Source organism: Ruditapes philippinarum, unplaced genomic scaffold (genome assembly GCF_026571515.1).
Source record: "Ruditapes philippinarum isolate M1 unplaced genomic scaffold, ASM2657151v2 ctg1479_1_1_1_1, whole genome shotgun sequence".
NCBI lineage: Eukaryota > Metazoa > Mollusca > Bivalvia > Venerida > Veneridae > Ruditapes > Ruditapes philippinarum.
This window is the reverse complement of record NW_026862628.1, coordinates 1-72,089: the sequence shown is the minus strand read 5'-3', so window position 1 is coordinate 72,089 and position 72,089 is coordinate 1. Positions and strand designations below refer to the sequence as shown.

General features: G+C 31.8%; 4 protein-coding genes across 5 annotated transcripts in view; 2 read left to right on the top strand and 2 right to left on the bottom strand.

The window, feature by feature from the left end:
• Window positions 1-2,353, top strand: part of LOC132719614 (macrophage migration inhibitory factor-like) — an 8,833-nt gene extending 6,480 nt beyond the window's left edge. Inside the window, exons 3-4 of the mRNA XM_060703408.1 lie at window positions 235-329; window positions 2,215-2,353. Of these exons, the coding sequence (XP_060559391.1) occupies window positions 235-329; window positions 2,215-2,281 (162 nt within the window). The 3' untranslated portion in view covers window positions 2,282-2,353. The remainder of the gene's footprint in view (window positions 1-234; window positions 330-2,214) is intronic.
• Window positions 2,354-20,588: 18,235 nt separating this feature from the next.
• Window positions 20,589-37,554, bottom strand: LOC132719616 (WD repeat domain phosphoinositide-interacting protein 3-like). Of its 2 annotated transcripts, XM_060703410.1 has the most exons (10): window positions 37,400-37,554; window positions 35,275-35,451; window positions 33,336-33,423; window positions 32,664-32,758; window positions 31,544-31,734; window positions 30,478-30,563; window positions 30,026-30,127; window positions 27,259-27,380; window positions 26,261-26,278; window positions 20,589-23,538 (listed from the first exon to the last, which is right to left on the bottom strand). In XM_060703410.1, exons 1-10 carry the CDS (start codon window positions 37,464-37,466, stop codon window positions 23,432-23,434), a joined length of 1,053 nt encoding a protein of 350 aa, XP_060559393.1. In that variant the 5' UTR covers window positions 37,467-37,554; the 3' UTR covers window positions 20,589-23,431. The 2 variants fall into 2 exon arrangements, with proteins under 2 accessions (XP_060559393.1, XP_060559394.1); XM_060703411.1 differs by lacking the exon at window positions 26,261-26,278.
• Window positions 37,555-37,699: 145 nt separating this feature from the next.
• LOC132719617 (enoyl-CoA hydratase, mitochondrial-like) lies at window positions 37,700-45,499 on the top strand. The gene is made up of 8 exons (XM_060703412.1): window positions 37,700-37,858; window positions 39,783-39,974; window positions 41,697-41,824; window positions 42,177-42,276; window positions 42,686-42,790; window positions 43,768-43,887; window positions 44,364-44,431; window positions 44,965-45,499. The coding sequence occupies exons 1-8, from the start codon at window positions 37,750-37,752 to the stop codon at window positions 45,028-45,030; spliced, it is 888 nt and encodes a 295-aa protein (XP_060559395.1). The 5' UTR covers window positions 37,700-37,749; the 3' UTR covers window positions 45,031-45,499.
• Window positions 45,500-51,483: 5,984 nt separating this feature from the next.
• On the bottom strand, window positions 51,484-71,125 carry LOC132719615 (uncharacterized; the record flags this gene model as incomplete). Its single annotated transcript, XM_060703409.1, is given in 13 exon segments — window positions 51,484-52,037; window positions 52,641-53,240; window positions 54,272-54,418; window positions 56,663-56,723; window positions 58,562-58,747; window positions 58,915-59,008; window positions 59,383-59,547; window positions 60,817-60,952; window positions 62,945-63,125; window positions 64,599-64,744; window positions 65,809-66,000; window positions 66,897-67,046; window positions 70,763-71,125. Coding segments are annotated over 13 exon segments (2,726 nt in total), but the record flags the coding sequence as incomplete, so codon positions are not given.
• Window positions 71,126-72,089: the final 964 nt, after the last annotated feature.

The window sequence follows — 72,089 nt, the reverse complement described above, 5'->3', positions numbered from 1 at the left end:
ATTTGTAAATGGCAATATACTGTAGAAGATATTTGACTCAACTTTTACATAACAGTGAATACAGTCTTGCGTCAACACTCATCTTCTTCGAAACTGCTAGGCAAAATTAATGTACATCAAATTTGGTCTGTAGCATCTTAAACAACTATGATATTGCAATCTTGTGCTTTATTTCTTAGTGATTGCACTAAAATGCTGTCAGTGGTGGATCTAAATAATTCAGTCTTTTTTCAGCTTATGAGTATTGGAGCCCTAGGAGAAAAGAATAAAAGCCATTCCAGCAAAATAGGAGATTTTCTCGAATCAAAATTAGGTATCAAGAAAGACAGGTACGGCGTCAAAAGTTGAACACGACTTTAATGCAAAAAAAAATAGCTGAAAATTTTTCTATAGTTGATTATTCAAACTATGAAGCCAAACTTTATACATGGTCATTTGTTTATTCAATTACATATTCATATCTGAAAAAAAATGCAAGGAAGGACACCTGAGGTCTACCAGTAAAGCTGGATTGTCGCCGTATGACCTATACTGTACCGATGTGACGTTAAACCCAATCAAACAAACAAACATTCATATCTGAAATAATGCATAAAGAGAATTCAGGGGTATCTTCCCATTCATAATAAATACTAAAAAATGCCTGTTATGTACGTTCTTTTCACAATTTTACCACATTTCTAATGTCCAAGAAATGTCTATTATGGTCCTCAATATGTGGATTCTCTTGATACGTAAAATCTAGAAATGTTTTTAGAACATCAAAATTGAAATAAGTAAGCCATTGAAACTAAATAGTTCAAAGACTGTAAGTCATTGAAAGAAAGTAGGACATTAAAAGTAAGTCAGTTATTGAAAATAAACCATTGAAAGTAAGATGGCATATGATTTTGAAGAAAGCTACAAAAGGTGAGTCAATGAAAGAAAGCTTTTGAAAGTAAGATAGGCATATGATTTTGAAAAAAAGCTATTTAAGGTGATTGAATGAAAGAAAGCTATTAAAAATAAACCTTTTGAGTAAATCATTAAAAGTTCAAAGTTACCATTAAAGTTAGAATTTGGGGTATCCATTGCCGAGGATTTAAGGTCTTTGACTTCCCACCGAGTTGTTACCCTGCGAGGAACTTTGAAATCTTTTCATGTGAGGAAACTATCCAACTAGCTTATATAATGTACATGGTTCCACTCAGGTACACGCTTGTTCTTGACATAACGCACGGAGAGGCATCTGAGGTTTTCCTCCACAAGTAAAATATGACTATTACAATGTCTGTGTGACTTAAAACAAACACAAAAACCACTGAAGTAGGTATTTAATAGTAAGTCATTGCAAGTAAGCCATTAAAGGTGTTTCATTAGAATTAAGTCACAATTATTTTTATGTTCCCCGAAAAAATTAGGGTAGCATATAGTCACCACTTTACCCTTTCATGTATCCTTGGTTGGTTTATTCAGTGGGTCTGTAATTCTGGTGCGCTTTCTTACAATTTCTCTTACAAACTTTGCTCACACTGGCTTTATTTATCAATTGATGTATTTCATATTTGAAAGTGTTATACTTTGGATAGAACTCTCACTTTATGTTGAGATTAGGGCCACTGGGGTCAAAGTCGCCAGTGCTTAAAACAGTTATTATTTTCTAGTTCTCATTTTACTCATATAGCCTTTATTTATAATATTGACCAATTTAAAGTTATTGATCACTGGGGTGAAGATCATTGATGTTAAAACTACATGATGTATTTTTAACTTTTTGCTCTTACTAGTGGTTATCTTTTATTTTTCTTAGTATATACTATGGCTTGGCTTTTTACTTTGAACGTAGTATAAGGGGTCACTTTGATCATGGTTACTGGTTCTAAAAGTAAGTTGTAACTTTTGCTTATACAGCCTTAATTAATTCATTGGCCAAGGCCTTCTTTATATTTAGTAGGCACATATCTTTGGTAGTGGTCTAACTTTGGGTGAATATTGGGTCAAGGTCACTATTACAACACATTTTTCACTTTAACACAAACAGTCTTATTTAATATATAACAGATGTCTCTCATATTCGGTTTGTAACTAACATGCCTGGTCCTTTAAACCTCATCGAAGCATCCATCGACTTTAGGGATATCTCTTGTTTTAAAAGTGATTATAAAATGAAACGAAATTATGTCATGCCATGATTCATTGCTTAGAATTTGTATATCTATATACATGTCTTTGCAGGTTCTACATCACGTATTTTGACATAGCTCGAAATGACTGTGGGTACAACGGAACTACGTTTGCTTGAAAAACTTTCACATTGCTACGTCTATGAGGGCTACAAAGAACTGTATAACATTTTTGGCGCTTTTCTTACATAAACTTTAATTTATGTTAGTTTAATCATACTTTGGTTGCCATAGTGATGGAACGGAATATAGGTGTATGGTGTTTATGTATGTAGGTGTGTGGTGTTTATGTCTGTATGTATGTCTTAACCAAAAAGTGTGTTCAGTTAACAGCTTCGACATTCCTTGACAAACAACAGGATGTTCCTTTGTAATCAACAGGACCTGTAGGAATTTTAACCATCACAAGACAAAATGCTGAGTGCGGAAAAACCGGGACAATACAACAAAGTCAAATTTAAAAGTCAAAGATCAAAATTGTAAACATTTGTAAACGTGTCAAAAAGTCACAAATAAAGTTTATTTTCTAAGCTATAATTACATACAATGGGATATTTTTACTTGTGCTAAAGTTCCATTAAGTCATATTGAATTAAAACGCGCAATTTTGATGTGTATAAATGAATAATATTATGGTGCTTTTACAATCAAAATCTCATTTAGAGATCAGAGGTAAAAAACGGGGTTTTATTTTCTATTTTCTGCTTACATTATATCTATAACTTGCTCATTTCTGTGTTGCTTTATTCCATAGATTTGGCATAAATCACATATGTACACAGTGGCATATATAGGTTTTTATCTTTTCTATTTGCTGCTAAAGTTTTGTGAATTTTATGGTATTACAATTTTGTGAAATTGTTGTTCTTCCAATTATATTTTGTTTCTGATTTGCTTTTATGTGTGAAAAGAAATTAGTGACTAAGGAAATAAGACTTGTGCCATATATGAGTTTAGTGAGAGTGATTTGACATTTATTAATTGTACAATATTTAAAAAGTGCTTGATATTTATGATTTATTTTCCCATAAAAAAATCTTGTGGAGCTTTACTTGTGTAATAAATGTGCATACTTATATTGTTTTGTTGTGTATATTTTGTAAGAACGACTTGTGTTCGTAACTTTAAAAATCATCCTCTCTGATATTATAATGCCCACAGCAAATGTATTTTGTTATGTAAAAATTTTGCGTCCTCTTCATATGTTTGAAACTCGGCACCCCGCTGGACTTGGAAATTGCCTGCGTAATTTACATACATGTAGACTGATATAGAAAAACAAGATATTCTGGTGTGAAACTGCATAACCTAGAGTTTAGTTACATTTAATGTAATGTACAACTTTGAACTTGGCATGCTCATCGCCAGATTGAAACTCACTTGTGTGTTGCATAATTTACTAATAAGACTTATATTTGATCCTTTCTGACAGTATATGGTCACAAGAGCTCGGATATTTAGAATGTAGCATTTCCTATGTTTTCATTTTATAAGCCTTGGCATTCAAGCCAAATACATATAGAATTATATGAAGTGATCTTTCGCAATTAAATTATAACCCAGAGATATTTTGAATGAACACTTCTTCAGTTCTTATGGTGATGACTATCAGCCAGTGACGAAGTAATATTTATAAAGAGTACACAACGATCCCCAGTCAGTTTCAGAGATGGTGTGTTTGGCCTTTCTTCACTCCAATTGCATTGTTCTCGTTATTCCCCCACACCCCCGGGTTTTGTTTGTTGGAAATCCGAGAATGGTCATTAATGGTTGTTTATTAATAACATTTCATTACAGTTTTAAGAACAGGAAAGTTTGGTCTCAGAGAAATCAATGTTCATTTGTTTTTTTGCAACTTTTCATTCCTTTCCGTGGATGACATCAAACAAAATAGTAAGAAAACACACAACGGATACGGTATTTCGATCTAACCTACGCTAAGAAACTGAAACAAAAGAAAGCTAAACAAAGATATGATTGGGAATAATTTAGAACCATTGAGATAACTCTCTTCAAAAGTGTTAATATTATTGTTTTTAGAATTTTTTTTAAACTGATTTCATCATAAATTATGGATGTCATAAAAGTTAGCTAGGAAACTGATGTACATGACTTTGTACTATATTAATACATGTGATGATAGGAAATGCCTACACTGTAATTCTTCAGCACTTATTAAATAGTGTGAATAAGTATAAAGACATAGCATGTTGGGTAAATAAAGGCTGCTTTATCAATCATTATAACATGTAACTTTTTAATCTAGATATTAGCAGCAAGATTCAAAAGAAAGAAAACAATTTACATGTAATTATTTTATTGTTAATTAAGTCTGTTTTCTTATTTGCTTATTCAGTTGGAAAACGCAAAGTTGACTTAATACGTCATTTCATATGTTAAGAATGAAATTTACTCACCTGTTTGGTTGTGTCATTATTGTGTTTAATGCTAACTTTACATAATTTGAAAATGAGACGTGTTAAGGATTTTGCTCAGTCAAATATATAAATCTTACTGTCTGCCCATCGCCATGTTGTGTTTTATTTATGCACAAGATTAAAAGACTAATTATGGTATCACACATTAAGAGGCGCTTGCCTTATTATTGACTTGAAATATATTTTGATTAAATCAATATTATTCAGTTCATGAATTCACTGCCATGACATAAACAAAACAAACAAGAGCTGTCCATAGAACAACACGCTTGACTATTCTCAGTACTTGATAGTATACGTAGAAACTACCTAGATAATGATCAATGGACAAAAATGACTATTCCATTCATTAAAAAAAAATAGATAAAGGGGCATAATACTGTCAAAAAAATTGATACGGTGATCTTCTCCTGTGCAAAGATTGAACTTATGATGGTGAGCAAGTCTCAAAGTTTTCAAGCCAACGTCAATAGACTTTGAAAATATTTGAGGTGGTAGGCAACATTTTAAATAAATAAATAAAGTCGCAAAAGGTACATAATTCTATTAAAAAAAAATACTTGATACAGTTACCTCCTCCTGTGTACAGGTTGGGTACATTATTTTGAACAAGTGTGCAAAGTTTCAAAGCCAAATGTCAATGGCCTTCGAAAATATTTGAGGTGGTACGAAAACTTTAACATAACTTGGTTATGCAAACGCGCTGGGATCTAGGATAGCTCTCCTTATTATATTCTTCGAAAAGTCGAGCTCAAAAAGTATGCTTTCATGTAACTACTACTCCATGACCACTGAAAAGTTAATTTTGTGTTAAAGGAAGCATCTCCATTAGGGTACCAGTTCATATATGCTGTGTTGGCAAACCCAACATGATTCAGGGCTGGGAATCAAAAATGCGTCGTATCCTACAAAATGTAAACAAATTTTGTCAAACAAAAGTTATATAGCGAACTTGCAACTTAAAGTGGGATATAATTTTTATGGGGTTTTGTCGATAAGACGCAGTTCAAAGTGTTTTATCCATCGTTTTTGTGTCGCCTTGAAAAAGGCTACATATAGGGACAACTTTTGTCGGCGGCGTCGGTGTCAGGGTCGGCGGCGTCCCCTTATGCTTGTCCGGAGCATAAGTCAGTCCCTATATAGTTAGGATTGACTCCATCTTGATGTGCATGCTTCTTTCAGTGACCCAAAGTGCAGTGCACAAGAATCGTTACTCTGCACTTCTTAATTTTTGAGTTACTGCACTTTGTAAATTTTCATACTAAAATTTTGTCCAGGCCATTTCTCCTAAACTATAAAAGCTATGGACTTGAAACTTCATAGGATGTTAGATCTCATTAAGAAGAAGTACAGTCTACAAGAACCGGAACTCTGCACTTCTTAATTTTTGAGTTATTGCCCTTTATTAATTTTCAATGACCCGAAAGGCAGTGCAGAAGATTCATCACTCTGCACTTCTTAATTTTTGAGTTATTGCCCTTTGTTAATTTTCATAATTTAATTTTGTCCGGGCCATTTCTCCTAAACTATAAAAGCTATTGACTTGAAACTTCATAGGATGCTATATCTCATTAAGAAGAAGTGCAGGGCACAAAACTCGTTTCTCTGAACCTCTTAATTTTTTAGCTATTGCCCTCTGTTAATTTTTATACTTTAATTTTGTCCGGGCCATTTCTCCTAAACTATAAAACCTATGGACATGAAACTTCATATGATGATAAATCTCATTAAGAAAAAGTGCAATGCACAAGAACCAGAACTCCGCACTTTCTCATTATAATGGTAGCGAAATTTCAGACTCCAATGCTCTTAATTGCAAGTGCCGAAAGTAGTCCGCTTTTTTGAAGCGGTTACTTCCCTTTATATGTAAACTAACGCCGAAAAATTCAGGGGAGATCACTGCGTAAAAATGACAGGCGCATTAATTTTCAAGCAAAATAATTCCCGAATGGTCGAAGATTTCTAATATTGTTTTATTCTTTATACATACTTATAGTAAGCTTCATGATTATTTACATCTGTGTTAAACAACAGTTACAAAACCTAATATAGAATAATTAATATAGTTTTCTTCAGGCTGTTAAGAAATAACATCACCGTGGCCGAGGGGTTTGCACGCTCGCTTAGGAAGCGAGAGGTCTGGAGTTCAAATCCCAATCTTGGCAACTCATTTTTTTCTCTTATTGTTTAAGTCATTGAATATCAGTGTTTAAATTAGTTTTATAGCCAATTTACTACAATTAAAACGCTGGATAGCATTGGTGGCACTTTACAAAAACAAATTGGTTTATAACCTCACAACCATCACCTTTCTGACATTCTGAGACCGAAACAAATTCAGCGCCTTCTGTGCTTTGATTAAATCATTGCCCTTCACCTGAAGTGCAGTACACAGGAATCGATACTATGCAATTCTTCATTCCTTTGTTAATTTTCATACTTTAATTTTGTCCAGGTCATTTCTCATAAAATATAAAAGCTATTGACTTGAAACTTCATCGGGTGATAGATCACATTGAAAAGAAGTGCAGTGCACAAGATCCGGTACTCTGTATTTCATGATTTTATATATTGCCCTTTGTTAATTATAATAATTTATTTTTGTCAAGGCCGATTCTCCTACACTTTTAAAGCAATTGACTTGAAACTTCATAGAATGATAGATGTCATTGAGAAGAATTGAAGTGTACAAAATTTTGTACTCTGCATTTCTTGAATATTGAGTTATTGCCCTTTGTTAATTTTCTTACTTAATAGGCTTGTCCGAAGCATAACTTGGTCAATATAAGTTTGATTGACTCCAAATTTGGTATGTAAGCTTTTTTCATTGACCTGAAGTGCAGTGCTTAAGAATCCATCACTGAGTCCTCTATTTGATCTTTCAGTATAAAACTATTCCAAGTTTTTTGTTTGTTTTTGTTTTGTTTTTTTTATGATATAACATGTTTATTTATCCTGATGTAACATTGTTACAGTCAGTTTAAATGCCTTTAAAGTTAAATGTACATGTACATTGTAATAAGAGTGGTGTTTATAATTAACCTATATTTAAGATGAAAATGCCTAAGTGACCAATGTACTGTTCACAAGGCAACACATCCGTCTCGCGGAGTTCGAGTTTAGACTTTATGTCTGTTAAATGAATATTTGAATGTGCATCATAATGGCCAAAAGTAGAATCATTTTGTAGAAAAAAGTTTTATTGATAAGTAAAAGTTGATCTGCTTTTCTACAAGCATATAGGGCACAATAATAACACAGCTATAATGTCTCTGATGTGAATATAAAGAAAAATTCAGATAGAAAAATGTACACAAATTATGCACAACACCGGTGAATTACCTGCCTTTACTTATTTAGAAACATAAGTGCTTAAATTCTAGTTTCGGGCTACCTACATGTGAAGAAATTACACAAATACTTTCCATTCTACTTGTATGTTTTGGTCTGAAAAGGTGATTTTCATGGTAAAACACCTAGAAGTAAGGTTCAGTTGTCATATTTTGCTTAAATGAATGCAAAAATGGCCAAAAAGTGGGCTTAGAAGTTAAACTTTATGATATTACTGTGCTATTAGGTGTAGAGGAACTTAATTGGGTTTTTCATTCATGGCAATGTTTTATATTCATAAAAGAGAAAAAAATAACAATATTTATGAATGAATTTTGGCATTTTATTGACATTTAGGCTTGTATATTAGAATATAGAAGCAAATATTTGGAGTATAAATATATAGCAGATGCAGTTTTAAAATACATTGTACATACCTTTTAACATCAAAATTGTTTCTATGTTTGTAAAAATAGTGTGTAATCCATAATCAGGTCACTATACAGTAGTTATTTAGTATGTTTGCATAGCTAAATCTTCATTCAGGAAAATTGTTCCCTGCTTCATCCTTTTATTACAAATTTAGTATTTTGAAGCACTTCTGTAATGAGAACTGTGTATTTTTGCAATCTGGGTGATTCTATAGGAACTGTTACAAAATTGTCTTCAGAATAATGAATTATGCATGAAAATCACTTTAGATTGTAAAACATATAGCCAGTGTTTGGTAGAAAAAAACTGCAGAGGAAACCGTAAAATTCAATTGTACATGAGGCGATTGGGTGAAAATGGGGTATTTTCAAGTATGAAAACTAATTTAGAAAGTAACACTATATTGTCCTGTGATCAGCAGAATATTTCAATGAAATGGGGGGTAATCCTCTTTGAAGTCATTCTGCGAACAATTGGGTTGGCTACGCCGATATTTGTCAGTCAGTTCATTCTGCTAGAAAATCACCTCTTTAGAATGAAAACTCAATTTGAAGGTAGGATTAGGGACCATGTAAGTCTCAAACTTCCCGCAGCGATTACTTCCCCGTATCAGTAAAGAAACAAAGTAGCAGTCTATGGCAAAATCAACGTGAGTGTCAGACCTAAATCCGAGGACTGACGGAAAAAGCCGAAAATTTGCGATTGGTATGGCTATTTTCGTTTAGAAAATCATAGTTACTTTAGCTTTATTAGCTGTTTTAAAAAAAAAAATATTGTATCGTGATTCAACTGTCTTATGATAAGTTTGTTAACTACTGTGTTTGTGCGAATATCTTGAGGTTTATACCAATCTTAGTTCGTACCTAAATTGTCTCGAACCACATTACGATAACAAAATTTTCAACATTGTTAAACAGAAATATTAAACAGAAATTGAATGACAAGGTATAATATGGACAATTTTGTATGAGATCTACTGCTCTGCCTCTATTTAGGACTCCAGTATTTGTTTATGTAATTACATTCATGATTCTAAACAAACTATTCAACAAAATTTCAATCCTTTGCTAATGTAAGTAAACTATTACACGAATTTGACCAAGGACTAGTTTAACTATAAAAGTAATGTTAATTGTAAATTTGAACCATGGTACTCATTTAGTCAAGGTATATTGATGTGCTATAAATATGACGTCGCTTTGAGATATTTGAGCCGTGTCATGACAAAACCAACAGTGTGTTTGCGACCAGCATGGATCCAGACCAGCCTGCACATCTGCGCAGTCTGATCAGGATCCATGCTGTTCCCTATCAATTTCTTTACTTGTAATAGGGTTGGAAAGCGAACAGCATGGATCCTGATCAGACTGCGTGGATGCGCAGGCTGGTCTGGATCCATGCTGGTTGCAAACGCACTATGTTGGTTTTGTCATGACGCGGCTCATTTTTGCTTCTGGGAAAAGCATCAGACTTGACCGACATAAACTATAACAAGCCTGTAACGTTTGACATATAATATTGGTCTACTACATGTACTAGATTCTGAGATATTTTTGTTCTGGGTCAGAATCTCGCTTTAAGAGGCAAAATATTGCCCAGACACAAAAACAGCACAATATCTCGTCGTGTAGTATAATAAGTTGGTCTAGGTACTCATTGCAGTCATATTCAAACATAATTTTAATATATAGGTACTCAAAGAACCCTGAGGATATATTTCTGCTTTTGAATACAGATATCTGCATGTCAAAACACTTGGAAGTTGGAGTGATATAATCAATGCCACCTTAAAGTATTTAAACCATTCCCCATTGCTATGTTCAATCATGAGACATGTTCAGCAGCTCACAAAGAAACAACAGACACTATTATATTTTGTTGGTTGTTTTAAGCAACATTATTGGACAGTCAGTATAAAAGTTGAATATAATACAACAGATACATTTATTTACAATCTGCCAGTTTTGACACTGTCTGAGCAAGAAGTTAAAAAAAAGAAGAGAAATTGAAAAATAAGCCAAAAAACCCAAATACAAACAAAACATGTGTCCATCCACACAGTTTAATGTTTTCAGCATTTTTATGCCCCAGAAGGACAACATTAAAATCGCACTGTCCATCTGTCTGTCTGTCCGTCCATCCCCACTTTTCATGTCTACACTAACTTTGTAATACATTGAGGGATTTGGAAATAGCTTGGCACTTGTAATGTCTACAACATCAAGACGATGTGTTGCATCCAAGAACCACATCCCTACCTCAAAGGTGAAGGCCACACTGACATTTTGAAGTTTACAATAAGAGTTTATAGGTACACACATTTGTGTCCTGGCTGTATTTTTTGTCCAACATCGAAGGATTTTAGAATAACTTGGCATAAATGTCTACCGCATAAAGACAATGTGTGGCATCCAAGACCATTGTCCCCACAGACACTTGGGGTTTGGAGCTCAAAACGCCTTTAAAATCCAAATAAAATGCATATTTGTCAATCCCAGCACATGTACTGATCATATATATCAAAAAAACTTAATATTAGCCGTTTTGAAAAAAAATCTAATTTCAACATCTATAATTATTTATTTATTTAATTTATTTATTATAGATGTTGAAATATGATTTTTTTTCAAAACGGCTTATATTAAGTTTTTTTGATATATATGATCAGTACATGTGCTGGGATTGACAAATATGCATTTTATTTGGATTTTAAAGGCGTTTTGAGCTCCATTCAACCCCAAGTGTCTGTGCTTGTCCCAAGCTGTTAAGTTTGCTATAAATAGCACTTCATTTCACAAGAACAACATTAAGCAATTAGTTACTTTAATTCTTTTTTCTTTTCATAATACCTGAGTGTTTCAGAAACATTTTCAGGGGCATTTGTCACTTGTGTGACAGCTCTTGTTCTTAAAATATTTGAAGTTATCTCATGCAATATGCACATTAAAACCAACAAGATTCTAACCAAAAACAAAGTTATCTGTGAACCTTTTACCTTTTTTTGGGGGGGGGGGGCATTTAGATTTACCCTTGTCCGTCCATCCGTACGAACCCAGAGGTACTTGTTTGACTTGGAGAACAATGGGTAACAGTAAATTCTCTTTGATCCTATTCATTCCGTTTTTGCTTGTGTGTCTCTTTTAAGCCTTGTGTGACTAAAAATGGCCAAAAAGATCAAAGGAAAAGTCACCTAAGTACCATTTTGTGAGTATGTCCGTCATTCTGTCCGTCTGTTCGTCCGAGCAAACATTTTGGGTTTATGGGCTACATAACAGTAAAGAGAACAAAAAAGAACAATAGGTTCAATCTGTGATCAAAGGGTTTATGGGCTAGTAGCCCTTAAGAAAACGAAGAAAATAACAAAGATAATAGCCCCTAAACCCAAAATGTTGGAACGTCCGTTCTCTTTTGTGTCTCACTTAACTCAAAAAGTATTTGACTTAGAGTCATGAAACTTAACAGGAATGTTGATCAGCATGTGCAGTTGTACATTTGAGTATTTGCTTGTGGATTCATTCAGTATTTTTAGAGTTATTGCCCTTGACTTAGTAAAATTTTGTAATTTTCAACTTGTGTCACATGTAACTCATAAAGGATATTACCTAGAGTCATGAAACTTTACAGGAATGTTGATCAGCATGTGTAATTGTGCACCTTGGTATTTTTGTGTGAATTTATTTAGTATTTTTGAGTTATTGCCCTTGACTTAGTAAAAATTTGCAATTTTCAACTTGTGTTGCATGTAACTTTAAAAGGATTTGACCTAGAGTCATGAAACTTTACAGGAATGTTAATCAGCATGTGTAGTTGTGCACCTGGAATTTTTAGTGTGGATTTATATAGTACTTTTAGAGTTATTGCCCTTGACTTAATAAAAATTTGCAATTTTCAACTTGTGTTGCATGTAACTCAAAAAGGATTTGACATAGAGTCATGAAACTTTACAGGAATATTGATCAGCATGTTGAGTTGTGCACCTGGGTATTTTCGTCTGGATTAATATAGTATTTTTAGAGTTATTGTCCTTGACTTAGTAAAATTTTTTGCAATTTTCAACTTGTGTCGCATGTAACTGAAAAAGGATTTTACATAGAGTGCTGAAACCTTATGGGAATGTTGCTCAGCATATGTAGTTGTGCACCTTGAGTTTCGCTTGAGGATTTTTCCAGTATTTGTAAAGTTATTGCCCTTGACTTAGTAAAAACCGTTTCATAATCATTATGTTGTGTTATTTGTTCCTTGAGTTAGAATCAACCAACTTTACAGGAATAATGATCAACATCATTAAATTACAGGAATAATGATCAACATCACTTTGAAGCTATGCACCTGGGACTTTGCATGTGGATTTTTTTTCAGTTTTTTACAGTTATTGCTCTTTACTTACAGTAGTATAAATTTGCAATTTTCAACTTGTTAATGCATAGCTCAAAAAGTATTTGACTTGTAGGCCTGAAAGTTTACAAGAATGTTGGTCAGCATGTGTACTTACGCACCTTGGGATTTGCTTGTGGATTTATTCAGTATTTGTAAAGTTCTTGCCCTTTACTTAGTAAAAGGTTTTTAGTTTTCAACATGTGGCACATGTAGTCCAAAAAATATTTGACCTAGAGTCATAAGATTGACAGAACAGTAGCGTGTGGGGGCACCCATGTGCTATGGACACATTTCTATTTGAATTCTTTATTTTGCAGTGATATTAATATAATAGATATAATTATAGAAATTTCAGATTTTTTTCAGTAAAATGGTGGACAATGGGTGTTTAAAAAAAAGATTCAATAATTTTTTCTTATGCGATTCAATGGGTGATGGGGGATATAGTGTCAATGGAAGTTTAAAATTTGATGACAAAAAAAACAAGCATCAAGAGAATGGGAAACCACGTTAAGGTTTTCCAATACTAATGAAAAATTTGGATAAACGAAATGGGGCTATACAAAGTTTTGAAACCATCCTTTGCGTGTTTCCTTATTGAACCTTTTGGCGATTGTACTGTCGGGATTTTCCCCTTTTATCTGACTATTTGGCTTTTCATCTGGGTGTTTTTTTAAAAAGGTTAAAACAGTGCAAAAAGTTCAGACTACTTTTTTATATTAATCATGCTTAATGAGGACTGTTTTTAAATAGTTTGGGAAAAGGGAAAAACCAAAAAAACCCCTTGTGTTAAACGACAAAAAAATCACTTTTATAAAATTTCTTTACCCAAAAATTTGACAATAATTAAAATTTAAAATTTTAATTCACGTCTTTCCCAAAAAGAATAAAGAAAAATAAAAATTTGGGTTTTAAGTGTTATTTTTTTTTATTGTGGATTTGAATATAAAGGTTATTTATTTTTCAGGAACTGGTTTTTAGGAAGTATCTGGCGGGTTTTGTTTTTTTTCCCTTGCTATTTTTGGGGTCGTTCATCTGCAGTACTGTTTCCCCAAACTCAAAGATACTTCTTCAACTGTAGAAAAATCCCTTATATCCCCATTAGTGAGGAAAAATCAGAATTCATTAGTGAGTACATTTTTCTTGAGCGATAATCACATTAGATGTTTAAGAAATGTTTGTCTTTTTTGAAAAAGTACAATCAACTTGCCACTCCTTGTAATTATTTATTATACATATAGTGCTTCTTGTATGTGTACTTGAATGGATTAACCACAAGTGCTTTTCTAACAATAATAAGAAGATTTATTTTGAATTATTTCATTGCTTGACATTGTTTATAATGCTGAGGAGATGAATAATTAGTATACATAATTTATTTAATTTATGTTAGCTGTATGTAAATTTATTTGGTTTTTTTTGCAACATGTATATGTGATTTGATTGTCCATAGGAGTAGGGTATTGTTTTGTTAGGCATGTGGTGAAATATGTTTTGCAATATGGAATCGCAATACATAAATGAGTTTGCAAAACCACTTCTCTTTCCAAAAACTTTAAACAGCGTTCTGAAAAAATAAATTTTTTTAAAAAAACAAGTAACCAAAAAGAAAACGCTTGTAAAGATCTACCATTTTTTTTGTTTTTTACTTTTTTTATAAAAAGGCTTTCTTGTTTCCTTTTTTATAAAATTTTTAATGTCCCGCTGAAAATGTTTTTTTGGTATATTTGGCTTTAAATACTTAAAGATTTTTTTTCGTGAATATCTTTTTTCCTTTTTTTCCTCACGATAATTTTTTCATTTTAGTATTTTTTAAATCAGCAAAATTAAAACTTGAATTACACCTTCTAAAATTTTGTTTAGTCCTAATTTTTTTAAATTTATAGATAAAATAGAATTTCTGTGATTTTTTTTCTTTTTTTTCCCATTCATAATTGATAGTTTAACCCCTGTGAAATCCAACAAGGAATAAAAAAATTTGAGAACTAACATTGAAAACATTACTAATTTTAATCTTTTTAATGGAAAAATTTTTTAAAAATTATTTTTTTATATGAAATGTGAATTTTAAATTTTTTTTAATGCTTATTGAAAAGGGTTAAATTATTTTTTTTAACAAAATAAAAAACATTAAAAAAAATTTTTTATTTTTTAAAAATTTGGGGAAAAAAGCATTTACCGGTCCCTGAAAAGATGGAATTTTTTAACCCTACTTCTTTATTAGCGGGTTCCATAAAAATTTGATGAAATTATTTTTTTTTCTTGATATTAGGGGGCTATCCCCTCCCCCCTTTTTACCCACTTGTTTCAGTAAAAATGGCCACCTATTTAATTTTCTACTACAGTGATTTTTTTCCAGTAAGTTTTCCATTTTCCCTTTGGTTTTTAATTTTTATCAAACTTTATTGCAACTTTTTTCCTTGAATATGACGGGAAAAGCAAATTTTGAAAGGACAACTCCCCAAAATTTTTGCTTCTGTTTGAGAATTTATGCAACCTATCTAATTTAAAACGGTGAACAAGAATGATTATTCCACTTAAAGGTGTATTGTTTCTTTCCTATGTATATAATGTTTTGTTTAATTTGGTTAAAATTTTTCTTTAAAGTTTTTTATTTGATTAAAATTTATATTTTTTTTACTTTGTGCTTATTTAACATTTTGTGTTTGTTTTTGTAAAGTTGTGTTTAAAAATTTTTTTCCAGACTTTTTTTTGTGTATGAATTTAATTAATTATTGTTTTTTCAGGAGAATAAAACATTTTTTTTTCCAGTTTAGATTTCTAAAATTTTTAAAAAAGAAAAAGCCTTGAATAAAGTAGGAACTTCTTTTTCACTGGAAAAGAGTCTGATACCTCTTCCCCCCAAATTTTTTGGATTTTTCCATAAAAACCCTGCCAGTAAGACCAAAAAATGGCGATCGGTTTGAAATACCAAACTATGCAGAGGGAAAAATGGTGTTCTTCTGCTACAGAGTAGTTAATAAGTGTTATTTAGTCCCTTTATAAAAAACAGGGAGACCTCTATTATATTTATTTAAACATTCCATTAGATAAAACTAACATTAAAAGTAATATGTCCACACAACCCTGATGATAAGAATATCTGAAAATGTCTGTTAAGGATGGGGTTAATAAACCAGGACCAGTGTAGCAATTAAGTTGAAAGAGGAGTAACTGCACATTTTACAATTAATTCTAATCACATAATTACCTGCTGAATGTTAACTGAACGTGATACCCAAGGCTTTCCTGCCCAGTATACGAGAAAGGCTAGACCTTTCATCTGTGCAGTCCCGGCTCTAAAATTAGAATTTTTTATCCGTCATATTGCAAAGTTTGTAACAGTTCCAAAAATGATTCTGGACAAGTCATAATTGGTCAGCCCACTAACCTTCCAATCAAAGGTAGCCCTTTGACAAAACAAGAGCATACAAGTTGAACATATTTCATTTCAAAAGGGTAAAAATGAAAAAATACACAAACATTGCTTATAGATGTCTTTAATAATTATTATTTTCAGCATTAACAGTTATTATTTACATGTCAAAATATGTATTTAATACACAATGCTGTATGTATATTGCACCTTTATAGTGATGCAACAACACAAACTATTTACAACAATGTTTTTTTGTAAAATAACAAAGCCAATTTAGCACATACCTCCCTAAGAAAAGCATTTTTTTTTGTTTTGCTTCACACAGCAACTTTAAACTGAAAACTAGCCATGATCCCTTTACACTTTAACTGAATAAATCACAGAAAAAAACCCATAAAAAACCCCCAAAAAGCAATTACAAAAATAACAAAACTCTTCCTTTTAAAAGTAAAGCATAAACACTCTTCTTTTTGGAGGTAATGCAAAAACACTCTTTTTTTAAGAGGTAAAGCAAAATTTTCTTCTTTTCTGAAATATTTTTCAATCATTTAAATTATTAAACAAGATCATCATGCCAAACAATTCATGCTTTAACAAAAGATACCACGGAAGCTGGTATACCATGCCTATTTAGCGGGAAGTTGGTTTGGTACAAGGCTGAATACTAACAGACTAATCTAGAACATACTAGAGTAATTGATCAATTAAAAAGAAAGCTAAAAGAAAGCACAAATAAGTTCAATTTCAAAGGCAAGGATATATATAAATTATATTGGCACTTTTAACTTTAGAGAAATAAGACCAAAATTATGCATGTGAACTGTTGGTAAAAACAGTCTTCTGATAAGTATTTTCTCTGTGTAAATTCAGCAGTTATTGAATTATGAATGCCCATTCACATAAGTTTTTTTTCAACTACGAATAGACTGTCCCAATTGTATGAAGAACAAGTCCATTTCATGAATTCAGAATGTTAATGTTGAAAGCGAGACAGTTCTAGAAACTTTTGATTTACTGCAAGGTGCTGGCAGATTCCCGATATCCTTCTGTAAAGTTAAGCTAAACATTTAAAGCAGCACGCCTTCAGATTCATGTTAATTTTCATGAAAATTTTGGAAATGTATTTTAAAAGTAAATAAAATATTGTGAGGTGAACAAATAAAAGTAATTTACATATTGCAATGGGTACTTAAATCCAAGAAAAATACCAAAAAGTGGTCAGCATATGCAAAACAGCCCTTAGTGCGTTAGTAACACAGTAGAAATATGTGATAAAATACTTCAAAATCAGTCTTAAACCACACATAACAAATTTAACTTGGATCTTGAATGTTTTTACCTTTCTTAAAATGTTAGTACATTTTTCTCAATATTAATTTTCTTGAAATATTTTGGCTCATCTGGAGGCATGCAGTTTTAAAGAACACCCTAGTATTGAAATAATCTGTATCGGTTTATTGCAATTATGGTAAATAAACAATAATAAGAAGTTGAAAGATAAAAAAATGAACTTAAAGACAAAATGTTCATAACAGTTTTCTGAGCAAATTTGTTATAATTGGAGAGATGTATTCATGTAGACATCTCAAATTACCCTTTCACAGCCACTTCACTCCATACTAAAAGTTCACATCTGCTACTGGCATAAGAGAATGAAGGAATTGCAAAAAATATTAAATGCAAGCTATATTTATTTTAGACACTTCTTTAGGTGGGCAATTCCTTTTTATAACTATACTGAATATTATTTGCCCCTTTAATTATATATTAATATCAAAGAATGAGCCAAGAACATTTCTCTCTCTTCACAATATAAAATTGAAACAATCATGAACTGTAAGTAAAATTAATGGCAGAAAGGGCCAAACACAACATAAGATACACCTGTATCCTTACAAATATAATAGTACATGATTTACAGACATACAAGAATCATCCAATTATCTTCACATGAAAAGACTAAATAAATTGTTCCTAAAAATAAGTATAAAAAAATAATACAAAAACAAGAGGGCCATGATGGCCCTAGATCGCTCACCTGAATTATCAAACTCATCCAAACAATTACCTAGACAAGCATTCTGACCAAGTCTCATGACAGGTGAGTCAAAAATGTGACCACTACAGTGTTAACAAGGATTATCCATATTTGAGCAGTGCGACCTAGTTTTTTACCCAGGTGACACATATTCAAACTTGACCTAGAAATCATCAAAACAAACTTTCAGACCAATTTCCAGGATACTTGGATCAAAACAGTAGCAACTAGAGTGTTAACAAGATTTTTCTATTTTTAGCTCCGGTGACCTAGTTTCACATGCGATTTCGAACTCATCCAAGCAATTACCTAGACAAGCATTCTGACCAAGTTTGATGATAATGGAGTCGAAAATGTGACCACTAGAATGTTAACAAGGTTTTTCCATATTTGGGCGGTGTGACCTAGTTTTTCATCCAAGATGACCCATGTTTTATCTTGACTTAGAAAACATCAAAACAAACTTTCAGACCAATTAACAGAATATTTGGATCACAACAGTAGCCACTAGAGTGTTAACAAGATTTTTCTATTTTTAGCTCCTGTGACCTAGTTTTTCATCCGAGGTGTCCCATGTTCGATTTATTCCCAGCAATGACCTAGACAAGTTTCCTGACCAAGTGTGATGACAATTGAGTCAAAATTGTGACCACTAGAGTGTTAACAAGGTTTTTCTATTTTTAGCTCTTGTGACCTAGTTTTTCATCCGAGATGACCCATGTTCGAACTCATCCGAGTTATTACCTAGACAAGCATCTTGATCAAGTTTGATGATGATTGATGCAAAAATGTGACCGCTAAAGTGTTAACAAGGTTTTTCTATTTTTAGCTCCGGTGACCTACTTTTTCATCCGAGATGACCAATGTTCGAACTCATCCAAGCTATCAACTAGATAAGCATCCTGACCAAGTTTGATGATGATTGATGCAAAAATGTGACCGCTAGAGTGTTAACAAGGTTTTTCTATTTATAGCTCCGGTGACCTAGTTTTTCATCCGAGATGACCCATATTCGAACTCATCCGCGCTATTATCTAAACAAGCATCCTGACAAAGTTTGATGATGATTGGGTCAAAAATGTGACCACTAGAGTGGTCACAAGGTTTTTCTATTTTTAGCTCCTGTGACCTAGTTTTTCATCAGAGATGACCCATGTTCGAACTCATCCAAGCAATTGACTAGACAAGCATTCTGACCAAGTTTGATGATGATTGGTTCAAAAATGTGACCACTAGAGTGTTCACAAGGTTTTTCTATTTATAGCTCCTGTGACCTACTTTTTCATCCGAGATGACCCATGTTCGAACTCATCCGAGCTATCACCTAGACAAACATCCTGACCAAGTTTGATGAAGATTGGGTCAAAAATGTGACCTCTAGAGTGTTCACAAGGTTTTTCTATTTTTAGCTCTTGTGACCTAGTTTTTCATCTGAGATGACCCATGTTCGAACTCATCCGAGCTTTCAACTAGATAAGCATCCTGACCAAGTTTGGTGATGATTGAGGCAAAAATGCGACCGCTAGAGTGTTCACAAGCAATTGTGGACGGCCGGACGGACGACGGACATTCATCGATCCTAAAAGCTCACCCTGAGCAAGCTCAGGTGAGCTAAAAAAAAGTCAATTTTTATGTCCAGTTTAGAAATGTTACTTTTTACAAAAGAATTATAAACAAAATGATTATCAATATCAATGAAAAAAAATATAATCCTTAATATTGAATAATTAAAAAAATGTAGCATGATAATTATATGACAATAAACAATATAACAAAACATAAAACATTAACAAAGCAATTCTAATGGAATGAAAAATGTTATAGTAAAAACTTTGACAAGTTGCTCGCCATGTGATTGTAATACAAACAAAAATCTACAGCTTAACAAATTCTAATTCCTCACCTCCAGATGAAAGCAATAAAAATCAAATTTTTCAATGAGTTTAAGACCTGTTTCACAGTCCATATAGGGCTTTTACATTTAGACTTATAAAAAAACCTGTATTAAGCCAATTTTTTTTTATAGTTTTCTGCAGACAAAGCTGGCCTTTGCCATTAAAACAAACTCAGAATTCAGAAATAATCTCAAAAATCTTTTATCTGTGCATGTTGCATACATAATATGAAAAAAGTTACAATTTTTATGCCCAACTCTGCTAGCCAAGTTAACTGAGCACCGGCTTAATAATTTGACATATTTTAAAAAAATAATTTATTTGAACTGCTTGCTTAACAAAATTTCATTTCATATTTCTTTTACAATTTCTTAATTTTCATACATTCAAGTTTATTTAGAGAAGCTCCATTGAGGTCAAAAAGCCTACGAACATAACATATAATTTGCTTTATATATAGTGACTTGGGCACTGAGAACCAAAAGAAGTATTCAAATATAATACAGAAATATACTATTACTCAATTAAATAAAATCATTTTTGTGCAATTCTCAGTCCCAAGTAAAAGGCATTTAAACACTTTTTATTTTCCTATCATTTCTCACAAATAAAATGATTATTTTGGAGAATGATCTGAAATTCTGCATGTCCAGACCCTTTATCAAATGATATACACATCTTGAAAAAAAAAATTCCATTCATATCATAAAACTTCACTGGAGTCCCTTTACTTTAGCAAGAATCTGGAGGCATAGTGCTTTAAAGGAAACTTAAAGAACTAGTTTATATCAAAAATAATTTGCAACCTTCATAATTCAATATAAAATCAACAACCTTATTAAACAGTGCTATATCAGGTTCATTTAAACATTTATCGACAGTTTCCAAAACAAAATAAACAAAACAAAATGTATAAAACTGGAAACAATGCCTTCACAAAACATGTTCTAAAACAACAAAATTAGTTTTATAAAAGAAATATGGTGTTTTTTTAGGAAATTTCAAAAATTGACCTCAAAAGGTCAAGGTCAGTTAAAGGTCATTCATGTCATAACAGGTATATTTTGTTTGAATTTAAATGCTATAGGTAACAGTAAAGAGACATAGGTTTTAGGTGTATGCAGACGGCCAATCATACAGGAAAAAATATATACATGTATGAGATCTGATCTATTGATCAATGCAGTGGCAAAGCCTTGTTACTTTGATACAATGGCCTACTAATCTCATTTACGTTAAGTAAACAGTCAGGAATAAGCTAAAATAAACCTCATCAAAATAGCCATAGCACTCAGAACTTTTAAACTCGACTTACAACAAAATGCTAGTATCCATCAAATTTTATTTACAATAAATAATCAAATAAAAATTAGATAAAGCACTTGAAATCTAACAAATATTTACATCACATACAAAGTACAATTTCCTTTTTCCAATAACAATGTACATAACTTTTTTTTATAGACTTACAAAACTTGTAATATTTTAGGTTGAGTAATAAATTACTATATACAGAACAACAAATAAATTTCTGCCATCTTTCCTAATATGTCTTGAAACAATTAGAATTTCAGATATTCTGATAAAAATGCTCCCTGACACAGCTTTGACTAAGTTAAAAACACATCGCTTAACTATAAAGAAAATCATAGTATTCTAAGTCTTCATGACCTTTACCCTATTAGCCTTTAACCTCACTTGATGGTACGGGGTCCATGCAAGTTATCTTTATACCATATACCAATAAACAATGCCACTATCGGAATAGAAAGTTAGGGTGACAACTTGAACGGACAAACTGCATATACCGAAATAAAATAACACATTGTCCCTACTGAAATGTAAGTGTGGGTTAATAACTTAACTTAGCACATTATCTTCTTATTTACAAAACAAAATCTGTCTTCGAGTATATTAAGGTTTATTAGTTATCACCTTCAACCTTATTAGGAGCCTTTTGGAAAGAATTTGAACAATCTAAATAAGAATTTCAGAAATCTTAATGAATTACTGATCTTGTGCAGGTAAATAGTATACCTTTCACCCTTAACAAGCTGGAACCAAAACTGACTTAGCCTTTGCCGGGCTCTATACTGTTGGTAGCTCAATTTTTGTATTTTTTTTTTAATATCAAAAGCCCTTAAACAAGAAATAGACTGTTCCAATTTAATAACTGGGCATATTCATTGCTCAAACTCAGGTAAAACACCATCCAAAGAATCAACCGCCTCCTTAACAAAATGATGAAAATGAAAAACAATAAAGATACATGTACAATTATAAGATGCGAAAAAAAACTATATATGTCAAATGCAATATGGATTTTGATTTTAATTCTCTATAAGTTTAGGCAGTCCATTCATTCACAATATCATTGTTAACAATTAAGAATAATTATTGACAATCATACTGATAGAGAATAGTCAATACTGATAACAGATGTAAGTTTGTTAGGAAAATGAAAAAAAAAAAAAAAAAAAAAAAAATCAAATATTAATGGAACAGAACACTTAAAATTTTTTAACCTTCACCTTGCTGGAACAGAAAGTGCTAAGTCTTTGCTACAAGTATAGAACCAGACCAGTCAGTACATCTGTGCCGTCTGACAAGGTTCTATACTCTTAGCTGACAAGCTTCAAATTTTAATATACATATAATCTTAACTGATTATGTACGGTTCCAAAAAGACGGAAGCTGAACAAGCCAATCAAGATATTCAAAAGGGCAAGGGTTTAACACCAGCTGAAAATAGCAGATACTTGCAACAAGTTCCTTGCCAGACCAGCTTATATATACTAGTACATGCAATCTGGCAAGACTTAAGGTTGTTGGTGCCTTCGTTTTCATATTTTTTGAAATTAAAGTGCCTTAAATGATAATGGACAATTCCTTAATTTACAAACACAAAAATATGGCAGACCGAAGGTTAGCTTGTCACAATTTGAATTTGAACATTGCACAATTCTTTAAAGTCTCTTCGTATATCCGTCTTAAAAGTATTTTCTAGAAGAAAAGTTTTTTTCAGAAGACATTTTGTTGAAGAATGTAAAATATTGACAAGTAGTTAATGTAATAGCTTTTTTCTTTTTCAAATTTCCATATTGTAAGTTCTTTGGACCTAAAAGCTTGATTTAATTCTAAAATTAACTTTGGATCAAAGTCAATTTTCATTCTATAATTAAACCTAAAAAATAAACAATTATAATTGTTTATTTCTGTGTCACTAATTTCAGATTTTAGAAATTCTGAGTTCTGGACACCTTAACTCAACAGTATTAATTTATGTTTAAGGTGTGACAAGGCTGTATCCATTATGATGTAATGAATGATGTCACTGTATGGAACTATGCGAGTGTGTTGTCTGTCATCCCTACAGCTAACTATGATCTATCATCCGTCATTTCTAGGAACTGCGAGTATACATCTCGTGTACACTCTCCTTTCTGGTTGAACACAAACTTATAATAACTGCCATCTGCACACACAACTGAAAGAAATAAACAAGTTTCTGTTTTTATTAATGTAAACATTATATCTTCATACAGGTGAGAAACAAATAGTATTTCTTTTTCTGCAGTTCTTGTCAGGTTTTGAGTTACACTGACACTCTAAAAGGTCACATGGCAATTTCCAACTTTACAAGTGGGTGAAAACCTTGCGTGCCCTTCAGTGCATTATTTCATGCAAGAACAGGAAGCTGAGTAGAACCACAGACTGACTTTTACTAACTTACCAGGATAGCTTCCTTGATTGAAATTATTCCAAGTCTCTGGCGGGATTTATCCCTACATCTATGGGGGCAGGCAGTTCGAAGTGAATAACCTAAATTACTCGGCTATGAACGTTTTTGTGCATGCATTAAATAATGTACATACAAGAGAAAAACAAACATTTAAAAAAATTTTTATGCAATATAATATGTACATGACACTGAAAAACAAACATGAAATGCTCTTTATGTAGACAACAAAAGTACAAACAATTAAAAAACAAACAAGCTAATGTGTATGCAATATGAAGGTACATATAACTCAAAAAATAAGGAAGAGCATATATCTTTGTGTTGGCAATTAAGAGAGAACATAAAACTAAAAAAAAAATGAGAGTTTCTCTTCATACATTCTATAAAAAGCCAATATCAACAATTAAAAAGATTAACAAAATTCCTTTGACTTAAATATTAACATCCTCAACTCTGGATATTTTGGCAGCTGCAAAGACTTTAATCTATAGAACAGAAATTTGTATCAAACAAATTTTGGCAAATTGGCCATTAAACATGTACTATTAACCGTAAATCCCCCCCCCCCCCACCCACGCATAAGCAATTATTTAATGTAGCCTTGAAGCTGACTGCCGGTCTAAATTATTAAAAACAAATCTTAAGTTTTGGATTGCTATTATCATGACCCTTTCTTGTCTCAATTGATTTCTGAAACAATTGGGAACTTGGCCTTAATACAATCTTTCACCATGTAAAGTTGAACAGTTAAGGAAGAATTGCTACTCAATCTTGTTTGTTTGCTATTCTGCTTTTTATGCCGATTTCTACTTGTTTGTTCATATATAATTGGCAGTTGGTACACCACACAAGGTTTCCTGGATAACTAACCAGTAATTACAAATTTCTCCACAAGTGACTGACAAATTATCTCACATGATTTCAGAATCAGCAGTGAGAGACAAATGAACATTAGACTCATTGTCAGAGATCAATTGTTACAGAGAAACTTTGCTTCGCCAGAAGATAGAACCAGGAACCCCTCGAGTACCAAGCCAATGATCTCCATATTTAACGTAGTGGGAAAATGCTTGTCTATCGCATTAGAAATATGAAGTAATTTGCCATAGAAATATGAAGTTATCTGCCATAAAGTTAACCTATCTGAATCTGAACATACAAAATAATTATAAGCAAAATATATGCCCGCTGAGGAGAACAGAAAGTAAAAATATTAAACATTTGTTGTGCTTTAAGCAACACAACATCAACATATTTGCAACTTAATACATGAAGTTAAATAATAGTAAAAAGGAAAAATGAAAGCTCAAAAGATTAGAAGTCAGCAAAGAAAACAAAGAGCAAAGTACAGAGCAGAATTCTTGGATGCTACTAGCCTATAATAACCCTCTGAATGATACCTGCAACTATTTGTGCATATCATACTTGTATGAAGCCAGGTAAGGCTGTAGATACAAACTCTATACTGTTTGCTGCTTGATATAGGTATTTTATATGAACATCCCTTCTTATTGCAATGGACAGTTCAAAGTTCCTATTTTACTTAAGATTTTGCTCTTATAAACATGTATGTTGAATTTGAGTAAATGCGAGTACATTTTTGAAAATATAAAATAGTTAAGACATTCAGCAGATATGCACAAATTTGAGATGTAAATTTTTTGTAAACTGCAGAAGCAACCAGCAATTTATCTAGGAAACATTCCCCCGAAACAATATACATTTGTTATATAAAAGTCATATGGGCTTAAAATTCTCCTCACAATTCTGATAATAGCTAGACAAAGAAGAAAATCTATGAAAATAACTAAAATCTTATGTATAAAGTCAAATTTGTTGAGAAAGTAAAATGAAGGTGTATTCCACCAAACTTCAGATTCTTTGGTTCAGTGCCACTAGGTGAATGATAATATATTTATTTCTGTTATCCAAACTAATGTGATACTGGTTAAGTCACTCACAAAGCAGACAGTGATTTGGCGTGATGAAATCAATACATATGAACCTACAATGTCCCTAATAATAGTAGTTTGAAATTTATAGAAAAAGAAATATGACAGCACACGACTATTCTGTGCTCGACAGTAATTAAAGATGCATAACTGTAAAAAGGTAACTCAGAGTTATTGGACCTGTGCCCATGATGTCAGATATTTGTAGAGAACAAATGTGTGAAGTTTCATTCCATTCCCTTCAGTTGTTTTGAAGACATCATCTTGCATGCAAAAACTTAAAGAAAGTATAACAACTATGCCGATGGAGTACAACAGGTTTTCTATTCTTCAAACAGTCAAACTAAAAAGGAATGAAACATTAAACCCCATTTGTAAGATAACTTAGCTAAGATGACTGTCAAAAACTTAAGGTGAAAGATAAGAAATTGCAGAAACAAGTTTAGAGATACATAAAATCAAGAATATAAATGTTTACATTCTAGCCAGAACCTATGACAAAATTCTTTTCTTACCAACTACTGATTTTGTATCTGAAATCGAACATGCCATAACATTATTATTTGAAATTATATATATATATATACCCATTTTCTTCAAAATATTGATACATTTTGATATTTTATTGATGTATTACTTAGGATCAAAACAACCCTATGTCACCAGGATAAATCTAGGCCAGCTTGCACATCCATGCAAGGCTGATTCTGTTCTATATGGGTGGTGGTGTTGATAGTTTTCACTCTGGATCATGGCAGTATGCTACACTGAATTTACCAGAGCACAGTTCAGCCCACACATCATTCCTGGGCAGGCTGTTAAGCAGTTTACCTGTACCAGATTGCCTTCGCATTTTAGCTAGGAATTGAAAACTTCTGTACATGCCAAGGCAGAGGTACAGTGCGCATGACAGTGGAAAAGATTTCATGATCAATTGCAATTAAATTGACCTGCACCATCCAGGAATCGCCTGATTCACAGTCTAATGCTGTACCTATTGAACTAACCGGACGGCTTATGTTCTATGTTGTTGGACGGCTCAAGTTTTGTATTTTACAATTCAATATTTTTTCCAATCAATAACCAATTAAAGTTTGACGGTCCTTCATTTAAAGCTGCATTTTATATATATTTCATAAAAACAACATTTCCTAATAATAAAACGGGTATCCCATTGACTCTAGTTCCAGACTACCAAAATGAGTTTTATAAGTATATAAGTCTGCAAACTCCCTGTGGCAGAATTATAAGTACAAATTCTTTTCCCAGGTTATTGGCATGGTCAGGCTACTATATACTAACATTTCCATGCAATATTTACAAACTCTATACTATTAGCGCTCTAATTTTAGTATGTTGTTAATGAAAGCCCCATAAACACTTAGTGGAAAATTCATAATAAACAAGCAAGTGCAATACACAAAGTCAGCAATTTTAAGGGTTAAGCTGAAAATGGAAAATAAAATTTTTCACTGTATTGAAAGTGGTACAGATTGTATAAAAGCATACATACCTATCACAGAATTACTATCTGACCCAAAGGCACACATACAGTGAGCACCCCCTGGTACCTGGAACTTACAGAAACTCCATTTTGAACTGAAGTATTTAGGTAGGAAACCAGCCCCTGCTAAACTGTAATACAAAACATAAATATGAATTAGTTCAGTTTTAACATACATAATCATTTAGAGTTGATTGTGAAAGAAATTCTTAAGATTTAAATTTAGACAATTTTAGAAATTGGATTTTAAACTTTTAATTTGTACTTTCTACGTAGACAAATACCTTTTTATTAGCATGAACATACAGATTATCAAATTCCTACAAATCAAAAGTATGCAGAGATCTGCCGAGGACGCGATTTTGCGCCATTGGCGCTAAAAAAAAGAGAATGGCGCAGGAAAATCGGCAGCAAAGGGCCATGGGCGCATCTAAAATCTGTGGCAGACTTATAAGAAAACAAAACAGTCTGCTGGTTTATTTAGTCATCCAGTCAAAAGTAGTACCAACAGCAACATTCCCCTGTAATTACGCATATTCTTGAGTTTATCCATTCCCCTATAGCTTTTGTCCATGTTATCTATTTACCGCATTTCTTCTCATAATTCCTTTCCCACACAGATACTCATTTCTACTACGTAAATTTAATCCAATATAACAAACAAATTATACAACTACTTAATATTTAAAATGATTATCGGTAGGAACAATTCAATGGATAATGCACAGTATTAGACATTAGAAGTAAGAACCAGCAATTATGTGAATTAATTTGCATATCAAATTTTTGAGCAGCCATTTAAAAAATATTTTGCCTGCAATTAATATTAGTTAGAAAGTTACCATGTACTAAGGCATAATTTTTAATTATTGGTTAAGTACTGAATCATAAGTGAACCACTTGTCATAAAATATGATTTAAGTTTTATTACCAGGGAAATTCAATTAACTACTTTTAACTTTTTAACAGTTATTAAGGTCAATGTTTACTTATTTGCCCAAGGCCCATACTTTGGTAAAAATGGCCCATCATTTTCAGACCAAGTGGGCCCAGGGCCCAGTACTTTCAAATTTTTGGCAGATCTCTGCAGTATGTATTATTCACTGATAATATACACACATCTTAACATCATAATTGTTCAAACAGTGACACCTGTGATTAAGACCACCTCCAAATAAAGACCATCTTGTAAATAACAAGAGCTGTCTGTAGGACAGCACGCTCGACTATTCTTAGTGCTTGATAGTAAAAGAGCCTTGATAATGATAATTTTTTTAAGTTCACAAAAGGGCAATTTTTTTTTTATAAATTCATGTTATAGGCCTTACAGAGAGTCTAATTATACAGTATTGGCTTGACTATTCGGAAAGTAATGTCACAAGGGTGTTTTATTGAGTATAATAATACTAATTACCTATCAGATTACATAAATTTGACAGACAAGGTACAAAGGCTTGTTATTAAGATGTTTTATCAAGTAAATCACTGCTTTATTATTATGAATGCATAAAATTGTCCCAAAAAAGGCACAAACCCTTCAGTAGTTATTGAGATAACAGCTTACAAACAAAACTTTACCATGAATTTCTAAGTTGCAAAAAGGGGAGAAAAATCAGCCTAAATGCAAGATAGAATTTATGGATCTTTGTCAGTGACCTACAATTATGACCCTAAATGCATATGTGAAGTTTTAAATAAATATCTGTAATAGTTATTGAGATATGTAAAACTTGCATGTAAACATTAACCAAGATACTTAGTAGAAAAGGGGATATGAATCAGCCTTAATGCAAAATAGAGTTATGGAACTTGGTCAGTGACATACAATTATGACCCTCCAATTATGACCCTAAGTGCATGTGTAAAGTTTTAAGTAAATATCTTTGAAGACCTTTAACCTCAACCAAAATTTCTAAAGTTTTCAAAGGGGCAAATAATTCTGCAAAATATTGCAGGCAGAGTTATGCAATTTTTGCAAACTGATGTACATTGGTTACTATAAAAAAAGTATTTTACATTTCAATTGAATATCTCAAGCAATAATTGAGATATTTGACTTTACAAAAAAACTTTAACCAAAAAATTTCTAAAGTTAAAAAGGGGCATAATTCTGTCAATATTGTAGGCAGAGTTATCCAACTTGTCAATCTGATGTACGCTTGTTACTATAAATAAGTATTGTAAGTTTCAATTGAATATCTCAAGCAATAATTGAGATATTTGACTTTACAAAAACTTTAACCAAAATTTCTAAGTTAAAAAGGGGCATAATTCTGTCAATATTGTAGGCAGAGTTATCCAACTTGTCAATCTGATGTACCTTGTTACTATAAATAAGTATTTTAAGTTTCAATTGAATATCTCAAGTAATAATTGAGATATTTGACTTTACAAAAAACTTTAACCAAAATTTCTAAGTTAAAAAGGGGCATAATTCTGTCAATATTGTAGGCAGAGTTATCCAACTTGTCAATCTGATGTACCTTGTTACTATAAATAAGTATTGTAAGTTTCAATTGAATATCTCAAGTAATAATTGAGATATTTGACTTTACAAAAAACTTTAACCAACGCAGACGCCGACGCGGACGCCGGGGCGACTACAATAGCTCTCATATTCTTCCAATAGTCGAGCTAAAAACTGCTCTTCGTCAAACCTTCATTGATAAAAATACAACAGAGTTAACCTTGAATAAAGACCACCTGTCTATAAATGCCATGTATGGTCTCTCCTTCAGATGGCCTTTATTCACATGTTTGACTGTATATTGTTTACCTTGACTGTTTGTTCTTTTTTGCATCTTCTGTTGAAAATATATGAACAGTTCCATGATCACTGGACACACACAGTAGCGTGGAATCCTGATTAAAATTTATACTGAAAAATAAAAAGAATCAAATCATTTAAAATCTGGAAATAAAACACATTTACTACATTTCAAAATGGGTACAGAATTCATGCACATTAAAAGAAATGTATTTTTTAGTTTTGGAAGATATGATATATGCATACATGTAAGTATGTTTACAAGTTACACTAACTTTAAAGATGGGAGGATTTTACCTATACAGGGTGTGTTTCAAACTCATAAAGAAATACACACAGTATGCCAGGAAATCAATTTCCTAACACAACTGTAATAGTTCTTATTTATAGAATCTAAGGAGAGCTAGTTTAGTGATTTCTCATACTTTATAACCTTTTAAACTTTTAAATTACAAACTTACCAATAAATATTTGCATGATTAGCTCCCCTTCTCAACTCATGGAGCTGCTGACCATTACTAGTGTCAAATACTCGAATTAATGTGCCCTGAAAATACAGCCAAACTTATTGCGAAATATGCTAAAAATAGTAAATTACATGCATATAAACATATTTGTATTTTTCTTAAATGAATGGCAAAAATACTATTGCAGTCTTGACTTTTATAAAGCTGGAACAAAAACTTCAAAGGCTTTGCTACCAAAACAGAGCCTTGGTTTACATAAAATGCCTTCATCATGTTTTCATACAGACAAAGTTTGTGACATCATTTCCTTTTTTGAAAGTAGGGTGTAATGATACATTAGCCACATCATATGATATGTAATGAGACACTAAATTGATGATACAATAAATATTTAAAAGCAGAGCGCAACCAGATTATTTTACAGTTAATGCAAACAGGATTTTAGTTACTACCTGTAAACGGAGACATTTTTCATGCCAAAAAGAATATTTTCCTCATCTAAGATACATAAACTTCCCGATTGCTGATCTGGATTTATGTTGTTGATTTTCTTTGAAAATGTATTTTTATTACAAAGGAATTCCTTTCAGTTACTTATACAAGACAATATGAATATAAACTAATAAAGACAGTCACTATAAGTAGCAACTATTATTTATTTAATATGAGTTCAGTAGTTTCTCTAAAATTAGATTTTTTACGGTGCATTTTTCCCAATTCCATACTTTTTATGATGCATTTTTCCCAATGCCTCCAGTAAGTAGCAATCCCAAATATTGGCCAAAATGTTGCTAAAAAAAATGGGAAGTTAAAAACACATTAACTATTACTAGTACTTTTCTAGGTATGTTTGACATATTTTTTAATGAAGCGATTTAAGAGTACCTGAAAATGCATTTTTTTTTACAGTTGTCTCCCTTGATCCTTATTTTAGACATTACTCTGCCATACCATAAAACCTATGGTTTCTGCTTAACTTTTTAACCAAACATGGACTTGACAATTTTGCTAAATCATTCATTAAGATTCCATTACACGCTTAATATGAAACACTTCTCACCTTTTCTGATGACGTTGCAATTCTTGTTCCCTGAAGATTGAGAGCCATACAGCTTAAAGAGGCCTCGTGCGCGTCTATATCTAAAGGTGATTTCTCCGTGTTTGCTAGATCTACTACTTGTACATGACCCATTTTACGGCCAGGGAATGTGAGCAGGGAGTTATTACTGTTTGGACACATGACACATAAACCTGAAAAATTAAAGGGAAAATTTTCATTTTTAATCTTTCCTACTTTTCAATTCAATATTATAGTCAAAATAAAGACTAGAATTGTTTTATTATGAAATCCTCAGTTTTCAATATTTCAATGTCTTACTTCATGTAAAAACAAAAATTGATACATTCCTGGTTTTTCAAATATTATAGTATTGAAAAATCAAACAAATTTAGATGCTGATATGATTCTATAGATTTTCCAAATATTGGAGAAGTAAGTTTGCTTTATGTAACTACTCCTTTATTAAAGAAATTCTTGGTCAAATGGAGTATAAATTATGTCTTATATCTATATATCATGTTAATACTATGCTCTATAACATTTAACCTGCTGACTTTCTTAAATGGACTTGTCCAGCTTCCATTTTGGAACTGCCCATTATTTTTGGGGATCTCAAGATAAAAATTTGAAGTAAGCCAAAAGTATAGAGCCTGGTCAGACTGCATGGACGTGCAGGCTGGCCTGGTTCTATACTGGTGGCACTTTCGGTTCCTGCAGTGAAAAGTTTAAAGAGACTCAATTTTAGCTTTTTTTACTAAACAACCAAAAACTTTTTCCCAAACATTTTTAGTTTTTAAATTTGGGGTTTTTGGCTCAACTTGTATGCATATTTACTCCATCACCTTTTTTCCGGACTAACAACTTTTATTGTGCAAAATCACCCAAAAATAAAAAGCATTACAATGCTTGTCACTCAGATAGGACTAAGATTTGCACAAAAAAATTGATATTCAATTTAATTCTGAGTATACTTCTTTATTATTCTTTGCAGAGTTTTCCATTTTTAAGGTTTTCACTTAATCTTTGTAAGATTTTCAAATTTTATTTTTTTAGCCTTTTTGACCTCAGTGAAGCTCCTTTAAATGTTGCCTGTTATAGTTAAATTCAGTAGAAAATTTACCTCTAGTATTCTGACAGGTTTCAAACACATGTAGCTGTTGAGGATTTTGTGTAAATGTATAAACTTTGATCATTGTATCTAGCACCACTACAATTCTGAAACATAGCAAATAAAATCACCATAGCAACAGAAAAATTAAGAACAACTTCACAAGTTACTGGTTTCACAAATTTAAATGTTAGAATATATAATAAAACCTTCAGTGTTCAATGCGCATAATATATATATCAAGGTGAACCAAAATCTACCGAGTATGTCAGTATATAATGACCCTATTTTGCTGTGTACATAAATACTGTACCTTATGCTATTGATTTTAAATAAATCTCTTTTTTGCCCCCGTTATTTGGGAAATCAAAATTGTGGCTTTTATAAAAAAAAATACCATTTTTATGATTAAAAAGCTTCAACTGAATTTGTGAACAGATGCCATTTTTTCACATTTCGTTGGTGGTCTTTGTCACAAGTTCCACTGTAGCTTCATATATAAAACACTAGTATCTCTATTCTTTCTTTTATATTTTATGGAAAGAAAACATTACAGACAACTGTTTTAAAGTGACAGCGACTCTGTTAAGATCATATGGTGGATTTCAAGCATAACAGGTGGAGGGCGCCATCGACTCACTAGTGTTTTCAATAATAAAAACCCGAATCTTGAATCCTATGTACCTGTCTCTCCTTAATCTAACACTTTTGACTTCAGTAGAGAACTCCAGCTCTATAACATGTTTCTTCTTTAAATCATCCCAAACCATCACTAAAATAATATAAAGATACAAATATTGGTGAAAGACAAATGTTTGACAATATGTAATATTCTAGATGTTTGTTTGTTTTGTAGGAATTAAAGTCACATCGACACAAGTCATATGGTGACTTTCCAGCTTTACTGGTATTGGAAGACCTCAGGTGCCCCTTTGTGCATTATTTCAGGTGCTTTCATAAGCTAGCTGGATGACTTCCTCACATTAAAGAATTGAAAATCCCTGATAGGATTCGAACCCACAGAGGTGAGGTGAAAGTGATTTGATGTCAGAGACCATAATCACTCAGCCAAAGAGGCCAAATTTTCTAGAAATAATGTAAGTTGAGATAAAATAAACTTAAATAGTAATATGACCAAACAAAATTAATAAGGAACAAGCATAGCGTTATTCAAAATGGCAATGCTAGCATTCATATTAATCATGTAAACTTTGCCATCCTCAACAAATTTAAGGAAGGAACTAAATTAGTTATACAGTAACTTAACCTTTACCTTAATTGACTTTTTGATTTCTTAAAACAACAGAGGTCAACTGTCTTCTTCATAGGTCATTTATATACCCTATGATGTTTGTAAAATGTATATCCTTTAAATCTTCAATTATTGAACAAAAGTGCAGAGGTTTCATGAAATAGGAAGACATAACGGGAAACCGAAGGACATTTATATAAAATTTACTTGTACATTTCCTTCATCTCTTCCAAAGTGCATATACATTGTAAAGTTAATGCTTTTGGACAAGAGTTCATAGTGGCATACATATTTTATGAAAAAGATCAGACTTAGTCACTACAGTTAAATATATCTTCCATTAAAATATTTCTATTACACTGTAAAATCATTTTATAAATAATTGTCAAGATTATCAAGTGTTTATTACTGAACATACAATTTATATGTGTCAAGTGGCTTATCTGTAGAAATGATGAATCAAGATCATACATTACATAAAAATTTATGTTTTAAAATGGAGAAAAAATTTTAAGGAGCAGGGTTTGCCATAAAAAATTTAAAGACAGGGGGTTAAAAAATGGGCTTTTCCCAAACTTTTAGATTTTGGGGGCTTTTTTAAAGTTTTTACTATTGGGGGCCCCATATCCCAAAAAATGAATGTAGCAAAAGGGAAAACCATATTAAAGATTTTTTGTTCATTTCCTTTTTTGTAAATAGGGATCTTTTCACAAAAAATAAAATAAAGAGCTTTTAAACTTGGTTTTCTTGGGAATTTAAAAAACCAAAAAATACAGAAGATCAAATTTTGTTAACACAAAAAGTTACCAAATAACCATTAAAGAAAGAAACTTTTAAAATGGTATGCAAGTGTTAAAGGGGGTGGGGTAAATAGGGAGATTATTTTTTCACTTAAGAAAACCCCAAAATTAAGATAAAAAATTTTCAATCAAAACAAATTGCTACAAAACATAAATAATATTAAAAATAATTTCCCATTTATTTTGGGAAAATTTTTTATGCCCGGGCAAAAAATGTTTTTAGACAATTCTTGGCTAAGAATCAAACCTCTGACCTCTAAAATCAAGTGGGCATTATTGGCTAAAGACAATAAAGTGCTAAAATGCTTGCTGCCAAAATACTTGACAAAAATTTATATGAAATAGTCTTACACATATTTTTTTGTTTTTATAGTGGCATGGGAAACATTTGGAGCTATTTTACTAGATGGTGTAGCAAATGACTGAAGTGGAAAGTTACAGTGTGTTCATTGATCAGGCTGAAAAGTAAGTACTTAGGCTTTCATTGCTGAGCAGAGTATAAAGATTAACTTATGACACTATCCAAATACATTACAAGGGTATAATGATCTGAATAATTTTTAAAATATACCTTTGTTTGGAGGGTATCTTGGATTCTTTCCACCACCTACCAAAGCTAGGTAATTACATCTGAACAACATTTCAATATGACCAATACCCCCATCTGTAAAATCCTGTCTTTCTTTCTCCTTCAATGGGTCAGAATTATACACTCTAAAGCCAGTCTCCATACCACATGCAAAACATCCTAAAATAATGCAGATAAAAGTAAATATATGATTTTGTTACATTTCCAGCTATATTTAGGAAATTGAATAAAGGCTAAAGAAATAATTCTTTCTAAAACATATAAATGAAACTCTTCAAACTTGTTTACTCCAGACCTTGATTTCATGAAAAATTATTGATAAAATTGCCAATTTGGGAATTAAAAAAACTGGTTTAAGATCAGACTTTTTTTGTAAAGCACGATTTCAAAGAAAATTTCCATTGGGAAAGCCTTTTATATGCTTCTGTTATGTAAGGTGAAAACTCAATGTCAGGTGAGGATAAGGATGGTGTCAGCAGTCCAACTGTCTTTGAGATAAACTAGTTTAGAAACTACAAGAAATGATCTTAAAAAGTTCCTACAATAAAAAAAACCTGAGCTATCGTGCACATTGCCCTATGAATATGTTCAGGGCAATGTTAAGAACAATATTTTATGACATCTTTCACCATAATACATGTAGTTCATGAAGTAAGTCTAACAAGTAAGTCTAACATAACATCTTTGTAAGAAATACATTCAGTGTTTATAATTAATGAAATGTTTGTGACAGCTACTGCTTTTCCAGGTTCTCATTGTAAGATTTGACCTCAGTCCACTTACAAGCTTCAGACAAAAAATTAACTACAGTAGATCTAACTATTTTTAAACCATATGATTTAAGTACAAAATATGCCATGGCCAATTGGCCGTGCTCTGCCTATGAGAATGCTTGATTTACCTCCATTTTCTGGAACAGTTAATTCCCGTACCTTCCCAGATTTTTAACATTATCATCCGAAACCTATAAAGGCCGGAAGACATGGTGTCCAAATTCAATGGCATATTCCCATTTTCCCAGATACTATGGGAACTCTATTCAAGACATGTGAACAAGTCACAACAGTATGCAAAATTTAAAAAAAACTGACTAAGGGTTTGCAAAATAAAATGAACCATGCTGTATACAACGAATCCGTGTCAGCTCGGCCCTAAAACATACTCGGCCCCCGAGTCAGCTTGGCCCTATTCCAACTCGGCACGGGTCAACTCGGCCAACTTTTAAAAATGGGTAAATGACATCAAAGGACTCCTATTGTCACGGGCTATTATTATCAATCAATGTGTATACTGTTAAAGATACCGATTAATTAGGTGATAATTATGATTGACTCATTCATTCAAATTTGATTAGTGACCACCTGAAATTAATTAGAAGCTTATGCTATTAAGTAAACACGTTTTTGTTTCATATTTTTTTGAAAATTACTTTACAAACAAAATGCATCTAAGGAAACACATGTTTATTATATCCATATTCACAGGCACAAGTATCGGACCTGGGAAGAAAAAATATGAAGTTATTTTATCAATCTGTTCATATTTTTTCTTCCCAGGTTCGATAATCGTGCCTGTGTCTATATTAATTTTATCGAATCTGCAAGACAAATAAATAACTTTTTTTTCTAAATATACTTTATTTCAGCAGAGGTACAATGTATAATTATATTATAATAATAATAATTATATAATAATAATAAGATATTTCTTATTATTCATTTACCTTAACAAAATGCAAAGCAAAGTAATTACGTTATAGGCCTATATATTTTTGTAATGTGGGCTGAGTTGACCCGTGCCGAGTTGGTATAGGGCCGAGTTGACTCTTTTCCTATACAACTGCATATGAATAAGGGGAGTGACTCATACAACTCCCAGGTGTTTGTTTCTTATCTTGCTCTTCTGTTAAACCCTGGATAATTTACAAAAAGGTGTATCGAATAAAAAAAAGATAAAAATTGGTTGTAAATGAATGTTTGTAAGAAGAAATATTAATGATGTAAAATTTTTCAAAGTTATTGCAGAAAATGAACTAGGCTCACTTTTTGACAATTTGTCAAAAGTAAAAACACTGAAAGGTAGTTCACATGAATGTCATTTATTTCACCTTGGTCCTGATTCCATCCTGCATATAATAGACCATTTCCATAGGTGTTTGTGCTGCTTAAATTCATTACGCATTTGTAAAAATTCACGCCTCCTTTTTGATAAACATTCGAGTTTACTTCAGTCCAACTTTCACTTCCGGGTTAAAGATTTTTTGAATAGTCTCTAAATAGGTTAAATTCATCAAGAGAATTTTTACTCCAATTGACATAAAAATAATTCAAAAAATACAAATAACAAATATTTAAAACTTTTTAAAAGGATTTAGTTAATATTTGTTTTTTATTCTCTCAAAAGTCTTTGAATAACTTATTTATTTGATTCAATTATTTTGGTACGGATACTTTAATCATGGCTGCCACGAACTTTAGCCGTTGTATTTTAAGTCGTATTTTGCTAAATAATGGTAGAAATAACGTATTTAAATACACGACAGCTCATGCAAGATGTATGTCAACACGTAAGTTTTATTAAATTTACATTGTCATAAGATGACATTTCATGACATTTGGTTTATTCATTATTTTCTGACATGCAGACAAGGTCGCAGGTATTCTGGGTGCAGGTCAAAACGTACACAATGGAATTGTGTCATGATTTTGTTGGATAGAAAATTGTGACAACATTCATAAACTAATCAGAATGCATCACATGCAAGTTAAACCCGAAATAAAATTATAATATGTATAATCAACAGATAAATACTTGAAATTTTGCAGTATAAATGGAAATCAAAGAATACTCTGGCACCTTGTTATACATTGCCTTGTTGTATTGTATACCATACCCTTTAGACTATATGTATGCACATTAATAATGTGTCTGTTCAACTATAATTTACTGTAAACTCTTGTTCATTGTCAAAAGAAGAAGGGTTTAAAAAGGGCTCAGTCCTTCCTTCAGAGCCCAGAATCATCCTACAGGTACATGTATCCTACAGGCGTGCTAGGCAAGTACAATAAACAATGTTATAAGGACACCCATGGATGCAGAAGGTGTGAAAACATGCACAGCTTAGTTTTAGTCAGCTCTATAGTTCATTTGGACTTGTTATAAGTTAAAAAACTAGAATTCAAAGTCGGACATGGAGGGATTGAGTAATTACATTTAATAATTTCCATAATTTTGACCTGTGTTGGTGCTACTTCAAATCCAATAATAATATGAAATAAGGTGCTACCTATGTCGCGGAAAGCTCTTATGTAAACCAGATCTTTCTTGACATAAAACGAATAATTTGGTGGTGTTCAGCCTATCATCGGAGCGCTCGGAATATTCCGAAAATCACCGAACGTAACGGGGGACCTCTGCGCATCCGTCGGCGTTTGGAAAATCCCGTCCGCCATTTTGGTAATCTCTAATCACATCGTGTTTTAACGTTATTTTTAATGTACTAATTTCTCAAAAAGGATATGTTAAAGTAACTTTTTATATTTATAATCGTAACTATAATTCTTATCAATGAAATGCAGCTTTATTTTCTGAGTTTGTACATCATTCTTTCACCGGAAGTGTTACTTAGAATGCGTCTGCTAGCAATAGTCTGAATCATGTGGACGCTCATTAAAAGCGCTCTGATATCTATATTTAGCTCAAAAGGATTTCAAAATGGCGGCGCCCAGTTAACTAAGGATTTTTTCACAGCTCATTAGGTATAGGATATATATTTTTTTGAAATTTTCATTTAGTTTGAATTTGATTTCATTTGAATTGATACGCGTCATACATGTTATCTAAGAGCGCTACAGCCCTCGCGGGGCCTTTGGCCCCGCTCGGACTTTCCGCGTAATAATAATAAAATCGCAATTTGAGGTCTTGGAACCTAACTTTATTTTTATTACATGGTGCCAGTAACATGTCTTTCTCTTTACTGTTGATATGACATCTGGTCTTTTCATAAGGAAATCTGTCAACACATTACCAAGTAAGGACATTAGCTGTTACATTTCATTATCTTTAGAACATGTGTCCAACATTAATTTTATACGGGCAAGTATTAAATTTATACTGCGGACATTCAAGTAAAATTTTCTGTCCAACTTGTCTGTATATAACTGGAAATAATCAAATTTCCTCATGGGTCATTCTACTAAGGTATTGTCCAAAATGTGGCACATCTTGTCAGAATGTTAAATAAACAAAGTAGCATCGGTTTAATGTCTTGGATATATATTTATTCATAAATGATAATAAAATATGTGAACCCTATAAATTTAATTAATCATCTTGAATTACTAAAATTCAAGATCAGAGAAAAAAGTTAATTTGATTTATCATTTTTAAATGATCATTATGTTTAGTTTAAATGTGTGAAGTCTTAGTCTTTTTATTTTGACAATAGATTTGATATATTTTTATACAAAAAGCTCTTATCTTTTTTACAGAAGGAGAATTTATAATCACAGAAAAGAAAGGTGCAAAACAAAATGTTGGTTTTATCCAGTTAAATAGAAGGAAGGCGTTGAATGCACTATGTGATGGATTGATGAGGGAAGTAGAGGATGCAATCGACAAATTTGAAGCTGATGACAGTATTGGATGCATTGTTCTCACAGGCGGGGAAAAGGCATTTGCTGGTACACAGTTTTTGAATACATAGTTTATATAGATTGTTGAAATAAACTTGATTAGCCTGTGCTAGTGGCCACCTAAGCTACATGTTAAATAGACAAATGAACAACTTTTTGTGATGTTATGCTTGTAAGGGAACTGAACATGTAATGAAGCCCTTCTATCAATTGTTAAAATGAAAATTGTCAAGGCAAAACATGGAAAAACATAATTTCGTCACAGGAACCAGTATAGCATTTATTAGCTCGAGTATTCAAAGAATAGGGAGAGCTATTGTACTCACCCAGTGAGTGTCATTGTCGGCATAACACATTGGTTAAGTTTTTTGTGTACAAGTTGATATTTCCAGAACTACCGAAGGGAATGGGTTGAAACTTAAAACATTTATTTGAGAGCATAATAGGTCACCATCCAAGTCTCACAACAGCTGTTGATATGACATTATTTTACTGATATGACATTATTTTACAGCTGTTGATATGACATTATATTACAGCTGTTGATAGGACATTATTTTACAGCTGGTGATATGACATTATTTTACAGCTGTGATATGACATTATTTTACAGCTAGTGATATGGCATTATTTTACAGTAGTCAAAATAAATTTACGTGCCAAAGCTTCATTCTGAGATATTTTCGTTCTGGGGCAGAATCTCGCTAGAGGCGAGATATTGCCCAGACACGAAAATAGCACAATATCTCGTCGCGCAGTACAATTAGTTGGACTATATTTTACAGCTGGCGATATGACATTGTTTTACAGCTGGTGATATGACATTATTTTATCAGTGATTTTTCTCACTTAATTGAGAAGATGCATTAGCCTCTTGTTCTTGGGGGAAAATATCGCTCAAATTGCTAATTTGGGAAGAAAAAAAGCTGGTTTAAGTTCAGATCTTTGGGAAAACTGCATGATTTTAAAGAAAATTCCAATTGGGAAGAGGCCTTTTATGGCAGTCTGTTATATAAGCAGGAAAATCACTATTTTATTACTCTTGATATGACATTATTTTACAGCTGATGATATGGCATTATTTTACAGCTGGTGATATGACATTATTTTACAGCTGTGATATGACATTATTTTACAGCTGTTGATATGACATTATTTTACAGCTGGTGATATGACATTATTTTACAGCTGTTGATATGACATTATTTTACAGCTGGTGATATGGCATTATTTTACAGCTGTTGATATGACATTATTTTACAGCTGGTGATATGACATTATTTTACAGCTGTGATATGACATTATTTTACAGCTGGTGATATGACATTATTTTACAGCTGGTGATATGACATTATTTTACAGCTGGTGCTATGACTTTATTTTACAGCTGGTGATATGACATTATTTTTACAGCTGGTGATATGACATTATTTTACAGCAATGATATGACATTATTTTACAGCTGGTGATATGACATTGTTTTACAGCTGTTGATATGACATTATTTTACAGCTGGTGATATGGTATTATTTTACAGCTAGTGATATAATTATATGACATTATTTGAAAGCTGATGTTATGACATTATTTTACAGCTGTTGTTATGACATTATTGTTCAGCTGGTGATATGGCATTATTTTACTTCTGTTGATATAAAATTATTTTACAGCTGGTGATATGACATTATTTTACAGCTGTCGATATGACATTATTTTACCGCTGGTGATATGACATTATTTTACAGCTGGTGATATGACTTTATTTTACAGCTGGTGCAGACATTAAGGAGATGAAGGACAGAGAGTTCTCTCAAGTGTTTAAAGGAAATTTTCTCTCATACTGGAACAGGCTGGCAGCCTGTAACAAGCCTGTTATTGCAGCTGTGAATGGATTTGCTGTAAATATTGTTTCATTTTGTTACAAACTTCCTCTTCTCTAAAATGTATCCGCAATCTTAAAATCCTCGTTAATATGTTTATTTAAAACCAGTTCATATCAAAATGATGAGTTTTGCTTTCAAAAGCCTGTGCCTAAGGGGGCATGAACAAGAGCTTGCAGTCACAACTAGAAATAATGAACACATCCCGGAATTAAACCCAATCACACAGTTTAACTCCCAATTTCACTTCAGACGTGTAATGTAGCTGATTTGTGTTTGCTGTTCTCAAATCTTAAAAGAATATTAAACCTTCTTAAAGTTTTACCATTTGTTTTCAAGTGTGTTATTGTTAGTTACTGATATATTTCAGTTAGGAGGTGGTTGTGAAATTGCAATGATGTGCGATATCATATACGCAGGAGAAAATGCCCAGTTTGGACAGCCAGAAATTACCATAGGAACCATACCAGGTGAGATTATTTTATACAATAAGATAGAAATATTTGTAAATCACTATGAGATAGGTCTATATTTTAGTAACTGTGTATTCTGACAGAAAACTCTAGTTTTTACATATAGATTATTAAAGGTTTCTGAAATTTTAGTTATTAGATAGACGAATGTTAGTAAAATTTTAGTTATTAGATAGACGAATGTAAGTAAAATTTTAGTTATTATATATAGACAATGTTTGTAAAATTTTGGTTATTAGATAGACAAATATTAGTAAAATTTTGGTTATAAGATAGTTGAATGTTAGTAAAATTGTACAGTTGTTTCAACAGTTGGTCAACCTTTGTGACTATAGCATACACATGGAAAATTTACATGATTCTTGAGTGCTTTAAAATAATAACAAGATTTGTATATACATTTCAGGTGCCGGAGGTACTCAGAGATTGTGTAAAGCTATAGGAAAATCCAAGGCAATGGAAATGGTACTTACTGGTAACAGAATTAACGCACAAGAAGCTGAAAAAGCAGGTACAACACTTTACAATATATATGTGGCTTATAACTTATTAAAGTTGGCAGAAATTGGTTGTCTCCCCCTAATTTACAAAGAAAAAGAATAATATTGTCCTATTGGCTTAATATTGTGATATTTATATACATGATTCAGTTTTGACTGTTTACCAAGTTTGTTCAAATGATTCATGATAAATTTCAAATTACAGCCATTTCGGGCTGGTTGACTTTTCTTTTAAGTCTGTTAAGAAAACCTTAACAGCACATTCAGCCTGTCTCAAAAATGAATGAATTTTCTTTTTATTAGAAAATGTAAACATCTGCTTTATGATAATGAATTTACGGGATGTAAAATGCTAATCACCTGAAGGAAACATCATTGAATGTGAAATAATTTGTAATAAAGGTTGCAAAATGTAAACAAAGTGGTATTTTGACTTTCATACAAAATCATTACAACTATAGATGCAAAAGAAGGAAAAGATGACCAAAGAGAAATGATTTTGAAACTGTAACACAACACCAAAAATGAAAAGCTTTTTTTTTAAACAAAATATATATAATATTTTCAATGGCCTTTAATAAATATCATTATATATGAATTATTAAGAAATGAGTACCACTGAAGTGGTTGAGCACTTACTATTTGCACTTTTGGTCTTCATCTCACCTGAAAGTCCATTCTAGTTTGCAAGGAGAAACTATATTCAGCTATCATCATTAGACCTGTGGTTCTACTTAGTTGTCCCCTCCTACCTTAAGTAAAGCATTGAGGGACATTTCAGGTCCTCCTTCTTTAGTAAAACTGTTAGATTACGAAGTTAGAACAATCAAAACTAAAAAGATAGTCAATCTTATATTCATGGAAAGTATTGTTAACTCAGTAAGCTGATAAAAAATTAAAAATAATACATTCTGTTTATATGCATGAGACATACAGTTTTGTCTTATTTTATTACCGTAACTGAACTATTGCTGTTTCTCTCCTACAGGACTAGTTAGTAAAGTGTTCCCAGTTGACCAAGTTGTTGATGAGGCTATAAAAACAGCTGAACAAATTGCCGGTTTCTCTAAAGTCACTACTGCTATGTGTAAAGAAGCTGTCAATTCAGGTAAATTTTCCTCTATTTGAGTAAGTATTTGATATAAGTAATCTCTAGTATGTAGCCGATGGTGTCTACTTAATAAAGCTGGTACAATGACCATCTTTGCATAATGTCACAGCATTTACATATAAAGTTGTAGACATTAGGCAAGATTTACCAAAAAGATGCTGGAGCATCTGACATGATAAGCACATTTTTAGCTGTAAAACGTGTAATTTTTTGGTGTGTGACAGAACAGGTGGAAAGGTTATTAATGTTTTTATCTGAGTTCTGTCTCAAATCCCAAGATTTTTATTAGTCAGTGGACATTCTGGTGTAAAAATCTCTTAAAACTTTTCCAAATTATAATGAATATTAGTTATTGAAGTAGTTTTTAAGGACTTTTAAGAATTGATAACATTTATTTTCACAGTATCATTTTATGTTACATGTTTATATGCAAGTTCATTTAAATTTGCTTAAATGTTGCATATTTTTTCCAGCCTATGAGATGTCCCTTTCAGAAGGTTTACATTTTGAAAAGAGACTTTTCCACGCAACTTTTGCAACAGTAAGTTTTCAAATATTTTTTTCGCATGAATGGGGATATTTGCAAGGTATTTAAGGTTGATATCTCAATTTTTTTACCTTCACTATATTGATTGTGTTTTGCAATTTATTTTGCTTTCTTATGTCATACAAGAACTCTGCAAGTCGGATGTGTCACTTTGTGGACAGTATAGCTGACACTTATGCAGCCGACAAAAGTAACCCCTATATGTTGCCTTTTTCAAGGCGACACAAAAATTGGTGATATCTCTGTTATTTATTTATGGATTTGATTTATACTTTGGCAAAAACCTTCCTCAACATATCTGATCATTTTGTTTCTTGTCTGAAAGAGGAATCCAGTAAATTTACTACAGCGAACATCACTTCTGTGGTTCAGGTGTTCATTTCCAGTGGAGAAAATGGTCAATGTGCTCCATTTTGTAACAGTTGTGGAGGCCGCCATCTTTGTTTCTAAAAATTAAAAATCTTCCAAGGTCTGTGATAATTGATAATTACTGATAATATCATGTTCTTTTTTGTGTGTTTTTACAGAAAGACAGAAAAGAAGGCATGACAGCATTTTTGGAGAAGAGAAAACCAGACTTTACTGATAGCTAAACACTGAACATTTTGCCATTTTAATGACTGATGATGATATATTAACCAGATAAATTTTTGTGATATATGCTGAAGAAATTTGAGTGAAATATAAATGATATTATACTGTGTAGTTGTGTCAGGGTAATAACATATTATATGTCAAAACATTGTCTTTGTGAGCAAAGGGAGACAATCCTATCAGTGATACAGAATGCCAGTGAGAAACAGTGTATCAGTGAAAATATAATTATATATTTTAACAGTGAGAATCTGATTTAATTCTATGGTTTTATTAAAGTAGAAGTCAGGCCAGAAGTACTGTACTTGTCAATATGTTTTTGATACATTTGTTTTATTGTACTGACTTTGTTAGAATATCATTAGACTTTGTAAAAATACATTTTGATTGTGATTTGTTATAATTATGACTTAATTTGCTGGTTTGATGAGCATAATAATCAATTTGACAAAATACTGTTTTAATAAATTGAATATGCAATAGTTATTTTTTTTTAATATTGAACTGTTCCTTAAAATATTCCATGTTTTAAAATACACATTATTTGCAGCAGAATAATTTGGTAGAAAATATTCTGATGTAATTACATTCAAGAACAAGAGCTCTAGTAGCCTATAAACTTTGCAAATGTAGACACAGTTCCCATAGACGGTTTCATAAACTCACTCAAAGACACCATTAAACTTCTTCAATTTAGTAAAATCAAATGACAACTAAATGATACAATAAAACTTGCAAGAGATTCACACCCAAAAATAGTGATTGTATAGTGATTAGAAAATTTTTGAAAAAAATCGTGCTCTGATGACACCAATTTTTTTTGAAACTTTGATATTTTCTGCCTTTGGCATCAATGTTTTGCCTTCAACGGTGTTAGTTTATGCGTAATTTATTTTATTTCCATTGTGTAGTAAGCTATAAAGCTTATAGAAACATTAAAATCAGTTCATGGAACTTACCAGTACTTAGAAATGAGTGTAAAGTTTCTTGCTCATGGAAACGAAGGCTTACCCTCCGATAGGGGTCTGAACCTATGCGGCCCAGCAATCCTTAGATTACTAGTCCAACCTGTTAACCACTGAGCCATGCTACCACTTATAATGTCCATCTAAGACATAGTTACAGTGAAATGCTATAGAAGTAGTAATTTTTTATTTTGTGAGTGAGGTTTTAACTGCCATTTGACAAAACATAATCCCCACATTAGGACATAGAATTTTGAATAATCAGTTGACCCCTCACTGCATCAAGTTTATCTGAAAACTGTAAGAATAACATAACAACTTGATAGCAAAAATATAAAACTTTTAATGATGGAAAATCTGTGTAACAAGAAATAATTTGCAAAATAAAAGAATTATTAAAAAAAATAATAAAGATACCAAGAAATATACAAAATGGAATGTGATGTAAAAGAATACTAAATACAACATTTAAAAAGTAGTAAACTAAATATAAATGGCACACAATATATGTACAAGATCTATTCGAAAATAAAGCGTATGTAATATAAAAATCAATTTAACATTTTAATATAAAGGCAAAACTACTGTTTTTAAAATGTACAGTGCCACTTCTGCTGAGACCAAGAGCAGACCTGGGGTGATCAATAATGGAGGATATTGAATGAGTGTAAGTTTAATACTGAATTTATTGAACGAGTTGAATCAAATTATATTATGCGAGCCTTTGGCAAAGCATAATGATATTTTATTCAATAAATTCAGTAATGAACTTACACTAATTTAATATTCTATTTATCACATACCAAAAATAAAGACCGTTTGAAGAAAAAAAAGAACCAGTTTTCATTGACGCTCCTATAGTATAATGCTAACATTTTGCGCATGGTCATGCTATGTTTATATAACGCAAATGACATCGCATCAAAATAGGGTTGTGCTTTAATCGCAATCATTTGATTTTTTTTAAAGATTGAATGATTACACTTTTGATTTTTTTTAAAGATTGAATGATTACACTTTTATCATCATGTAATTGATTAGCTTGTCCAAAATTGATTATATAATTGTAATTTAATCAATTACAGTTTAAATTCAGTCAGTAATTATGATAACAATTTGATTGACATTGATTACTATCAGATTTAACAGGAAACTTTTTAAATTCAAAGGATGCCTTTATTTCACATGATACAGTTTAACTTTTGTTTTACAGTTATACATTGAATATAATCAATTTTCAATCAATTACTCTCTTAAAGTAATTGTAATTTACAGAAAACGAATACAGAGGCAAGTCTGCGCAGATGTGCAGGCTGGTCTGGATCCATGCTGGTCGCAAACCCATTATGTTGGTTTTGTCGTGACGCGGCTCATTTCTTCACAAGATAAGACATCACAATAACTTTAACCTCTCTGGAGAAACACCTCTTGGCAACAACCAAAATTTTTTGTCTACTTAATTCTCTTGTTCAGTATTTTTTGAAGTTGTATAAACCTTTACCACACTAAATATCTTAAATGGACTTGTCTGTCTTTTAATCTTGACAAATCCATTTATCATTTTGGGGAAAATAAGTAATATCAGACTCTTATCACTAGGTGACACCTTTATTTTATGACAGACGTGTCAATTTTAGATGGCATGTATTTTAAATTGTAGACAACTAAATATATAACCGTCCAGGTGGATTCCAGATAATTATGCTCTTTGAAAAACTGTTGACAACTGAAATAGCAAATAATGGCTGCTTTTTTTTTTTTTAGTCTATCAAGGTATTTTTAAAGAATATTGAGACATTTTTTTCTTGTGTAATAAAGGTGCAATCAGGGTCTTCAATTTTGAAAGACCCTTGTTTAATGTACAATATATAAAAATAAATAATGCTGAAAATTTATCACAGGCAATGCAACTAAATTTTTTCTAGCAAAAGTACATAATTTTATAATGTTATAAATTTATAAAGAATTTCAAAAATAATTCAAGTGAAGATATACATTCGCATCTTTTGATCCAAGTTGAATCTTGTCAAAATATGGAAAAACAAGTCTATACAAAACAATTTAAACTTCTTGAATGATTGCATGGATAATTGTCAATCTGTTATATATGGATAATTGTCAATCTGTTATATTTAACCCTTAATCTACTAAATGTAGCTAAACATAGCTACACTCACCCACCTCAATCTGAAATATTAATATCCACTCTATACCTAGAAACTAACAATAAACAAAACCTTAAACTGTAGCTATACTATGAAAAATTGTAATTAAAAAGGGGTTTAACTCCAAACAAATAGCTTTCAGATTTATGCCTGACAACTGCACACTGTCACGATAAGCAAGAATTCCAAGTTTCATGTTGATTGATAACTTTTAAAATGATTTAATGATGGGCTACATTAACGTTTTTGCAAATCAAAAATGACGATGACTTTGCAGTGACCATAATAGCTTGAATATTTTTCTTCAAAACAGATAAGCTAAAAAATGATATTGTAATTGACATTTCTCAAAAAATTGGTGTATCAGATCTTTTACAATGTACTTGAAAAAAAAATCAAACAAGGAAAAAATAGAAATGCCGACACTCAACTACAGTGATAACATATTTGATGGCAAGTTAAATCAGATTCGTACATAACATACAGTCGGCATCGTACTTGCGTCCACCTTTATTAAGTGACCTTTTTATTAAGCGGCCGCATAAAATTCCTCCCGGTGATTTTTACTATATAAGTTAATTCCATTAAACGACGATTTTATATCGCGGCCAGCGGCCACTAAATGTCGGCCCAAATGTACAAAATTAAGTGTTGAAGTATCAGTATTAAACGGCCGTGACAAACAATCCTCTCTTCGGGCATTCTCACCTGTGTAATCAGGGAGTAGCAAACAAACAAATATTTTTCATGGTCATTGGTCTTAAAGTATCTATTAAACGACCGTCACAAATAATTGTGTTTTTAAAACAAATTGAATTATAATTGCAATCGTTTCAAAATCGGAAAGAAAGAAACAGTTTTTCGATCGTAATTATTGTGAAGAATATTTTGTCAGAGCAATAACGTATTACAACATCGCATTTGCACAGTTTTTTCATGTGCTCAGAGTGACCTCCCTTCCAGAAAATCAAAACAAAAATGACGTCGGAACGAGCGAAAAAATGACACAAATAATAAGACCGGATAAACTGAATGAGGATATTGTTCATGGAATTGAGTCTGAGTAAATAGCAAATGTCATCGTTTGTAGTCGAAATAAAATTGTGAAACGTAGTGGACTAAACATTACAGAGCCTACGGTGTAGGTGCTCATCTGATGCTTAATAAAATACATGTAGAACCTCATTAAATATGACCCTTCGACAAAAAAAGGAGAAAAAAATCCTAGATCTCTAAAAACCTTATTGAATTTGAAATCGGGGTAGTGTGAAAACTTATTGCTGAAAAATCATGAAGTTTAAAACTCATTGCATGAAAAATTATCTGGAGCTCTGGCTGATGATTCCAAAGTATGTACAACAGGAGATGTGTATGAACATATTCACAATATAAGACAATATGCTTTGTTTCATGATCAAAATGACCTGTTGATAGTATTATGAGCTTAGATCACATTCATACACACATTTCTACTAAAAAAAAACAAAAACAAACACATATTGATAACTTTAAAAAAAAAAAGTTATAAATGTCATTATGAAACTATTAAATATACATAATATTGTACAGTTTTTGTTTTTATTAAAAAGATGTTATTATATCTATGACTTGTAATATAAAAAAGTCTCGAATTTTCCAGAATCCTATTGAGAGACCATTTTATTAAGAGACCACTTTTTGGCAGTCCCTTGAGTGGTCTCTTAATACAATGTCGACTGTATCTTTGGTTTTAAAAATTCTATATAACTATTAACATGGTAACTTAGTGTTAGGAAATCAAAACCTTCAAAGTTCAAGAACAATGTCCTCATAAATAACAACAAAGAAAACAAAAACAGATAAAAGAAACAAAGACTAAAAATTGATCACAAATGTTTCTGTATGAAATAAACAATAAATAATAACCATGTTTGACACACATCTAAAATCTATTCCTCGTTACTATGGTAAACAATGAAATAAGAAAGTCTTAAAAACTATACTGAAATAAACAGTGGTAAATAAATGTCTAAAATCTGTGTGTCTTTGGTAAAAAGTAGTTTACCCTAACAATCATGTATTAAATTTCTTTTTATTGTCTATAACACTATTGTCTGTGAAAAAGTTCAATGTGCAAAGCAAAAGCAATAAATAAAGCAATGTCTGCGGGTAATAAAATAACAAGAATACCAATTACATCTATGAATATCGTCCGATATCAATTTAACACAACCATAACAATAACAAACTTTGAGGAAAATTACAATAAAAAATCTTTTTTTTTTTAGGTGACCTGGGACATCTTAAGGTAGATATCCATGCAAGGTTCCTACAACCAAATATAACAAAAACAGTTCAGGTCAATAAATGAAACCACAATGTATGACAATATTTAAGTGTTACAGAGAATCAAAGCAGAAAAACAGCAACTATTTTCACCAAAAAAATCTTCTAAGTATTTTCTTCTTATACCTTACTAAATTTTGAAATCCTTTCTTTTCTAGTTTTTTTATCCTTTTTTTTTTAAAATTTGTCTCACATTTTTTTCTTCTTTCATTGTTACCTCATTCACTGTATCAAGCAAAAGCAACAATAACTAATCTATCAAGTAGTGCAGAAAAATCCAGAAAAATCACCAAATTTGTTTAACATTTTTATTACAAAATTATCAGATATCTGTAACTTAGTAAGTCAAACATATGAAATCAAATCTCTAAAACAATACATGTGGATCACTTCTTTTTGAATAGACGCTCTAAAATCACACAGAATCAATACATGTACTTTTTTAATTGAGATTTTAATATTCATACATGTATACTTTTTAGTTACATCTCATGAATACAAACTGAATGCATGCTTATTAATGCTTAATAACACCTCTAAAATACACATTAGACCAATATTTTTGGATGTAATGCTATATAGATGTGTACACATTGGATTTATACTTTTGAATAAAACCTTTTGTATACACATATAATAAAACAACAAAACTTCCTAGAAAAGAAAAACTTTTGCATCACATTGGATCTATACTAAAATATTTTCTCATTTTCACATAGTAGATCTATTGTTCTCTGATAATACAATGTACCTCTTAAAAAATATACACTGGATGTACATTTCTGAATAAAATCTCTTTTACATTGTCTGCACTTTTGTAACATCTTATATCACAAAAAAAAATTACATATAAAGAGACAACTTCTAACTTTAAAATAATAAAACATACAAAAAAATGGCACAAAACTTCTAAGTTAATATAAGTATAAATATAAGAACATATTACTATTTGGCAAATATATGTTACAACTTATAAGTCTAATATAATATAATATAACTATCACATTATCTAACCTAAACTTTGTGGAATAATTTAGAATAAGAAGAGATTGTTCAAGACTAGCTAAAGGCGGAATAATAAGTGTTTTATATTTATATATAAAAGTAAAAGATATCTGTATTTTATCACATAAAATTGTGCAACACACACAAACAAATTCTCTGCTTTTATAAGCATGATAACAATTCTAGAAGAAAATCTGTCTTGGTGATATTCATCTTCAATGATCTTTGCACAGTGTACAATCTATTTATACACATTCTTGTCACTTGTTCCGAAATACTGTGTCCATCTTTGTTCAGTCATTGGAAGAAATGTTTTCTCTTTCAGTGCTTGAGATTTCACTACAGCATTATTCATTGAAGTTGTAGCTTTCACAGGGACCTGATGGAAGATGTTACCAAGCAACCCTTTTTCTAGATTCACTTTCTGTACAGTAAGCTCTGCAGACATTGCCTGCGGACAGTACTCGGCATCGTACATCATGGTGATTGCTGAGGTTATACTGATATAATCAAGGTTACCATCGCCATCTACATCACCAATAATACCTGGTGCAAAAACAAGATGAAATGTTGAATTCCAAAATGACCTGTTATACACAGTGAAAATATGAAATCTATAAATCTACAAATTATTATTATTGCATCATGTAAAATATATTGAATCAATTACCTACTAAATCAAGGTAATGGACTAGTCTTGCTCTTAAACTTTGAACAGTACAATGTAAGATGAGGGGATTTCAATATTAAAATTATAATAAAACAGATAAGCTTGAAATTTAAAACCTTATCATTCTGGTAGAATATGCAGATTAGACTGGACATTATTATAGACAGGTGTTACAATGGTGGGGTGCATAATTTCACTTGTTATAACATATAAACATATAAATAGAAATAAATCAAATTTAAAGCCTTATATCTAGGAAATATTTTAAAGTCAGTCAATCTAAATTTGACACTTAACCTGTCGAATGTCTAAAATAGCACCAGTGTAAATGAGCCATGTCATGACAAAACCAACATAATGGGTTTGCGACCAGCATGGATTCAGACCAGCCTGTCTGCAAATGGTAGATAATCCTGTCTGATATGCATGAAAATGTACATAATGTTTTCCTTTAAATATAACTATGATGGAAATAATACCTGAGCTCATGCTGTCTGGATCTTCAACACTGCACATTGTCTTCTTCCCTTTCTTCTCCTCTCTCTTAGGTCTATGTGAGCCACTTTCTCTACCTGGTTTCATATCTTTAGTGTCAGTATCTATAGATTCTTCGTCAGACTCGTGAGCAGAATCTACATACTTTTCTGTAGTACTGAATTCTGTGTTAACATTATCCCCAGTAGTGTCATGCATATTGTCTGTCTCAGAGAGGTCTTTATTATCATCATAAAAATCATCTTCTGCATTATCATCAATATTGTCATTATTATCATCATCCATTTTATCATCAATATTATCATTATCATCATCATCCATTTCATCATCAATAAAATCATTATCATCATCCTTATTATCATTCATATTATCATTGATATCATCAATATTATCATTATTATTATCCATATTGTTATTGATATGGTCATCATTGTGGTCATCAACATTGTCAATTTCTTCAGAATTTTCCTGCCACTCACCATCTTGAGCAGGATGGTTGTTACCCTGATTATCCGGATTTCCTTCATGGCTGAATGGAGCAGTATGCCCAGAGGGTGGTTTACTGCTACATGTCAGGGCAGCATCTGTAAAATACAGACTCGAAGATAGACAGATAAACGCAAGTATTTGTATTCCTTACCTTCACATGATACATCATGATTAAGTTGTTTACAGATTGAAAATGAATAGTAAGCCGAAGAAGTAAGAATAATCAAACAAACATACAGGTAAATAATAGGTTAATAGATATGAATAATATTTTCTATATAGAAGATAAAAATATAATGAACCATGTTAAAGAAGTAGAAAATAGCCTTTAAATTGCAAAGTTCTATCTAATGTTAGGTGATATATGAGTATAAGGATCTTACACCATCTGTCAGTATAGACTGGAATATCAAGCCCATAGGTTACTGTTTACAGGGTAATGAGGCTCTGTTGATTTATCCTAGAACAAGATATTCCCATCTATGACGACAGCCCGTGTATGACTCTTTTTCTTGCATATTACATATAAATCATTTTCCGTAGAGAAATTATGAAAAGTAATATTTTCATTAAGCTTTTTTTTTTCTAAGAATTTTAGATATCGATTATAACGGCAAAATGATGTCACCCTAAGAAAAGGCCCACATAAACGATGTCATTTAAAGCACGCCACTTGTCTTACATGGGGGGTGTGAGACAGGTTTTTCTAGCACCTGTGTAAACAATACATAATGCTGTCTGATATGCAAGAAAAGATATTATGTGTTAAGGTTATGATTTTTTAATATCCCTATTTTCTAAGTAAAGACTATGAAACAACAGTTTCATCAGGTTTGAGATCTTTATTTATGTTTAAGGAGAAAATAAAAAACAAAGTATGTTTGAGTTTTTGGTGTTAAGCATCAAAGTAGATAATGTTTATAGGTTATTTATTTTACTAACATTTGTTGAATTTGAATATGATGAACCTAGAAATGTGTATCAAGACTATGAAAACACTGGATAACTAACCATTAATCGCCAATGTCTTCACAAATGACCAACTACCTATCCAACATGATTTTCTTAGGGATTAACACAATACCATTTAATTTGCTACCGAAGACTATATATCTATGAACAATACCGTAAGTATGTTTCTTCGTAGGGATCTCAAGAATTCTGTAAGGACTCTGTATAGAGTCTCTGTCTACAATGAACACCTCTCCTTTGTATGTTGATAAATCATCATCACAATTAAAACCACTGTAAAACTTCTTACGTCGCCACTCAGCTGAAATAACAGGTTACACTGTATAAATCCAAAAGTTTATATATTGTGCACTTTTGATACTTTTATTCATTTGACGGGCAAGTGCTGTGTTGCTCATAAACCAAAAGCATTTGACATTTTAAACAAGAGCCCGGTTTGAGCCGGGTGATGTTCCCCGAATAGGTTTTGGACACAGGAAAGTACACCTCTTGTAGTTTCAGAGTTATGTCCCTGGAAAAAGTTCAAAGTGCAATAATTCCAAAATTAGGAAAGGCAGAGTTACTGTCTCTGCACTTCTAATCACTGTTATATATCAACTTACAAAGTTTGTTGTTGATATCTCTTATGGTTTCCGAGTTATGTTCCGGACAACTTCAAAAAGTAAAAATAAACAAAGGGCAATAACTCCAGAATTAGGCAAGGCAGAGTTATGATTCTTGTGCACTGCACTTCTACCCATTGAGATACATCTACCTACAAAGTTTCATGTTAATATCTCTTATAGTTTTACAGCTATGTCCAGTACAAGATTTTTCTATAAGGGGAGATAATTCAAAAATGAGGCTTAACAGAGTTATGGTTTTTTTGCACTGCACTTCTATTCAATGAGATATATCTACCTACAATGTTTCATCTTGATATCTCTTATAATTTTAGAGTTATGTTCCGGACAAAGTTCAGTTTTAAATTAACAAAGGGCAATAACTCCAAAATTAGGACAAAAAGAGTTATTGTTCTTATGCACTGCACATCTACCCATTGAGATCTATTCACCTACAAAGTTTCACGTTGATATCTCTTATAGTTTTAGAGTTATGCCCCGGACAAGATTTTTCTATAAGGGGAGATATTTCAAAAATGAGGCTTAACAGAGTTATGGTTCTTTTGCACTGCACTTCTACTCAATGAGATCTATCTACCTACAATGTTTCATCTTGATATCTCTTATAATTTTAGAGTTATGTTCCGGACAAAGTTCAAAGTGTTGAAATTAACAAAGGGCAATAACTCCAAAATTAGGACAAAAAGAGTTATTGTTCTTATGCACTGCACATCTACCTATTAAGATCTATTCACCTACAAAGTTTCATGTTGATATCTCTTATAGTTTTAGAGTTATGCCCCGGACAAGATTTTTCTATAAGGGGAGATAATTCAAAAACCGGGCAAAATAGAGTTATGGTTCTTTGACACTGCACTCCCCCTCAATGCCCTCTACCACTGTATGAAGTTTAAACAAATTATCTCCAAGGGTTTTCAAGTTATGCTCCGGACAAGAAAACGGACGGACAGACGGACGGACGAACAGATGGACAAGGCGCCGACTATATGCTCCCCCGAAATTTTTCGGGGAGCATAAAAATTATATACACAGATTTAACTGTTAAATCATTCTGCATTACATGCCATAGATTTCTTAACAAAGCACTAGCATATCTCAATTGTCAAATATAGTAAGAGTTTATTTAAGGAATTAGGGTGACTGTGTAGGAAGCTATAAGCTTATGGGCACACACTTGAATCTTTTCCTAGAACCAACCAGTACTTAGCAATATTGTGTAAAGTTCCTTACTCAAGGAAACAATGACTTGCCCCTGAGGGGGGTTGAACCCATACTGTATACAATACTTTGAAAACTGGTCTGACGCTTTAACAATTCAGATATGCTACTACAATTATGGGACTATAGTCTGTAATGTCTATTTCAATTGGGAAAGATATTTTTTCTCTCATCTGGCACTGTTCCCTTACCATGAACCTCTCAACAAAATATAATTTGAAACTCCATTCTTCTTCCTCTTGCCTCATTAAGGCAATTCAGTTTTTTGTTCATGTATCTAGCATCGGTAATACTATTTCCATGAAACATTAATAGCAAAATGTAAGGATAATTTCAGCATTTAGAACTGCCACTGCAAATCAAAACTAAGAACCCTCGACTGACAATTTCCATGCTTGTTGCTGTTCTTGTCCAGTCAGTTGTAACTTTCGCTCCCCCATCCCCAGGCAATATCTGGATTACCAAATCCCTGGTAATAGCTCAAATCAAATTTCCCCCAATATTTTTGTGCCAATTCAAAAACATATCACTGACTCCTGCATTAATTTATTGACAGAAGGTAAATTTTAGCTAATTTTCCTTATTTTCTCTGCACTCCCATGGGGTTGAAGGTTAGTATAATAATTAAATGGTACATTATAATTATGCATTCTGTAACAATTTATAGAAGAAAGTAGACTCTATATAAGTTAAAAAAAAATTACGTGTCGGCTGCCTGATATCAGGTTCTTCATTTCCATGACGTCTTTGTCTACCCTGTACATGCTGTAAATTGTATAATTTATGAAATATTTATAAACAAATATATATGATAATATAGATATATATGGAAGATAAAAAAAATGTTTTAGAGCTTATTTTGATTTCATGCTATATGATTCAAACCATAGGTATGTGAACAAACAAAATTTTCTCCTCTTAAAATGCATGGAATCACTGAGAGAATAAAAACATTCCACTTTCAGGGGTTTTTTTCCCATGATTTTGGGAACATGACCATTACCCATGGAATTGGGAATTTTAGCCATGTTTTGCTAAAAATTGGGAAAAAATGCATGACTTAAATTTTTCAATGATTAAATGAATGTTAAGAAATACTGACTAGGATGGCATCTTCAAACATTTAAGCCCTTATTTTCAATGATTTTAAAATTTGTTATTCAATTTTTTTATTTTGTAACTTTCAATTATCTGTGGATTGTGAAAATAACATATGTTTTCAGTTGGGAATATGACCGAATATCGGTTATAAAATAAGCCAAAATAAACCCTTACCTTAAAGGGACTCCACTGAGGTTTTAAGACATGATGAGACTGTAAATAATTTTTTGAGATGAATGTTCCATTTGATGTAGGTCAAAACCAATAACTTGTGTGCAAAAAATTTCAGATTATTCCCTCTCTGTTTTTTTTTTCAGAATAATTGAAATGACCAAATATTGAAAATCTTTGCAACACGTTTCACTAAAATTGGACAGAATAGCACAAAAATACAATTTTCTGTTTTCGTTTTTTTAGGCCTTTGGACCTCAGTGGAGTTTTTTTTCACTTTTGGGGGAAGGGGTCGGTGCCCTTTGGAGGGGGAATAATGCAATAGGAGGGGTATTTCAATTTGTTTACTTATTTATATTGTTTTCTTTGCAGTGGAAAAGGGGAGCAACTCTTGCAACACAAGTTTAAAATACATCTCTTTTTCTTTATATACGGATCTAAAATATTGATGCGTCGCATGTTTAACTTGTTGGGACGCCAGGAGTAGCTCCCCTTACCTACCAGAGAACAATTTGTAAACAACTTTGCTTAACAGTAACTCTTACAGGCATAAAATAAAACATTTTTTGGCAGTTAGTTGCAAAAAATTGATAATCATTGCAGGAAAATTCGGGCTGCCATATAGGGGGAAATTAAGGCTTTGAGGGGGAAAAAACATACTATTTTGAGGGGGGAATGGGGCTGAATTTCGCTGAATATTTTGGTGAAAAAAAAAAACACTGCCAACTATATGAACAAACGGTATGTCAGTATAATAATAATATGGGATGATAACATATTTCAATTGACTGTGTAAAAACAATAAAGGGAGGTAAAAGTCGAACAGGAAGATTTTATAAAATAGTTTTCTTACCAGGAATGTATTCATCATTCGCAAAATTTAATTTATTGGCAGAGGCTATGTGATTTAGTGTGACAGTTTAAAAAATAGTGGCATTGGTATGTGTTGCTTTTACTAGAAGTCACAGAAAATGTAAATACTATATCACAGAACCCATGATATCATAGAATCTGTGATATCATAGAACTTGTGATATTATAGAACCCATGATATCATAGAATCTGTGATATTATAGAACCTGTGATATTATAGAACCCATAATATCATAGAACCCATGTATCATAGAAATCATAAAATAGAGCCTGTGATATCATAGAACCTGTGATATCACATAACCTGTGATATCATAGAACTTGTGATATCATAGAATCTGTGATATAATAGAACCTGTGATATCATAGGGACAGAGTATAATAGTTGTCATAAAACAATGCAACTAAACCTTGATTTTTTTTGATAAAAATTTTCTTTAAAATGGGCTGTAACTTACCTTTTTATCAGTTCTTACAAGTCCATGTTTGCTTGTTTTAAATTTTGAGTCCCGACCTTGAACTTTGAACACAAAGGCATCATGATGTTTAAGACTTGTGGCTATACTAAGACTTGAACTCATCTGGAAAAAGTTGGACTCTAGGTTCCAGAGAACACTGCCGTCCTTACCACTGATCACATACACCTGATGATATCATAAAGAAAAACTTAAAAAAATAAATCTGAATATTCATGTCTTTTGAAGAGACGTTACTTTTCACAGTCAATTTTATTCACTACAAGTATTTCAAAGTTATGCACTTTGAGAAATTAGTTTGAAAAACAGACAGAAAAATAATAATAATGTCTTACATAGACACTGTAATATTCCATCCATACACCAAAGTTCCAAGTGACCATAAAATCAATGTACTCATCATCATTGAAATATCCTGGGGCTGGTGTCCTTCAAAGAAATATGATATACTTGTATATTTACTTATAATATACATATATAATATAATGTGATACAAATGTATCCAATTATCATACTGGTAAATCTAAATTGTAAATTCATCTCCAAGACTGTGTCTTCTTGAATATTTTAACAACTTTTACCTATGATGTTATACTTACATCTTACACTGTAACTAAAATATATGTAGCTCCTGTATTCTTTGCATTTCCAAAGTAAAATGGTTAAAACCCAGATTTCTCCCAAATATTTATTTATAAGTAATATACTACAGCCAAACCATCCATTTTCACAATTATCTTGTATAGTTTTATTATTTTCAGAACTTTTACAAAATTAAAAATAGAAAAAGAAAGTCAAAATACCCATAAGTCTCCATTCCGGAGAAATTGGCTGTCCAAATGAGGCTAAGATCTTTCCCACTGTACAGATTATTAATACCCTCAAAAGAGGTCATCAGAATATCTTTTACACTATCATTGTTGTAGTCTACAACCACTGGTGGTACCATTACACCTTTCTCAACACCTCTAAAACAGTGAACAGAAATAGTATAACCTCCAAAACAGTGAACATAAATATTATAACCTCTTAAACAGTTCATATAAATAAATTCTAACCTCACTAACAGTGAACATAAATATTATAACCTCCAAAACAGTGAACATAAATATAATCTAATCTCAAACAGTGAACATACATATATTCATACTTTTAAAACAGTGGACATAAATAAAAACCCAACCTCAAGAACAGTGAACATAAATAAAATCTAACCTCAAGAACAGTGAACATAAATAAAATCTAACCTCAAGAACAGTGAATATAAATATAATCTAACCTCAAGAACAGTGAACTGAAATATATTCTAACCTCAAGAACAGTGAACCAAACTATATTCTAACATCTTTAACAGTGAACAGAAATAATAGTATAATTTCAAAATCTATAAACAGAAACATATGTTAACCTCTAGTACAATGTACATAGATATAATAAAACCTTAAAAACAGTGAACAGAAATAAATTCTAACATCTTTAAACAGTGGACAGAAATAAAGTATAATCTCATTATCAATGAAGAGAAATATATTTTAACTCCATAACAGTGAACTGAAAAATATTCAACATCTTTAAACAGTGAATAGAAAAACAATAAACTTCTAAAACAGGGTACATAATTATATAATCTAAAAATCTACACATATTAAACAATGTACACACCTTAAATAGTGAACAGTAAAATAACCCACATAATTATCAAAACTTTTAACAGAAAAACAATGAGTACCTAGATGATAAAAATATAATTTCTAAATGTCTACAAATATTAAACAATACAAACACCCCTAGAACAGTGCAGAACAATATAATATAATTATTACATAGTGATGAGAGTTATAATCTATTTTTAGACCTGTCATCGATAGAAACAATATTGATGAATCAATGATATTTTTCTATTGATCAATTATCAATACACATTTTTAAAAATTGAAAATTTTGACTTAATAATTTAATGTCTAGAAATAATGAGAATCACCCAAAACATATGCTGAAGCATATTTCATAGCAGTGATGACAAAAAATGGTCAACAAAAATCATGCAATGGGCATTCATAAACATGACACAGTATGAAAAAAACATGCTTTTTTACTGAAAGCATTTAGACAGAATGAAAATGAATTACAGACAAGAAATATTTGCTTTGCACTGAATCAATGACGGCTCTATCTATTTTAGATAACAGTGTATGGAGATAAAATCAATGATAAAACACAGAATGTATTCTACAAACCTATATATAACAAAAATGCCATTTTTATCCTTGTCCAGCCCTGTATATTCCTCTCCCTGACTTGGTCCACACACTTCAGCATCGTCTCCAAGAATATAATGACAGAAATCTCTCACTGATATTCCCATTAAATCACCTAGACATGAAAAAAATGTATGTACAGTTATATGGCAATAGGCTCATTTTTATCTTCACAGGTGTGTACAGAAATATACCTGTTTATATACATTTGAGAAGGGTCATGTAAGAACCAATCCTGTGAAGTTTGATCAAAATCTACCCAAAGGTTTAGAAGAAGTTATTTAAACAAGAGCTATATGTAGCCATGTCACAGTTATAGGCCTTGGTGAGAGTCTTATTATGCTCTCAAAGAAGTATATAAAATTTCAACTTGTTTCAAAGCCAGATGTCAATGGACTTTGTAAGTATTTAAGGTGGTACGCAAACTTTAACGTAAATTCTAAGTCAAAAATGGGCATTATTCTGTCAAAATGCTTGCCAAAGTTACCTTCTCCAGTCTACAGGTTGAGGGCATGATGGTGAACAAGTGTGCAAAGTTTAAAAGCCATATGTCAATGGACATTAAAAATATTTGAAGTGCTAACCAAACTATAAGTGGTTACGCTGACACCAACACTCGCGTTACTAGGATAGCTCTACTTATTCTTATTGAATAGATGAGCTAAAGAAAAACTCATTAAAACAAAGGAAAACGCATAAAAAAATCAAGCTAAAACAAAAGCTCAATTTTGAACACTTTGTGGTAATCCATTGGTTTTAAAATGCAGCTCGTACAAATTTTTTTTACCTACTGCGAATTCACTTATATACGTGGGCATGAAATTTCGTGGTTTTATCAAAACGGGCATTTTCGTGGGTTCTTAAATTCGTGGATTTTCATATTCTTGTAAAAAAAAAAACCTAATGAAAAGTAATCTTAAAATTAACCGTCGCGCATTTTTACTTACCGCGTGATATCACACAGCGCTTGTCAATAATCTAATCCTTGCCTCTAGGCATTACATAAAAATCTAGCAGTTACTGCCGATAATTGACTGCAATTAACACATCTAGATGACATGATATGCAGCTCCATTGTACACACTGCCCCTGTGATTCGCCGATGTAAACATTGCATAATTTATACGACCCCTGACACGTTTTAACCAGCGAGTTTAAAAGTTTACACCTTGAATCGGTCTTACTATATTTGACAGTAACTACACGCAACATCACATCGACTGTGTAAATTTACATGCATATAAATTAATATGAGTGAATAATACGAGATTGTGTGGATATATTAAGAAGTCGGCAGCGTCTTTGATGTTTACGGAATAGCAGTCGCACAATTACAGATTAAAATTTAAACTGGATCATTTAAAGACGACAAAAGGATGTACAATTCATCCGTTTTAGTGATTGTTTATTATTTTTTGTGTACTTTACTTACGACATTAATATCAAAGATTTCTTTAATTCTATTAACAATTAATGAGAGCAAACTGACAATTTATATTAGCGCTAATTATTGCACTGGTTTCCCATTTTTACTCGATTATGTCAAGTATTCTGGATTACACAATCAAGTAGCCTACAACAATTAAGCAGTCTCAGTGATGTGTATATACGACTGAAATTCAGGACATATAGTCGACTTTGCTTTCAATTTTCTTAAATATTGCAAACCTTAACTATTTATAGATTTAATCTGTCACTAACCTGGTTATCTGTATACCATCATAACACAATAATCGACGGAAAAGCGGCGACGCATGCATAGAATAGAGACATGATTAGAAGTAATTGTTGGGATAAAATTTCGTGGGATCTTAAATTCGTGGATTGACCTACCCACGAAAACCACGAAAATTCGTGCCCCACGAATAATAATGATTTTACAGTATATTCCTGGTATTATTTTATAAAATCCATGACAGAGTTGAAAATGGGCATGATGGTAATCCAAATTATAAAGCATCATCTCAAAGGTATTGTTAAACATTAGAGTCGTTTAAAACACTTATTTGAAAGTGTAATGCTTTGGCAGATGCCAACAGCCAGGTGAGTAAAATATCTCTTATTTATGATTATTATTGTGAATACAAAAGTCGCGCTAAAACAATACCTGGCACAGTCTCTCCTCCGCTACCAATCAGTATGTAGGTGGCGCCACCTTCAACTGGTGTAAACATGACTGGACTCATGTATGTTTCTTTGCTATTGGGCATTTCAAGGTAACGTTTACTAATTGGTTTACCAGTGGCCCCCGACAATACAACCAGTCGTCCTGGTGCTCGCTTATGATCCTTTAAACAAGAAATGTTAAAAGATGATAATATGAAAAGTAATAATACAAAATATATAACTTAAAATGTGTAAAGCCATATATATGCTATGAAAATTATTGCTTGAATCTTAAAAAAGAATACTTTCGAAATGCTTGTATGAAATAACTATTGTAGTAAATTGCCTTAAAAGTGAATGGCGCATGTACACAATCATTGCTAAATATAAATGGATAGAACCCTACTTAAAAAAGCAGAATAATATTTCGTTCTGGGGCATTTTCTTTTCTTTTCTGTTTTTGTACAATATTCATATGTGTATTGTACATATGTGTTTAATAACAGAGACATCTTATGTTACAATTCTTTCAAGAATCAACCATAAGATTATGGGATGCAATATAATTTTACTGTTTAAAAATTTTATAAAAATATTTCATTACATAACATAACATTTTGCCATAATTGTCTTCAATTTTATATTGTGCTTCACAAATGTAGTCAATACTGCAAAATCATAATTATTCGTCGGGCATTTAAATTTTCATGGCTTTTCGAGGATAGGTCAATCCACTTATTTAAGATCCAACAAACTTTTATTTTGCCACATTATTTAGATTTTACCTTTCAAATATATTGCAAATTCAGTTCAACTTAAAAAATTTATAGGAATAATGAGCATTATGTCATTTAAAGTGGTACATTTGCTCAAAATTTACAAAAGAAAACTTTTCTACATTTTTTTCATTGTTATGTTTCTCCTTAAGAAGTTGATGCCATGATGGCCCTAGATCGCTCACCTGACCCATCAAACTTATCCAAACAATTACCTAGACAAGCATTCTGACTAAGTCTCATGACAGGTGAGTCAAAAATGTGACCACTACAGTGTTAACAAGGATTATCCATATTTGAGCAGTGTGACCTAGTTTTTTAACCCAGGTGACCCATATTCAAACTTGACCTAGAAATCCTCAAAACAAACTTTCAGACCAATTTCCAGGATACTTGGATCAAAACAGTAGCAACTAGAGTGTTAACAAGATTTTTCTATTTTTAGCTCCGGTGTCACATGCGATTTCTAACTCATCCGAGCAATTACCTAGACAAGCATCCTGACCAAGTTTCATGATAATTGAGTCAAAATGTGACCACTAGAATGTTAACAAGGTTTTTCCATATTTGGGCCGTGTGACCTAGTTTTTCATCCAAGATGACCCATGTTCGAACTTGACTTAGATATCATCAAAACAAACTTTCAGACCAATTTACAGGATATTTGGATCAAAACAGTAGCCACTAGAGTGTTAACAAGATTTTTCTATACCAACGCCAACCTTGTGGACAGGTAGGATAGCATCATTATTTTCTGAGTATTCAACCTAAACACTCGCAAGCTTTATCACAGACCAATGAATCAATTAATCTCAAACATACCAAAGTGATCTTAAACTATTTAAGAATGGTACATAAAATGGACAATGAACTACTTACATCAGGTTGTTTTGTCATATCACCACCATGAGCAATAAGGACTTCAGGGACACTATCATTGTCCCAGTCTGGTAATGCTGCAGCATGATAGGTGTTCCAGTATGCTTCAAACATCTCATCATCTTCACAAGTCCACAGTGTCTCACCTAACATGTTATTAAGAAAATATCATAATAGATGTTATCTGGAACTTGGCAAATGAGGGTCTTTCCAAGCTGATTTCCCCAGTACAAACAAACTTTTACTGTTATAGCTTCACAGTGCACTACCAGTCACAATAGACTAGTCAACCTGTTGGGCTTATTTTTGAAGCTATAACTGCATAAAATTGCTTGTACCCCTAGATTAGCCGGGAAAAAACCCAAATATATTTTTATTCCGTAGTAATTCTATTTATAGATCCCTAATCTAACCTTTTATTTGAATATAAACAAAAGATTTTACCACAAACATGAACATGTGCTTTTTTGCTAACAGGTATGTTGTGATGAAATTCTTATTGTATCCATTTATCTGATACTAAGTATTAGATAGGTTAAGAAACTATGTATAATAGATAGTATCATTCTAACAAAGCTTGGTAGCACGACCTTTTTCTGGCACTTCCCAAATCTGCTTTGAAGGTACAAAAATCATTCAACCCGCACAACTAATCATAGCTGGCATTTAAGGAAATCCTTTAATTAAATCTTTTTTACCAAAAAATTGATCAGAAAACTAAAACAGTTAATTTAAGGTACTGCCAGTTACTTATCCAATAAGTGTAAATATTACATAATTCAACACTTTTTTGATAGACTTAGTCTTAACATGCATTTGCCTATTAATTTGGTATATCGTTATACAGAACTATATTAAAATGGGTTTAATACTACTATTACTACATATGACAGTCTCTTTACAGCATGGGTTTCACCAGATTTTCAAAATCTGTAGGTTAAAAGTCCATGCTATTCCTCAAGAGTGGAAGGGCCATGGTTACTATTGACTGGTGCATAAGGGAAACCAGATTTATAAGTTGCATTAGATGTATATTTTGAACCATCGTCGGAACCCTTAGAACACATTCCATATATACTACATTAAAGACTGGTATACAGTAAATAGCCTGGTTTACCAAGGATGATTTCAGACAATGTGGCAATATTTATGATTAGCCAATCTTGGTTGAGGCAATTCTTAAAACTTGTTAGTATAAAGAAAGGTTTACCTTTGTATGGATCAAAAGCAGAAATCTGGCCAGTTCTGCCTGTCACTACACAGTCTTTCTTGCCGTCCTTGTTGATATCAAAATCTTCACAATTCATCGCAAACACCTCTGACCTCGTCTTCAAAGACCACAACTGTGAACCATTTATACCACTTACAGCTATGATATTACCCATGCATGGATAGTCTTCTCCTTAAAATATAAAATATTACAAGCATGTACATGTTTTCTAAAGACATTCTTTGTTTAACCCATACCATGCTAAATATCATAAATGGACTGGTCTATTTTTTAATTCAGACAAAACCATTCATCATTTTTAGGGAAAATATATAAAAAGTACTGACAGAATAGTGAACATCACAGACCATAATCAGACGGCACACATATGTAATTCATTCACAGCCAGTGGGCTAAGGGTTAAGAACTAAGAAATTCATGCCAAATTTTTTTTGTTAGATTCTTAAACAGTAATTTGTGCAAGAAAAGCTAGGAATAGCAAACATTATCATGAACATTAAAGGATTTTTTAATCAAATTAATTCTGTGATTAATTCTGAGTATGATTTCTATAGAAACACAAATATTCATATTTTACTGAATACAGACACTTTAAAAGCCCATTATTCCTTAGAAATGCTCTTCTTTTATTTTAATAAAAGCTTTTCATTTTTGGTGTATGGTAATATTTTCCAAAAAGTTACTCATTAGCCAATTACCTGAACCATCTTCAGCTTCTGTTGTTTTCTTTTTTTTTTCTTTTTTTTGGTAATTGAAGTACAGTCATAGTGAATTAGTATTTTGTATTGAAGTCAAAATACTACTTTGTTTACATTTTGCTACTTTTATGACAAAATATTATCACATTCAGTATTACTTACTTCAGATGATAAACATCTAACATGCTCCAAATCCATTACTTAAACATTTTTATAGAACTCATTTTTGCCCTTTCTAAAAAATGAAAAATGTATTTGTTTCCGACTCATGATGTGCCTTTTAAGAAGCTTTATACCTCTTGAAATGTATCTACTGTCCACAAGAACATTATAACATGACAATATGTAACATTAATATTTTAAACTCACCTTTTGCTTTACAAACTTTATGTAGAACATCATATGTTTTAGCTTGATCGCTTTGTTGGAATGGTTGACGTAGAGCAGCGGCACTTGCAAATATGATATCATCTATGCCATCATGATCCACGTCCAACAATCGTACACTTCCCTCGCCAGCTGATAAACGTAAAATATTTATCACATGACATCTCTTATGTATTCAAGGTAATATAAACATTAAATTTTCTTTATAATACACATGTAGAGCTATCACTAAAGGCAATACATTTAAAGCACCACTTAAGGTACTTCCTCTCAAATATGCAAGGCATTGGTCAAGAAGTATAAGTTTATAAGCAAAAGTGTAAAATCTATATTTGCACCAGTGACCTTCAAGCATAATATTAATATAATAATATTAACAATAATAATAACTTTATTTTGAGAAGGGGACATATTAAGAGTACACAATAAACATACAACTTATTTCCAATATGGCCTCCTATCTTTGAAATATTTACATATAGGAACAGAAAACCAAAACAACAATTAACAGTCTTACAAAAATACATAGCATTTTCACAGGAAGAATTAACTTATAAAATTAGTACTAAAGGACTTTTTAGTGCTTTAAGCTGTATTTTTTCATTAAATAATATTTTTATGTTGCATCCCAAGCAACGTCCTCACATTATGCTCAAGTTATATAAAAGGTTTGATTACTAAGAGGATATTTGTTCGTTTGAGTGAAATATGGAATATATTTTCACGAAACATGATAAAATGCCACATATTTTCACGAGCCGGGACGGCGAGTGAAAATATGTGGCATTTTATCATGTTGAGTGAAAATATATACCATATTTCAAGAAAAAACGAAAAAATAACCTTTTTATTTAATTTCATTATCAAAGAAAAATGGTTATGAACCACCTTGATTGCTACGCAACTGCAATTGTACAGCGCGCAGTATTATAATTATTATTGTCTTGTTTTGCACGCGATATTTAGCGCTACATTGTGACGTCACGTAAACAACTCTTTAAACGTCTGTACAGTGTTAACGACTGAATTAAAGATATTGGTGTTCGGATTTATTTTCTTAGTTAGACCATTTTCATAAATATGAGTTTTGACTCCGCCCACTTTCATATTTATATTTCATATTTATTTTTTACAAATATGAAATATATTTGACTGATATAGCAACATATTTCATGGGTAAAATTAAATAAAATATCATATTCTAAACTCTAGTTATCATTCTGAAACATGTAAATTGGTTCAATCAAGAAATACATGACGAGAAACACATTAAACGTAAACTTGAAAGAAAATGGCAGGAATCAAAATTAACTGTAGATCATGAAATATACAGAAGTCAGTGCTTAGTTGTAAATGATGTAATTGAAAGATCTCGTGAAACATATTACAAAGACAAAATAAAATCGTGTGGTAATGATCAAAAACAAATTTTCAAAGTAACAAATCATCTCCTCGGAAACAAACCTGAAGTTAAGCTCCCATCACACACTTCTGCTAAAGAACTAGCTCAAGATTTTAGTGATTTCTTTGAAAACAAAATTGAAAAAATCAGATCTGACATAGCATCTAAAAATGAATGTAATATAACAAATGAATCTAATTCAACTCAATACAAAAGCCTAAAGAAACATTCAGTGAATTTGAAGTTATTACAGAAGAGCAAGTTCTTAAGCTCATATCAAAGTCATCTACTAAATCATGTGGACTAGATCCGATACCGACTTGGCTCCTAAAAGAATGCAAACTTGAAGTATCACCATATCTAACGCACATGTTCAACTTATCATTTTACACCGCCGACGTACCTCCACGCAATAAGACTTCGATAATCAGACCACTATTAAAGAAAGACAATTTGGATCAAGAAATTATGAAAAACTTTAGACCAGTTGCTAATGAAACATATGACTCAAAACTTCTAGAATCTGCGGCTGACTGTCAGTTTTGATATGTTTCTCAACACTAACAATCTACATGAACCAAATCAATCTGCATACAGGAAATTTCATTCCACAGAAAACTGCACTTATCAAAGTGCAAAATGACATTCTCCAATCTCTTGACAAAGGCGAAGTTACAATATTAGTAATGCTCGATTTATCTGCTGCCTTTGACACTATTGACCACAACACTCTTCTTAATCGACTCGAATGTGACTTTGGTTTTACTGGAAAAGTGCTCGCTTGGTGTAGATCTTATCTCAGTGGTCGCTATCAGACTGTTTGTATTGATGGAGAACTATCTGACCCTGTGCATATGACATACAGTGTCCCTCAGGGCTCTGTATTAGGACCAAAATTTTACATACTTTTCACAAAACCTGTTGGCGAAATTTGTCGAAAACATGGTCCTGCAATGTCACTTCTATGCTGACGATTCTCAAATATTACATTTCTTTCAAACCGTTGGACAACACCAAAACTGAACTTGTACTTGATTCTGTCTCAAACTGCTTAAAAGAAATAACATTCTGGATGAACAGCAACATTCTCAAACTGAATTCAGACAAAACAGAACTTATAGTCTTTTCGTCGGGTAGCAATACAGACTCAGTGAAAAATATAACTGTCAATGTGGACCAAGTTGAATCAAAACAGTCATCAAGTGTAAGGAATTTGGGTGCATTCCTTGATTCAAGGGTTAATATGGAACATCATGTAGCTAGCTCCGTGTGCAGATCTTCGTATGCCCAAATAAGTAAGATAGGACGTATTCGAAAATATATCAACGAAGAAGCTACAAAACACTCGTTAACTCTCTCGTGACATCAAGACTGGATTATTGCAATGCTCTTCTATATGGTATACCTCAACAAACCATGAAAAAACTTCAACTGTTTCAAAATACTTCAGCCCGTGTGATTAAACGTACATCTAGGAAAGATCATATTACACCAGTGATGAAAGATCTTCATTGGCTGCCAATCGAATATAGAGTGAATTACAAGATCTTATTACATACTTTCAAGTCACTGAAACAACAATCTCCATCATATATATGCAGGAAAATGATTCAAGTTTATTCCACTTCCCGAAATCTGCGCTCTTCAAATGCACCTGTACGATTAGTGCAACCAAAAACTAAACTGAAATTTGGTGAAAGGAGTTTTTCGGCATCAGCTCCTAAGCTATGGAATTCACTACCAAGTCATCTAAAAAAACTGTAACACAGTAGAAAGTTTCAAAAAACATCTTAAAACACACTACTTCAATTTAGCTTATGGAAAATAATCAGTGACTGTTATGAATGAATTTTATAAACAGTGAATACGAAGTATCTGTTATTTGAATATTAGTTTATATAAAAAGTTTTTTTTTTTTTTTTTTTTTTTTTTTTTTAAACAAACAATTTTTTAAATCAATTTAGTATTTCTATTGTTTTATAATGATGATTTAGCAAGATCTTATCTATTATTATATATTGAAGACAATTTTAATGTATGACAATAATATTGTAAAGTGAGTTTTAAGGATCTTTAAGTTATATTGTATTAATATGTAAAAAATAATTCCATAATTTATACTTTTAATTAGTTAATGCAAAATATTTTTAATGTTCATAATCCTGTTCATTTATATTGTTTTAGACATATATGATTGATGTAAAGCGCCTTTGAACATTTTAATGAAAAGGGCGCTATATAAATGTGGTATTTATTATTATTATTATTATTAAATGTTTGTAGGGGTATAATTATATGACCCTTTACAATAATAAATCCAAGTATTTCTGTCTCAACTGAAAAGGAAGCCGTTCCTTAGTGTTCATTAAAATACATGTATTGCTGTAAAAACTTTATATATAATAATACCTATAATCTAAAAATCTACATAAAACTGGGCACTCACCCATTTCTTTATAGGTAACAGTCCATCCTCCATCTTCCCCAATTGTAATCTGTTTGTCAATAGTCTCTTGTTGTGAAGTCTGGGGTTTTATGACTTGAACTTTTGATTCTCTTCCAAACTTTGATAACAAAACACCAACAACAACCAGTGAAATCAAAACAACAGCAATAGATACAGATACAAGAACAAAGCGGCATCTTGATTCTTCACGTTCCACACGTTTTATTCTCGTTTCTGGACATAGATTTAGTTCTATTTCTCCAGATTTCTGGAAAAGCACTTTTTCGTCATCTGACAGAGAAAATTCATCACTATCACTCCCGCTTTGTTTTATTTCACGGTATCGTCCCCCTCGTTTTTTGCCTGTAAAAGGGAAAAAGTTAAACTGTTGTATGTTTTGTTTTAGTGACAAGTATATTATCGAGAATATTATATCTCAAATGAGATGTCCAGGTAAAATATACTACTGTATGATTTTAACTAGAAAGAGACAACAAGAGTATGTCTTAATATTCCAAGATTTAATACACAAAAGATGTTACATGTGGCAATTGCTGTAAAGTCAGAGCTTATCAACAACTCAAGTCTGTTTCAAGATTTATCAATATAGCTTCGAAATAAAATACTGGAACATGTTTACTGTTCTGATTTCCAAAATGAAAAAGAAGCTTAAAATGGTTAAGCTACATGGCCAGTGAGTACTTTTTTTAGGAAATTGTAATGGAAATCTAAAGATTTTTTTAAGAAATAAAAAATATAGCAGTTTTTGACTAAATGGGCCTTTAACTAAGAATGCTGGGTGTAATACAAAGCTCTGCTTTCACAGTTTGGTCCAGTCTAAATATAAATGGCTGTTACATGCATATCTAATGTAATCCTTAAATGAAGTAACAATCGGCAATTTTATAATAATTTAAATATGTACATTTTATGAGGCCCACATTGTAGATAGCCTTTGTTGCAACTGTGTAGCGTTGTTTAATAAAGACTTAAAAATTATAATTATTTCGTCCGTTCAGAAAAGGTTTAAAACTATTATTGACATAGCTGAGCCAATTGATCCACTTGCTTGTCATTCATATTGATAAAAATAATTAAAGTATATATATTAAATATTAAAGGTCTGTGGACAAGGATAGGCATGTTTTTTTCTTCTGTTTTCAATAAATATTCTAAGGTAAAGAAATATTATCCAGTAATTATAAACCTGCAAGCACTATAATTTTTAATACTCTACAAGTCTTTCAGCCAATAGGTGAATAACTTTATAGGAGATAGGTCTTTATTATAAATATGTTATCATAAGTCTTGTACAAATATAAAAAAC

Excerpts from the sequence above, each read along its gene's own strand:
- LOC132719616 (XM_060703410.1), bottom strand. The coding sequence starts at position 37,466 with ATGAATTTAAGCAGCACAAACACCTATGGAAATGGTCTATTATATGCA. Across the intron at positions 35,452-37,399 it reads AGGATGGAATCAGGACCAAG|GATGTTTTGCATGTGGTATG; the intron begins GTGAAATAAATG and ends GCATTATTTTAG. Across the intron at positions 32,759-33,335 it reads GTTAGATTAAGGAGAGACAG|AATTGTAGTGGTGCTAGATA; the intron begins GTACATAGGATT and ends GCTATGTTTCAG.
- LOC132719617 (XM_060703412.1), top strand. The coding sequence starts at position 37,750 with ATGGCTGCCACGAACTTTAGCCGTTGTATTTTAAGTCGTATTTTGCTA. Across the intron at positions 42,277-42,685 it reads TACCATAGGAACCATACCAG|GTGCCGGAGGTACTCAGAGA; the intron begins GTGAGATTATTT and ends TATACATTTCAG. Across the intron at positions 43,888-44,363 it reads TAAAGAAGCTGTCAATTCAG|CCTATGAGATGTCCCTTTCA; the intron begins GTAAATTTTCCT and ends TATTTTTTCCAG.